The sequence below is a fragment of the Aegilops tauschii genome, chromosome 2 (genome assembly GCF_002575655.3).
Source record: "Aegilops tauschii subsp. strangulata cultivar AL8/78 chromosome 2, Aet v6.0, whole genome shotgun sequence".
Classification (NCBI taxonomy): domain Eukaryota; kingdom Viridiplantae; phylum Streptophyta; class Magnoliopsida; order Poales; family Poaceae; genus Aegilops; species Aegilops tauschii.
This window is the reverse complement of record NC_053036.3, coordinates 630,656,915-630,729,003: the sequence shown is the minus strand read 5'-3', so window position 1 is coordinate 630,729,003 and position 72,089 is coordinate 630,656,915. Positions and strand designations below refer to the sequence as shown.

General features: G+C 45.0%; 2 protein-coding genes across 2 annotated transcripts; one reads left to right on the top strand and one right to left on the bottom strand.

Annotated features, from left to right (window-relative positions):
- The first annotated feature begins 22,826 nt into the window (after positions 1–22,826).
- On the top strand, positions 22,827–24,948 carry LOC109769138 (2-methylpropanoate--CoA ligase CCL4-like). The gene is made up of 2 exons (XM_020327878.4): positions 22,827–23,129; positions 23,247–24,948. The coding sequence occupies exons 1-2, from the start codon at positions 22,914–22,916 to the stop codon at positions 24,720–24,722; spliced, it is 1,692 nt and encodes a 563-aa protein (XP_020183467.1). The 5' UTR covers positions 22,827–22,913; the 3' UTR covers positions 24,723–24,948.
- A 14,096-nt stretch (positions 24,949–39,044) lies between these two features.
- LOC123497423 (uncharacterized) lies at positions 39,045–45,169 on the bottom strand. The gene is made up of 3 exons (XM_045233828.1): positions 44,711–45,169; positions 40,250–42,173; positions 39,045–40,099 (listed from the first exon to the last, which is right to left on the bottom strand). The coding sequence occupies exons 1-3, from the start codon at positions 44,989–44,991 to the stop codon at positions 39,464–39,466; spliced, it is 2,841 nt and encodes a 946-aa protein (XP_045089763.1). The 5' UTR covers positions 44,992–45,169; the 3' UTR covers positions 39,045–39,463.
- Positions 45,170–72,089: the final 26,920 nt, after the last annotated feature.

Genomic DNA, 72,089 nt, shown 5'->3' with positions numbered 1-72,089 from the left:
AACTCTAGCCTATTTCTGCGTTCAGTATGCATCATTCAAAGCGACGTCATCAATTTTCCAACACGTTCTGGCATCATTTGCTGTTTTTCAGTTATTTACCGATTTGTTTAGGGAGCTAAATGACGGTGAAATTGATAATCACTACAAAATAAACTCTGAAAATGTTGGAACTTGGCATGGTATCATCATTTCGCCCGCATAGCATGTGCAGAAGAGTAGAGAGGGTCACGGCGAAAACTGGTCGCACCTCGTGTACGAACTGGACAATCTCTTTCGGAGTATCAGGGTTTCGGACGAGAACTCATCTGTTACACGGGCACTTCAATGTTTTTTAAACTTATTTGAACGCCCGCCTATTTTTGCGTTCAGTATGCATCATTCAAAGCGACGTCATCAATTTCCAACACGTTCTGGCATCATTTGCTGTTTTTTAGTCATTTACCGATTTGTTTAGAGAGCTAAATGACGGTGAAATTGAAAATCACTACAAAATGAACTCTGAAAATGTTGGAACTTGGCATGGTATCATCATTTCGCCCGCATAGCATGTGCAAAAGAGTAAAGAGGGTCACGGCGAAAACTGGACGCACCTCGTGTACAAACTGGACAATCTCTTTCGGAGTATCAGGGTTTCGGACGAGAACTCATCTGTTACACGGGCACTTCAATGATTTTTAAACTTATTTGAACTCCAGCCTATTTTTGCGTTCAGTATGCATCATTCAAAGCGACGTCATCAATTTCCAACACGTTCTGACATCATTTGCTGTTTTTCTATCATTTACAGATTTGTTTAGGGAGCTAAATGACGGTGAAATTGAAAATCACTACAAAATGAATTCTGAAAATGTTGGAACTTGGCATGGTATCATCATTTAGCCCGCATAGCATGTGCAAAAGAGTAGAGAGGGTCACGGCGAAAACTGGAGGCACCTCGTGTACAAACAGGACAATCTCTTTCGGAGTATCAGGGTTTCGGACGAGAACTCATCTGTTACACGGGCACTTCAATGATTTTTAAACTTATTTGAACTCCAGCCTATTTTTGCGTTCAGTATGCATCATTCAAAGCGACGTCATCAATTTCCAACACGTTCTGACATCATTTGCTGTTTTTCTATCATTTACAGATTTGTTTAGGGAGCTAAATGACGGTGAAATTGAAAATCACTACAAAATGAATTCTGAAAATGTTGGAACTTGGCATGGTATCATCATTTAGCCCGCATAGCATGTGCAAAAGAGTAGAGAGGGTCACGGCGAAAACTGGACGCACCTCGTGTAGAAACTGGACAAACTCTTTCGGAGTATCAGGGTTTCGGACGAGAACTCATCTGTTACACGGGCACTTCAATGTTTTTTAAACTTATTTGAACTCCAGCCTATTTTTGCCTTCAGTATGCATCATTCAAAGCGACGTCATCAATTTCCAACACGTTCTGACATCAGTTGCTGTTTTTCAGTCATTTACCGATTTGTTTAGGGAGCTAAATGACGGTGAAATTGAAAATCACTACAAAATGAACTCTGAAAATGTTGGAAGGTGGCATGGTATCGTCATTTCGCCCGCATAGTATGTGCAAAAGAGTAGAGAGGGTCACGGCGAAAACTGGACGCACCTCTTGTACAAACTGGACAATCTCTTTCGGAGTATCAGGGTTTCGGACGAGAACTCATCTGTTACACGGGCACTTCAATGTTTTTTAAACTTATTTGAACTCCAGCCTATTTTTGTGTTCAGTATGCATCATTCAAAGCGACGTCATCAATTTCCAACATGTTCCGACATATTGCTGTTTTTCAGTCATTTACCGATTTGTTTAGAGAGCTAAATGACGGTGAAATTGAAAATCACTACAAAATGAACTCCGAAAATGTTGGAACATGGCATGGTATCATCATTTCGCCCGCATAGCATCTGCAAAAGAGTAGAGAGGGTCACGGCGAAAACTGGACGCACCTCGTGTACAAACTGGACAATCTCTTTCGGAGTATCAGGGTTTCGGACGAGAACTCATCTGTTACACGGGCACTTCAATGTTTTTTAAACTTATTTGAACTCCAGCCTATTTTTGCGTTCAGTATGCATCATTCAAAGCGACGTCATCAATTTTCCAACACGTTCTGACCTCATTTGCTATTTTCAGTCATTTACCGATTTGTTTAGGGAGCTAAATGACGGTGAAATTTAAAATCACTACAAAATGAACTCTGAAAATGTTGGAACTTGGCATGGTATCATCATTTGGCCCGCATAGCATGTGAAAAAGAGTAGAGAGGGTCACGGCGAAAACAGGACGCACCTCGTGTACAAACTGGACAATCTCTTTCGGAGTATCAGGGTTTCGGACGAGAACTCATCTGTTACACGGGCACTTCAATGTTTTTTAAACTTATTTGAACTCCAGCCTATTTTTGCGTTCAGTATGCATCATTCAAAGCGACGTCATCAATTTTCCAACACGTTCTGACATCATTTGCTATTTTCAGTCATTTACCGATTTGTTTAGGGAGCTAAATGACGGTGAAATTGAAAATCACTACAAAATGAACTCTGAAAATGTTGGAACTTGGCATGGTATCATCATTTGGCCCGCATAGCATGTGAAAAAGAGTAGAGAGGGTCACGGCGAAAACAGGACGCACCTCGTGTACAAACTGGACAATCTCTTTCGGAGTATCAGGGTTTCGGACGAGAACTCATCTGTTACACGGGCACTTCAATGTTTTTTAAACTTTTTTGAACTCCAGCCTATTTTTGCCTTCAGTATGCATCATTCAAAGCGACGTCATCAATTTCCAACACGTTCTAACATCAGTTGTTGTCTTACAATCATTTACCGATTTGTTTAGGGAGCTAAATGACGGTGAAATTGAAAATCACTACAAAATGAACTCTGAAAATGTTGGAACTTGGCATGGTATCATCATTTCGCCCGCATAGCATGTGCAAAAGAGTATAGAGGGTCACGGCGAAAACTGGACGCACCTCGTGTACGAACTGGACAATCTCTTTCGGAGTATCAGGGTTTCGGACGAGAACTCATCTGTTACACGGGCACTTCAATGTTTTTTAAACTTATTTGAACTCCAGCCTATTTTTGTGTTCAGTATGCATCATTCAAAGCGACGTCATCAATTTTCCAACACGTTCTGACATCATTTGCTGTTTTTCAGTCATTTACTGATTTGTTTAGGGAGCTAAATGACGGTGAAATTGAAAATCACTACAAAATGAACTCTGAAAATGTTGGAACGTGGCATGGTAACATCATTTCGCCCGCATAGCATGTGCAAAAGAGTAGAGAGGGTCACGGCGAAAACTGGACGCACCTCGGTTACAAACTGGACAATCTCTTTCGGAGTATCAGGGTTTCGGACGAGAACTCATCTGTTACACGGGCACTTCAATGTTTTTTAAACTTATTTGAACTCCAGCCTATTTTTGTGTTCAGTATGCATCATTCAAAGCGACGTCATCAATTTCCAAAACGTTCTGACATATTGCTGTTTTTCAGTCATTTACCGATTTCTTTAGAGAGCTAAATGACGGTGAAATTGAAAATCACTACAAAATGAACTCTGAAAATGTTGGAACATGGCATGGTATCATCATTTCGCCCGCATAGCATGTGCAAAAGAGTAGAGAGGGTCACGGCGAAAACTGGACGCACCTCGTGTACAAACTGGACAATCTCTTTCGGAGTATCAGGGTTTCGGACGAGAACTCATCTGTTACACGGGCACTTCAATGTTTTTTAAACTTATTTGAACTCCAGCCTATTTTTGTGTTCAGTATGCATCATTCAAAGCGACGTCATCAATTTCCAACACGTTCTGACATATTGCTGTTTTTCAGTCATTTACCGATTTGTTTAGAGAGCTAAATGACGGTGAAATTGAAAATCACTACAAAATGAACTCTGAAAATGTTGGAACATGGCATGGTATCATCATTTCGCCCGCATAGCATGTGCAAAATAGTAGAGAGGGTCACGGCGAAAACTGGACGCACCTCGTGTACAAACTGGACAATCTCTTTCGGAGTATCCCGGTTTCGGACGAGAACTCATCTGTTACACGGGCACTTCAATGTTTTTTAAACTTATTTGAACTCCAGCCTATTTTTGCGTTCAGTATGCATCATTCAAAGCGACGTCATCAATTTTCCAACACGTTCTGACATCATTTGCTGTTTTTCAGTCATTTACCGATTTGTTTAGGGAGCTAAATGACGGTGAAATTTAAAATCACTACAAAATGAACTCTGAAAATGTTGGAACTTGGCATGGTATCATCATTTCGCCCGCATAGCATGTGCAAAATAGTAGAGAGGGTCACGGCGAAAACTGGACGCACCTCGTGTACAAACTGGACAATCTCTTTCGGAGTATCAGGGTTTCGGACGAGAACTCATCTGTTACACGGGCACTTCAATGTTTTTTAAACTTATTTGAACTCCAGCCTATTTTTGCATTCAGTATGCATCATTCAAAGCGACGTCATCAATTTTCCAACACGTTCTGACATCATTTGCTATTTTCAGTCATTTACCGATTTGTTTAGGGAGCTAACTGACGGTGAAATTTAAAATCACTACAAAATGAACTCTGAAAATGTTGGAACTTGGCATGGTATCATCATTTGGCCCGCATAGCATGTGAAAAAGAGTAGAGAGGGTCACGGCGAAAACAGGACGCACCTCGTGTACAAACTGGACAATCTCTTTCGGAGTATCAGGGTTTCGGACGAGAACTCATCTGTTACACGGGCACTTCAATGTTTTTTAAACTTTTTTGAACTCCAGCCTATTTTTGCCTTCAGTATGCATCATTCAAAGCGACGTCATCAATTTCCAACACGTTCTAACATCAGTTGTTGTCTTACAGTCATTTACCGATTTGTTTAGGGAGCTAAATGACGGTGAAATTGAAAATCACTACAAAATGAACTCTGAAAATGTTGGAACTTGGCATGGTATCATCATTTCGCCCGCATAGCATGTGCAAAAGAGTAGAGAGGGTCACGGCGAAAACTGGACGCACCTCGTGTACGAACTGGACAATCTCTTTCGGAGTATCAGGGTTTCGGACGAGAACTCATCTGTTACACGGGCACTTCAATGTTTTTTAAACTTATTTGAACTCCAGCCTATTTTTGCGTTCAGTATGCATCATTCAAAGCGACGTCATCAATTTTCCAACATGTTCTGACATCATTTGCTGTTTTTCAGTCATTTACCGGTTTGTTTAGGGAGCTAAATGACGGTGAAATTGAAAATCACTACAAAATGAACTCTGAAAATGTTGGAACGTGGCATGGTATCATCATTTCGCCCGCATAGCATGTGCAAAAGAGTAGAGAGGGTCACGGCGAAAACTGGACGCACCTCGGGTACAAACTGGACAATCTCTTTCGGAGTATCAGGGTTTCGGACGAGAACTCATCTGTTACACGGGCACTTCAATGTTTTTTAAACTTATTTGAACTCCAGCCTATTTTTGCGTTCAGTATGCATCATTCAAAGCGACGTCATCAATTTCCAACACGTTCTGACATATTGCTGTTTTTCAGTCATATACCGATTTCTTTAGAGAGCTAAATGCCGGTGAAATTTAAAATCACTACAAAATGAACTCTGAAAATGTTGGAACTTGGCATGGTATCATCATTTCGCCCGCATAGCATGTGCAAAAGAGTAGAGAGGGTCACGGCGAAAACTGGACGCACCTCGTGTACAAACTGGACAATCTCTTTCGGAGTATCAGGGTTTCGGACGAGAACTCATCTGTTACACGGGCACTTCAATGTTTTTTAAACTTATTTGAACTCCAGCCTATTTTTGCGTTCAGTATGCATCATTCAAAGCGACGTCATCAATTTTCCAACACGTTCTGACATCATTTGCTGTTTTTCAGTCATTTACCGATTTGTTTAGAGAGCTAAATGACGGTGAAATTGAAAATCACTACAAAATGAACTCTGAAAATGTTGGAACTTGGCATGGTATCATCATTTCGCCCGCATAGCATGTGCAAAAGAGTAGAGAGGGTCACGGCGAAAACTGGACGCACCTCGTGTACAAACTGGACAATCTCTTTCGGAGTATCAGGGTTTCGGACGAGAACTCATCTGTTACGCGGGCACTTCAATGTTTTTTAAACTTATTTGAACACCAGCCTATTTTTGCCTTCAGTATGCATCATTCAAAGCAACGTCATCAATTTCCAACACGTTCTGACATCAGTCGCTGTTTTTCAGTCATTTACCGATTTGTTTAGGGAGCTAAATGACGGTGAAATTGAAAATCACTACAAAATGAACTCTGAAAATGTTGGAACTTGGCATGGTATCATCATTTGGCCCGCATAGCATGTGCAAAAGAGTAGAGAGGGTCATGGCGAAAACTGGACGCACCTCGTGTACAAACTGGACAATCTCTTTCGGAGTATCAGGGTTTCGGACGAGAACTCATCTTTTACACGGGCACTTCAATGATTTTTAAACTTATTTGAACTCCAGCCTATTTTTGGGTTCAGTATGCATCATTCAAAGCGACGTCATCAATTTCCAACACGTTCTGACATCATTTGCTGTTTTTCAGTCATTTACCGATTAGTTTAGGGAGCTAAATGACGGTGAAATTGAAAATCACTGCAAAATGAATTCTGAAAATGTTGGATCTTGGCATGGTTTCATCATTTAGCCCGCATAGCATGTGCAAAAGTGTAGAGAGGGTCACGGCGAAAACTGGACGCACCTCGTGTACAAACTGGACAATCTCTTTTGGAGTATCAGGGTTTCGGACGAGAACTCATCTGTTACACGGGCACTTCAATGTTTTTTAAACTTATTTGAACGCCAGCCTATTTTTGCGTTCAGTATGCATCATTCAAAGCGATGTCATCAATTTCCAACACGTTCTGGCATCCTTTGCTGTTTTTCTATCATTTACAGATTTGTTTAGTGAGCTAAATGACGGTGAAATTTAAAATCACTACAAAATGAACTCTGAAAATGTTGGAACTTGGCATGGTATCATCATTTCGCCCGCATAGCATGTGCAAAAGAGTAGAGAGGGTCACGGCGAAAACTGGATGCACCTCGTGTACAAACTGGACAATCTCTTTCGGAGTATCAGGGTTTCGGACGAGAACTCATCTGTTACACGGGCACTTCAATGTTTTTTAAACTTATTTGAACTCCAGCCTATTTTTGCGTTCAGTATTTATCATTCAAAGCGACGTCATCAATTTTCCAACACGTTCTGACATCATTTGCTGTTTTTCAGTCATTTACCGATTTGTTTAGGGAGCTAAATGACGGTGAAATTGAAAATCACTACAAAATGAACTCTGAAAATGTTGGAGCTTGGCATGGTATCATCATTTCGCCCGCATAGCATGTGCAAAAGAGTAGAGAGGGTCACGGCAAAATCTGGACGCACCTCGTGTACAAACTGGACAATCTCTTTCGGAGTATCAGGGTTTCGGACGAGAACTCATCTGTTACACGGGCACTTCAATGTTTTTTCAACTTATTTGAACTCCAGCCTATTTTTGCGTTCAGTATGCATCATTCAAAGCGACGTCATCAATTTTCCAACACGTTCTGACATCATTTGCTGTTTTCAGTTATTTACCGATTTGTTTAGGGAGCTAAATGACGGTGAAATTGAAAATCACTACAAAATGAACTCTGAAAATGTTGGTGAAGGAAATATGCCCTAGAGGCAATAATAAAGTATTATATATTTCCTTATATCATGATAAATGTTTATTATTCATGCTAGAATTGTATTAACCGGAAACATAATACATGTGTGAATACATAGACAAACAGAGTGTCACTAGTATGCCTCTACTTGACTAGCTCGTTAATCAAAGATGGTTATGTTTCCTAGCCATAGACATGAGTTGTCATTTGATTAACGGGATCACCTCATTAGGAGAATGACATGATTGACTTGACCCATTCCGTTAGCTTAGCACCCGATCGTTTAGTATGTTGCTATTGCTTTCTTCATGACTTATACATGTTCCTATGACTATGAGATTATGCAACTCCCGTTTACCGGAGGAACACTTTGTGTGCTACCAAACGTCACAACGTAAATGTGTGATTATAAAGGTGCTCTACAGGTGTCTCCAAAGGTACTTGTTGGGTTGGCGTATTTCGAGATTAGGATTTGTCACTCCGATTGTCGGAGAGGTATCTCTGGACCCACTCGGTAATGCACATCACTATAAGCCTTGCAAGCATTGTGACTAATGAGTTAGTTGCGGGATGATGTATTACGGAACGAGTAAAGACACTTGCCGGTAACGAGATTGAACTAGGTATCGAGATACCGACGATCGAATCTCGGGCAAGTAACATACCGATGACAAAGGGAACAACGTATGTTGTTATGCGGTCTGACCGATAAAGATCTTCGTAGAATATGTGAGAGCCAATATGGGCATCCAGGTCCCGCTATTGGTTATTGACCGGAGAGGTGTCTCGGTCATGTCTACATAGTTCTCGAACCCGAAGGGTCCGCACGCTTAACGTTACGATGACAGTTTTATTGAGTTTTGATGTACCGAAGGAGTTCTGAGTCCCGGATGTGATCGGGGACATGACGAGGAGTCTCGAAATGGCTGAGACGTAAAGATCGATATATTGGACGACTATATTCGGACTTCGGAAAGGTTCCGAGTGATTCGGGTATTTTTCGGAGTATCGGAGAGTTACGGGAATTCGTATTGGGCCTTAATGGGCCATACGGGAAAGGAGAAAAAGACCCCAAAGGGTGGCCGCACCCCTCCCCATGGGCTAGTCCGAATTGGACTAGGGAGGGGGGGCGCCCCCTTCCTTCTTTCTCCTTCCCCCTTCCCTTCTCCTACTCCCACAAGGAAAGGAGGAGTCCTACTCCCGGTGGGAGTAGGACTCCCCCCTTTGGCGCGCCTCTCCCCTTGGCCGGCTGCCTCCCCCTTGCTCCTTTATATACGGGGGCAGGGGGGCACCCCAGAGAGACAACAATTGATCTATTGATCTCTTAGCCGTGTGCGATGCCCCCCTCCACCAAATTACACCTCGATAATACCTTTGCGGAGCTTAGGCGAAGCCCTGCGTCGGTGGAACATCATCATCGTCACCACGCCGTCGTGCTAACGAAACTCTCCCTCAACACTCGGCTGGATCGGAGTTCGAGGGACGTCATCGAGCTGAACGTGTGCAGAACTCGGAGGTGCCGTGCGTTCGGTACTTGATCGGTCGGATCGTGAAGACATACGACTACATCAACCGCATTGTGATAACGCTTCCGCTGTCGGTCTACGAGGGTACGTGGACAACACTCTCCCCTCTCGTTGCTATGCATCACCATGATCTTGCGTGTGCGTAGGAATTTTTTTGAAATTACTACGTTCCACAACAGTGGCATCCGAGCCTGGTTTTATGCGTTGATGCTATGCACGAGTAGAACACAAGTGAGTTATGGGCGATATAAGTCATACTGCTTACGAGCATGTCATACTTTGGTTCAGCGGTATTGTGAGATGAAGCGGCCCGGACCGACATTACGCGTACGCTTACGCGAGACTGGTTTCACCGTTCGGAGCACTCGTTGCTTAAAGGTGACTGGCGGGTGTCTGTCTCTCTCACTTTAGTTGAACCGAGTGTGGCTACGCCCGGTCCTTGCGAAGGTTAAAACAGCACCAACTTGACAAACTATCGTTGTGGTTTTGATGCGTAGGTAAGAACGGTTCTTGCTAAGCCCGTAGCAGCCACGTAAAACTTGCAACAACAAAGGAGAGGCCGTCTAACTTGTTTTTGCAGGGCATGTTGTGATGTGATATGGTCAAGACATGATGTGATATAATTTGTTGTATGAGATGATCATGTTTTGTAACTGAGTTATTGGCAACTGGCAGGAGCCATATGGTTGTCGCTTTATTGTATGAAATGCAATCGCCATGTAATTATTTTACTTTATCACTAAGCGGTAGCGATAGTCGTAAAAGTAATGGTTGGCGAGACGACAACGATGCTACGATGGAGATCAAGGTGTCGCGCCGGTGACGATGGTGATCATGACGGTGCGTCGGAGATGGAGATCACGAGCACGGTGCTTCGAAGATGGAGATCACAAGCACAAGATGATGATGGCCATATCATATCACTTATATTGATTGCATGTGATGTTAATCCTTTATGCATCATATCTTGCTTTGTTTGACGGTAGCATTATAAGATGATCTCTCACTAAAATTTCAAGATAAAAGTGTTCTCCCTGAGTATGCACCGTTGTGAAAGTTCTTCGTGCTGAGACACCACGTGATGATCGGGTGTGATAGGCTCTACGTTCAAATACAACGGGTGCAAAACAGTTGCACACGCGGAATACTCAGGTTAAACTTGACGAGCCTAGCATATGCAGATATGGCCTCGGAACACGGAGACCGAAAGGTTGAGCGTGAATCATATAGTAGATATGATCAACATGGTGATGTTCACCATTGAAACTACTCCATCTCACGTGATGATCGGACATGGTTTAGTTGATATGGATCACGTGATCACTTAGAGGATTAGAGGGATGTCTATCTAAGTGGGAGTTCTTAAGTAATATGATTAATTGAACTTAAATTTATCATGAACTTAGTCCTGATAGTATTTTGCAAATTATATTATAGATCAATAGCTCGCGTTGTTGCTTCCCTGTGTTTATTTTTGATATGTTCCTAGAGAAAAATTATGTTGAAAGATGTTAGTAGCAAAGATGCGGATTGGGTCCGTGATCTGAGGATTATCCTCATTGCTGCACAGAAAAATTATGTCCTTGATGCACCGCTAGGTGACAGACCTATTGCAGGAGCAGATGCAGACGTTATGAACGTTTGGCTAGCTCAATATGATGACTACTTGATAGTTTAGTGCACCATGCTTAACGGCTTAGAATCGGGACTTCAAAGACATTTTGAACGTCATGGACCATATAAGATGTTCCAGGAGTTGAAGTTAATATTTCAAGCAAATACCCGAGTTGAGAGATATGAAGTCTCCAACAAGTTCTATAGCTAAAAGATGGAGGAGAATCTCTCAACTAGTGAGCATGTGCTCAGATTGTCTGGGTACTACAATCGCTTGAATCAAGTGGGAGTTAATCTTCCAGATAAAATAGTGATTGACAGAATTCTCTAGTCACCATCACCAAGTTAGTAGAACTTCGTGATGAACTATAGTATGCAAGGGATGACGAAAGTAATTCCCGAGCTCTTTGTGATGCTGAAATCGACGAAGGTAGAAATCAAGAAAAAACATCAAGTGTTGATGGTTGACGAGACCACTAGTTTCAAGAAAAGGGCAAAGGGAAGAAGGGGAACTTCAAGAAGAACGGCAAACAAGTTGCTGCTCAAGTGAAGAAGCCTAAGTCTGGTCCTAAGCTTGAGACTAAGTGCTTCTACTGCAAAGGGACAGGTCACTGGAAGCGGAACTACCCCAATTATTTGGTGGATAAGAAGGATGGCAAAGTGAACAAAGGTATATTGGATATACATGTCATTGATGTGTACTTTACTAGTGTTTATAGCAACCCCTCGGTATTTGATACTGGTTCAGTTGCTAAGAGTAGTAACTCAAAACGGGAGTTGCCGAATAAACAAAGACTAGTAAAAGGCGAGGTGACGATGTGTGTTGGAAGTAGTTCCAATATTGATATGATCATCATCGCACACTCCCTGTACTTTTGGGATTAGTGTTGAAACTAAATAAGTGTTATTTGGTGTTTGCGTTGAGCATGAATATGATTTGATCATGTTTATTGCAATACGGTTATTCATTTAAGTTAGAGAACAATTGTTGTTCTGTTTAACATGAATAAAAACCTTCTATGGTCATACACACCAACGAAAATGGTTTGTTGGATCTCGATCGTAGTGATACACATATTCATAATAATGAAGCCAAAAGATGCAAAGTTAATAATGATAGTGCAACTTATTTGTGGCACTGCCGTTTAGGTCATATTCGTGTAAAGCGCATGAAGAAACTCCATACTGATGGGATTTTGGAATCACTTGATTATGAATCACTTGATGCTTGCGAACCGTGCCTCATGGGCAAGATGACTAAAACGCCGTTCTCCGGAACTATGGAGAGAGCAACAGATTTTTTGGAAATCATACATACAGATGGATGTGGTCCGATGAATGTTGAGGCTCGTGGCGGATATCGTTATTTTCTCACCTTCACAGATGATTTAAGAAGATATGGGTATATCTACTTAATGAAACATAAGTCTGAAACATTTGAAAAGTTCAAAGAATTTCAGAGTGAAGTTGAAAATCATCGTAACAAGAAAATAAAGTTTCTACGATCAGATCGTGGAGGAGAATATTTGAGTTACGAGTTTGGTCTACATTTGAAACAATGCGGAATAGTTTCGCAACTCACGCCACCCGGAACACCACAGCGTAATGATGTGTCCGAACGTCGTAATCGCACTTTACTAGATATGGTGCGATCTATGATGTCTCTTACTGATTTACCGCTATCGTTTTGGGGTTATGCTTTAGAGACGGCTGCATTCACGTTAAATAGGGCACCATCAAAATCCGTTGAGACGACGCCTTATGAACTGTGGTTTGGCAAGAAACCAAAGTTGTCGTTTCTTAAAGTTTGGGGTTGCGATGCTCATGTGAAAAAGTTTCATCCTGATAAGCTCGAACCTAAATCGGAGAAATGTATCTTCATAGGATACCCAAAGGAGACTGTTGGGTACACCATCTATCACAGATCCAAAGGCAAGATATTCGTTGCTAAGAATGGATCCTTTCTAGAGAAGGAGTTTCTCTCGAAAGATGTGAGTGGGAGGAAAGTAGAACTTGACGAGGTAACTGTACCTTCTCCCTTATTGGAAAGTAGAACATCACAGAAATCAGTTTCTGCAACACCTACGCCAAGTAGTGAGGAAGTTAATGATAATGATCATGAAACTTCAGATCAAGTTATTACTGAACTTCGTAGGTCAACTAGATCAAGATCCGCACCAGAGTGGTACGGTAATCCTGTTCTGGAGGTCATGTTACTAGACCATGACGAACCTACGAACTATGAAGAAGCGATGGTGAGCCCAGATTCCGTAAAATGGCTTGAAGCCATGAAATCCGAGATGGGATCCATGTATGAGAACAAAGTATGGACTTTGATTGACTTGCCCAATGATCGGCGAGCCATTGAGATTAAATGGATCTTCAAGAGGAAGACGGACGCTGATAGTAGTGTCACTATCTACAAAGCTAGAATTGTCGCAAAAAGGTTTTCGACAAGTTCAAGATGTTGACTACGATGAGAGTTTCTCACTCGTATCTATGCTTAAGTCTGTCCGAATCATGTTAGCAATTGCCGCATTTTATGAAATCTGGCAAAGGGATAAACAAAACTGCATTCCTTAATGGATTTATTAAAGAAGAGTTGTATATGATGCAACCAGAAGGTTTTGTCAATCCTAAAGGTGCTAACAAAATATGCAAGCTCCAGTGATCCATCAATGGACTGGTGCAAGCATCTCGGAGTTGGAATATACGCTTTGATAAGTTGATCAAAGCATATAGTTGTATACAGACTTGCAGTGAAGCATGTATTTACAAGAAAGTGAGTGGGAGCACTACAGCATTTCTAATAAGTATATGTGAATGACATATTGTTAATCAGAAATAATGTAGAATTATTCTGCAAAGCATAAAGGAGTGTTTGAAAGGAGTTTTTCAAAGATAGACCTCGGTGAAGCTGCTTACATATTGAGCATCAAGATCTATAGAGATAGATGAAGACGCTTGATAAGTTTTTCAATGAGTACATACCTTAACAAGATTTTGAAGTAGTTCAAAATAGAACAGTCAAAGAAAGAGTTCTTGCCTGTTTTACAAGGTGTGAAATTGAGTAAAGACTCAAAGCCCGACCACGGCAGAAGATAGAAAGAGAATGAAAGCCATTCCCTATGCCTTGGCCATAGGTTCTATAAAGTATGCCATGCTGTGTACCAGATCTATTGTATACCCTACACCGATTTTGGCCAGGGAGTACAATAGTGATCTAGGAGTAGGTCACTGGACAGCGGTCAAAATTATCCTTAGTGGAATAAGGATATGTTTCTCGATTATGGAAGTGACAAAAGGTTCATCGTAAAGGGTTACGTCGATGCAAGTTTTGACACTAATCTAGATGACTCTAAGTCTCGGTCTAGATACATATTGAAAGTGGGAGCAATTAGCTAGAGTAGCTCCGTGCAGAGCATTGTAGACATAAAAATTTGCAAAATACTTACGGATCTGAATGTGACAGACCCGTTGACTAAAATTATCTCACAATCAAAACATGATCACACCTTAGTACTCTTTGGGTGTTAATCACATAGCGATGTGAACTAGATTATTGACTCTAGTAAACCCTTTGAGTGTTGGTCACATAGAGATGTGAACTATGGGTGTTAATCACATGGTGATGTGAATTATTGATGTTAAATCACATGGCGATGTGAACTAGATTATTGACTCTAGTGCAAGTGGGAGACTGAAGGAAATATGCCCTAGAGGCAATAATAAAGTATTATATATTTCCTTATATCATGATAAATGTTTATTATTCATGCTAGAATTGTATTAACCGGAAACATAATACATGTGTGAATACATAGACAAACAGAGTGTCACTAGTATGCCTCTACTTGACTAGCTCGTTAATCAAAGATGGTTATGTTTCCTAGCCATAGACATGAGTTTTCATTTGATTAACGGGATCACCTCATTAGGAGAATGACGTGATTGACTTGACCCATTCCGATAGCTTAGCACCCGATCGTTTAGTATGTTGCTATTGCTTTCTTCATGACTTATACATGTTCCTATGACTATGAGATTATGCAACTCCCGTTTACCGGAGGAACACTTTGTGTGCTACCAAACGTCACAACGTAAATGGGTGATTATAAAGGTGCTCTACAGGTGTCTCCAAAGGTACTTGTTGGGTTGGCGTATTTCGAGATCAGGATTTGTCACTCCGATTGTCGGAGAGGTATCTTTGGGCCCACTCGGTAATGCACATCACTATAAGCCTTGCAATCATTGTGACTAATGAGTTAGTTGCGGGATGATGTATTACGGAACGAGTAAAGAGACTTGCCGGTAACGAGATTGAACTAGGTATCGAGATACCGACGATCGAATCTCGGGCAAGTAACATACCGATGACAAAGGGAAGAACGTATGTTGTTATGAGGTCTGACCGATAAAGATCTTCGTAGAATATGTGGGAGCCAACATGGGCATCTAGGTCCCGCTATTGCTTATTGACCGGAGAGGTGTCTCGGTCATGTCTACATAGTTCTCGAACCCGAAGGGTCCGCACGCTTAACGTTACGATGACAGTTTTATTGAGTTTTGATGTACCGAAGGAGTTCGGAGTCCCGGATGAGATCGGGGACATGACGAGGAGTCTCGAAATGGCCGAGACGTAAAGATCGATATATTGGACGACTATATTCGGACTTCGGAAAGGTTCCGAGTGATTCGGGTATTTTTCGGAGTACCGGAGAGTTACGAGAATTCGTATTGGGCCTTAATGGGCCATACGGGAAAGGAGAAAAAGACCCCAAAGGGTGGCCGCACCCCTCCCCATTGGCTAGTCCGAATTGGACTAGGGAGGGGGGCGCCCCCTTCCCTCTTTCTCCTTCCCCCTTCCCTTCTCCTACTCCCACAAGGAAAGGAGGAGTCCTACTCCCGGTGGGAGTAGGACTCCCCCCTTTGGCGCGCCTCTCCCCTTGGCCGGCTGCCTCCCCCTTGCTCCTTTATATACGGGGGCAGGGGCACCACAGAGACACAACAATTGATCTATTGATCTCTTAGCCATGTGCGGTGCCCCCCTCCACCAAATTACACCTCGATAATACCTTTGCGGAGCTTAGGCGAAGCCCTGCGTCGGTGGAACATCATCATCGTCACCACGCCGTCGTGCTGACGAAACTCTCCCTCAACACTCGGCTGGATCGGAGTTCGAGGGACGTCATCGAGCTGAACGTGTGCAGAACTCGGAGGTGCCGTGCGTTCGGTACTTGATCGGTCGGATCGTGAAGACGTACGACTACATCAACCGCGTTGTGATAATGCTTCCGCTGTCGGTCTACGAGGGTACGTGGACAACACTCTCCCCTCTCGTTGCTCTGCATCACCATGATCTTGCGTGTGCGTAGGAAATTTTTTGAAATTACTACGTTCCCCAACAGTTGGAACTTGGCATGGTATCATCATTTCACCCGCATAGCATGTGCAAAAGAGTAGAGAGGGTCACGGCGAAAACTGGACGCACCTCGTGTACAAACTGGACATTCTCTTGCGGAGTATCAGGGTTTCAGACGAGAACTCATCTGTTACACGGGCACTTCAATGATTTTTAAACTTATTCGAACTCCAGCCTATTTTTGCGTTCAGTATGCATCATTCAAAGCGACGTCATCAATTTCCAACACGTTCTGACATCATTTGCTGTTTTTCAGTCATTTAACGATTTGTTTAGGGAGCTAAATGACGGTGAAATTGAAAATCACTACAAAATGAACTCTGAAAATGTTGGAACTTGGCATGTTATCATCATTTCGCCCGCATAGCATGTGCAAAAGAGTACAGAGGGTCACGGCGAAAACTGGACGCACCTCGTGTACAAACTGAACAATCTCTTTCGGAGTATCAGGGTTTCGGACGAGAACTCATCTGTTACACGGGCACTTCAATGTTTTTAAACTGATTTGAACTGCAGCCTATTTTTGCATTCAATATGCATCATTCAAAGTGACGTCATCAATTTCCAACACGTTCTGACATCATTTGCTGTTTTTCAGTCATTTACCGATTTGTTTAGGGAGCTAAATGACAGTGAAATTGAAAATCACTACAAAATAAACTCTGAAAATCTTGGCAGTTGGCATGGTATCATCATTTCCCCCACATAGCATGTGCAAAAGAGTAGAGAGGGTCACGGCAAAAACTGGACGCACCTCGTGTACAAACTGGACAATCTCTTTCGGAGTATGAGGGTTTCGGACGAGAACTCATCTGTTACACGGGCACTTCAATGTTTTTTAAACTTATTTGAACTCCAGCCTATTTTTGCGTTTAGTATGCATCATTCAAAGCGACGTCATCAATTTCCAACACGTTCTAACATCATTTTTTGTTTTTCAGTCATTTACCGATTTGTTTAGGGAGCTAAATGACGGTGAAATTGAAAATCACTACAAAATGAACTCTGAAGATGTTGGAACTTGGCATGGTATCATCATTTCGCCCGCATAGCATGTGCAAAAGAGTAGAGAGGGTCACGGCGAAAAATGGACGCACCTCGTGTACAAACTGGACAATCTATTTCGGAGTATCAGCGTTTCGGACGAGAACTCATCTGTTCCACGGGCACTTCAATGTTTTTTAAACATTTTTGAACTCCTGCCTATTTTTGCGTTCAGTATGCATCATTCAAAGCGACGTCATCAATTTCCAACACGTTCTGACATCATTTGTTGTTTTTCAGTCATTTATCGATTTGTTTAGAGAGCTAAATGACGGTGAAATTGAAAATCACTATAAAATGAATAGCAGAAATAAATAATGCAGAAAAGAAAAAAACTATATAATTTTTTTTATATTCACAAAGAAACTAAATAGAGCAAAAAATTTACTCGGAAATAAATAGAAGAAAATTATATAAAAAATTGTTGGGGCGCTGCCCGCTGGGCCTGCCAACCCTAGGGTTTGCAAATACCGGCCCAGAAGGGCTAGAAGGCTCAACGGGAAGCGCGCCAAAGTTAGGCCCAGAAGTCTGCTATAGAGAGGAGTTCGAGACAGCAGCCGCGCTGGGGCTTTTAAACTGGTGCGGGCGCCCCTCGGCTAGCGAGGTGGGACTAAACTTGCCCGCACCGCTCCTGCGCGAGCGCACACCTTTAGTACCGGGTCGTGGCTCCAACCGGTACTAAAGGGGGGCCTTTAGTACCGGTTGGAGCCACGAACCGGTACTAAAGGTGCAGTTTCCCGCCCCTTGGCCTGGCGAAAATTGGCCTTTAGTACCGGTTGGTGGCTCCAACCGATACTAAACGCCCCTCCTATATATATGGCACTTACGAGAAATTCAGTTTCATCGACCACCACTTCTTCTCCAACTACTTCGCGCGATATCGCCGCCGCCCTCGCCGCCCCCGCCGCCCGTCGTCGCCCTCACCGCCCGTCGTCGCCCTCACCGCCCGTCGTCGCCGTCACCGCCGTCGCCCTCACCGCCCGTCGTCGCCGTCACCGCCGTCGCCCCCGCCGCCGCCCCGTACCACGTCGCCGTCTCGATCGCGCCGTCGCCCCCGGCCTGCCGCTCGTCGTCGCGCCGTCCCCGTCGCATCGCCGTCTCGCGCCGCCGCCCGTATGCCGCCGCCCCCCGCTCGTACACACACACATACACACACACACACACACATATTGTTTTTACTTCTTTTCTGTTTTCTGTTGTTTAGATTAATGTTAGATAAATTATGTAGATAAGAATGTTAGAATGTTAATGTTAGATGAATTATATGGAAAAGATGTTAAATATTAATGTCAAGTTTAGATGAATTAGCTAGATATTAATTAGGTATATATATGAGATTTGAACTAGTTGAATTAATATAACTAGTTTATTTTTAGTATGAAAATTAATAGAACAAGTTTATTTTTAGTAAGAAAATTTAGGTATATGAGATTATTTAAACTAGTTGAAGTAATATTACTAGTTTATTTTTAGTAAATGCTTAGTTGAATTAGTAGAACTAGTTTATTTTTAGTAAGAAAATTTAGGTATATGAGATTTGATGATCTAATTAAAATATTACTATATATATAGCTACTTTATATATTTTAGTAAGAAAATTAATAGAACTAGTTTATTTTTAGTAAATTCTTAGTTGAATTAATAGAACTAGTTTATTTTTAAGAAAATGTAGATATCTGAGATTTGATGATCTAATTAAAATATTACTATATGGAACTAGCTACTTTATTTTAGTAAGAAAATTAATAGAACACGTTTATTTTTATTAAATGCTTAGTTGAATTAGTTGAATTAATAGAACTAGTTGAACTAATAGAAGTAGTTGAATTAGTTGAATTAATAGAACTAGTAAGTGTTTAATGTTTCACCTATATGAACATAGGAAATGTCGTCTGACGACGAAAAAGATTTCATTAAGTGCGAATTCTGTGAAGACCAGCGCGGCCTGTGTGACAGAAATTTCCTTGTTGATGATAGGCGCTTCAGCATCAAGCTGGATGAGACCTTCGAAGTGGATACAGTAAGTCACAACGACAAGTCTTTTTTCGTAATTAAGCATGACTTATATATGCTTCATTTGCTTCAACTTATAATTTTAAATTTTCACTATTCTACTAGCGCATCCCCTGCCATGCAAGAATTTTTGTCTTGGATAAGATAGGTTTCAGTGCTATAGAAACTATGGAGGTAAAGAGAGTTTACCTGAAGACCGAGCATGCTGGTTATACTTTCAACGTCAAATTATACAATGCAGACACGTACACCTATTTTGAATGCAAAACTTGGCAAGCACTATGTAAGGCTTTTGCATTTGAGCCTGATATGGTTATCACCTTTGATATTCGTCCGGAAGATGATATTGAAGGTAATAGGGACATCTGGGTCGATGTGCAGACGCCTCCAGTTCTACCATTATATGAGTTTCTCAACCATATTTATGTCTTTGATATTGTTTATTCAAAAATAGTTGACAACTAATTTCTATTGACAGCTTATTTCCATTCAAGCAAACATGTCCAGCGCTTGGTAGACAGGACCTACTACTGTCCCGGAGCTGAACTAAACTGCGAGGAGATAAGTCATTATGTTTCATGGCTTGAGGATCTTGATGCTGTTAAGAGAAATCATTTTCCTGAATTGGAAAATCTTAGTACTCAAAACGTGCGACCAATAGTGATCGTATTGAACTACGGTCACATGTATTTAGGAAAGATGGTAAGATTTTTACTATTAGTCCTCATTGCATCTTTTGCATACATTATTTTTCAAGCTAAACTTTCATTGCTAAGTATATTAATTACTATATGATGTTCTTCAACAGGGACTCCCGATGACAGTTGTGCCTCAGTAGATCGAGACTAAAGGTCGCATGTCAATTGTTAGCTTACGACCAAGATATCCTACAGGGCACATGAGTGCATTCAGGATTTCTGAAAGCGATGAATGCTTAATAGTGAAAGATTGGAGCAAAATTGTTAACGATCGCAGAGAAGTACTAGGGGGCAGCAATCAGAAGCGCAGCCCATGATTAGGAGACAGGTTCATCTGCATGCTCCAATATGATGAATCAGGAGAGCTATACATGTTCTATGCTATTTTACCTGAGAGAGAGCAGCAGGAGTGATTTAGCTAGTTATCATGCTCTTAGTACTTGTTGTCCTCTCATGCGTGTCCGTGTTCTTCGTCCTGAACTTAATCTCAAAGAGTGATTTGCTTTTGTGGTGTTATGAACGCTTATAATATCATGACCATGTTGAACTCGATGATATCTTTGCTAGCTAGTATATACTGTTGTTGGTGATGATATGATGCAAGAGTTTTTATATTAATATGATGATGATGATGATGATGAGTTATTATATCATTTATGAAAGAAACCGCATATTAGTTTCAACTGGATGGATCCTAGCTAAGTGATCAAGTATATGCCATATCCATATTACTTAGATCACTTACTTGATCACTTAGCTAGGATCCACATGCATCCAGTCGAAACTAATCTGCGGTACTTTCACCTAATGATTTAACAACTCATTATAATGTAAAACAATCACTAAATTAAATTGATAAGACAAAACTAAAGGAAAAAATAAAAATTAAAACCAAAACACACCCAAACATTTAGTACCTGTTGGTGTTACCAACCGGTACTAATGTCCTACACGCACCCGGGCCTGGCTCGTGCCACGTGGTGGCACGTTAGCACCGGTTCGTGCCAAACCGGTACTAAAGGGGGGGGGGGGGGCTTTAGTCTCCACTCCATAGTGCCGGTTGCAGAACCGGCACTAAAGCCCCTTACGAACCGGTGATAAAGGCCGGTTCTGCACTAATGAACGCCCCCCATAATATAAGAGTTTTCCCTTCCAGCAACTCAATTTCTTTTCAAACCAATCTTTAATACATTTCCATTCTTTGTTGGTAAGTTTACAATGATAAGGTAAAGATCCTAGCTCACAACCGAACAACTGTTTATAATTATTCTATTCTTCTTTGGTGCGTCCAAAACAGAACATCTCACTCTTATTGAAATTAATCTTTAGCCAGACAGTTGTTCGAAAAGGCATAAAACTAGTTTCATATTCCTTGCCTTAGCTAGATCATGTTCCATGAATATAATGATGTCATCGGCATATTATAGAATGGACACCCCACCATCCACTGGATGTGGGATTAAACCACCTACATGGCCATCCTCCTTAGCTCTATTAATGAGAACGGCCAACATGTCAACGACAACGTTAAACAGTTGTTTCCTTGGTGTTATATTGTTTCCACTCGCCTCTGATTGCCTTTTTGATAAAGGGAGACGATGGAACAATGGATCAATGTCTAGATTTTCGTGTCATCTAAGGTACGGTAATAGAAGCGGATGTGTTGCATGGAATAAAACCCCACGTGTAATCTAACCTAGGTCGTGACAATCGTGGGCTCACGTGCAACAAATGTGACACCGAGGAGTTTGTTATGTTTTGCTCTAGTGGATCGTCAACTTCTCATCTGGCAGAATATCGTCACTTACTTCGGCCTAACCTGTCGTTCTTTAATTTTGTGCTGGCAGGGAAAAAATCCCCATTCGTACGACGATGAAGCACCGAGCCAGTATCTATCTTGCAACGGGTTTGTTGTCGGCTACAATGTGTTTAACAATCTTATATTTTCACCCAGTATCTACCGCCCCGCCCTTTCCTCAACCTCCCCCCACTGCCGTTGCTGGTCACCTCCCCGGCCATCCCTCTAAGCCCTACACCACCCATGAAAACCTCCGATGATCCCCTGCACCCTCCCCACCCTTAAGATAGATAATGGGGTTGTGGCTTCCCCCTAAGATAGATAATGGGGCTGCTTCTTCTCCGGGAAGGTTGTTTCTTCTCCGGCGAGGTCCGACCAAGATGAAAGGAAGAAGGGAAAATGTAACTGGCGCAAAACAAACTTTCAGGTACCTGAGAAGTAGCAAAACTGGAAAACATATGGTTTGCTAAGAAAATGAGTTGTGTTTAGAGGATTTAGGATAAGAAAATAGGAATGCATGCTTCCTTTTACTGGTCCCGGCCCAACTAAAACGTTTGTTACTACTTTGTTTCGATATGCAAGTTGCCTGAACGTAGCACTTAATCTTCTAGGAGTAGTAGACATGCACAGCCAATGCAAGACCAACCAACTGACATGTGACCTTTAGCAACCGCGCGTCACACTCCATTGCAGAAATGTGTCGTGCTGTTGGAGGCCTTTGAAAAAGAAACGGAAAAACAACCCGTGCCAACTCTACATCTTCGTTTCATCTCTGGCAGCACGAACGCTAGAAAACAAGAATAATACAAGAAGAACATGCCCGCCTGTAAAAAACATGAATAGACAAAGATTTAGCACGTCGCCTGTGAACTTCGTTTTGAATCAGTACAAAAAATGCAGAGAGGGACGAAAATGGCGTGGCATCTTCTGATGTAAACGTAGTAGCGATCCAGCATTTATCACCAGTGTTTGCCTGACCGTCCCATGCCACCCACACGGTTGGTGGGCGTGGCCGTGGCCGTGGCGTGCGACCACCTAGCTACCTGGCTTTTCTTGCAGCGCATCGACCATCCACGGGTTGCATGCGCAGCGCAGCGGACATGGAGAAGCTCGGCGCGAACCCGGCCAACTCCTGCCCGCTCACGCCGCTCGGCTTCCTGGAGCGCGCGGCCACCGTGTTCGGCGGCTGCCCCTCCGTCGTCTACCGCGGCACCGTCTTCACCTGGTCCCAGACCTACCGCCGCTGCCTCCGCCTCGCCTCCGCGCTTTCCTCCCTCGGCATCTCCCGCCTCGACGTCGTAAGCGCCCTTCCATCCCTCGTCATTTCGCAAGCTCCTCTGTGTGGGAGTGAAACTGAATTCATGAATTGAATTGGTGGGTGATGATCCATGGCGTGACCCAACTGCGTGTTTCAGGTGTCCGTGCTGCTGCCGAACGTGCCGGCCATGTACGAGGCGCACTTCGGCGTGCCAATGAGCGGCGCCGTGCTCAACACCATCAACACGCGCCTCGACGCGCGCACGGTCGCCGTCCTGCTCCGCCACTCCGGCTCCAGGCTCGTCCTCGTCGACCAGGCTCTGCTCCCGCTGCTCGACGACGCGCTCCGGCTCCTCCCGACGGAGCACCCGGCCCCGCGCGTCGTGCTCGTCGAGGATCCCCACGAGAAGGATCAGCTCCGTCCGGCGCCGGCCACGGATCTGACGTACGAGAGGCTCCTCGAGACGGGCGATCCGGAGTTCAAGTGGGTCCGGCCGACCAGCGAGTGGAACCCGATGATTCTCAACTACACCTCCGGCACGACGGCTGCGCCCAAGGGGGTCGTGCACTGCCACCGCGGTATCTTCTTGGTGACCATGATGTCGCTCGTGGACTGGGCGGTGCCGCCGCGGCCGACGTTTCTGTGGACGCTGCCCATGTTCCACGCCAATGGGTGGAGCTTCCCTTGGGGGATGGCCGCGCTGGGCGGCACGAATGTCTGCCTCCGCCGGGTCGACGCCCCGAGCGTCTACTCTGCCATTGCAGACCACAGGGTCACGCACCTCTGTGGCGCGCCCGTCGTGCTTGCAATGCTGGCCAACGCGCCGGAGGGTGTGCGCAAGCCTCTGCATAGGAAGGTGCGGATCATGACGGCCGGATCGCCGCCGCCGGCCGCGGTGCTGCATCGCGTGGAGGCCATGGGCTTTGAGGTCAGCCATGGGTACGGGCTGACAGAGACTGGAGGCCACGTCGTGTCGTGCGCGTGGAAGGGCGAGTGGAACAAGCTGCCGGCGTCGGAGCGCGCGCGGCTCAAGGCGAGGCAGGGCGTGCGCACGCCTGGCATGGCGGAGGTCGACATCGTGGACGTGGAGACCGGCTGCAGCGTGCCCCGGGATGGCGCCACCATGGGCGAGATCGTGCTCCGCGGCGGGTGCGTCATGCTTGGGTACCTCAAGGACGGCGAGGCGACAAAGGCGGCGATCCGGGACGACGGGTGGTTCTACACGGGGGACGTGGGCGTGATGCACCCGGACGGTTACCTCCAGATCCGCGACCGGTCCAAGGACGTGATCATCAGCGGCGGCGAGAACATCAGCAGCGTGGAGGTGGAATCCATGCTCTACGGCCACCCAGCAGTGAGCGAGGCGGCGGTGGTGGCGCGGCCGGACGAGTTCTGGGGGGAGACACCGTGCGCGTTCGTGAGCCTGAAGGACGGCGCGGCAGGCGTGGTGACCGCGGCCGAGGTGATCGCGTGGAGCCGGGAGCGCATGGCGGGGTATATGGTGCCCAAGACCGTGGTGTTCCGCGGCGAGCTGCCCAAGACGTCCACCGGCAAGGTCCAGAAGTACGTGCTCCGGAAGCTCGCCCGGGAGATGGGCCCCATTCGCAGGGGTAGCAGCAGCAGCAAGATGTAGGGTACGGCATGGCAATGGGCAAAGGGTTTTGTCTCTGAATTTTGATCCCTTTTCCTTTGTGTGTGGGCAAGGTGCTACTCTACAACATTTTTCGCATCATTATCATGTTTTGTAAAGGCGTTGACATGGTGGACTGCTTTTCATGCCCTGCCTCAGAGCATCTTCAATAGATAATGTAAAATACACCACTAAATTGTGCTTTGAGTAAAATTTGTATCACCAAAAAGTAGTTTTTTACATCACCAAAACCTCCGACTCCAACAGATGATGCAAAATAGGGCGGTAGTGCTCCAATAGGTGATGTAAAATAGGGCATCACACAACAAAACGCTCCACAATTTCACACATATTTGAACCAAATAACATCAAAATCATCTCAAATAAGCACAAGACATATGTGGTAAGCAATCCAAACTATTCAAAAATAAAATCCTAGATCATCTTAAATCAAAAATCATCTCAAAATAAAATCCTAAATCAACTCAAAATTCAAAATCATCATCAATATCCAAAGATGGTAGCCACGCCGGTCACAGAGGCCTCTCCTCGGCCTCGTTGACGCGTGCCGGTGGGGTGCTGCTCGTAATTTGGGCGAAGCAACGCCGACGATGTTGACCGAAGCAACGACCGCTCGGCTCGGTCACGGCGGTTACGCACCTGTCTGCGGTAGCTCCGGCGGCCAGAGGACCTACGTCGGACGATGACCACGAGCTTCAAGAGCCATCACGGGCGCTGCTGCTTCGGCCAATAGCCGAAACGACCAAAAATCTGCACAATGGCCGATCCATATCGGCGCGGTGGCGGGACCTTCGAAGGCCGTTCGGGGTGACAGGGATGCGGCAGTGGGGTAGCGGCGGACTCAGGGGAGGATGGACGAGCGGCGGCCGCAGCCTTGCTGGCCGAAATCGCCGGCGGCAATGATCGGGTAGAGGTGCAGTCGTGCGGCAGTTGGGGTTGCTCGCATTTTGCTTGAATGGCCCAAGTTAAGCAAATTTGCATCACCTGTTTTACATCCAATGGCGGAATTTGAACAGAAATCAGGGGGGCATTTTTTTTCTTTGGGATAGTGTTTAGTGGCCTAATACTATGGGATATGCACATGATTTTGTATGAGATGGGGGGGCACAGCGCATAGCCCAAAAGCACACGAAAATCCTATTTGACGCCTTTGCGTCAGTTATAGGCATTCCTTTTTTTCGACAAAGTTATAGGCATTCCTGCAAATCGGCGCACATCCCCCTCCATCTTGGGCTCAGCCCATTAGTTTTCTTTTTCTTATTATCGTCAGCGCGAAGCATGCATCACACGTAAATGGGCCAAAGGTGGCTTTTGTTTATTTATTCTAACCAATGCCGAGAGCAACTAGTTAACAAGCGCTCCTTCGGGAGCCTCGCAACGATCAGCGCCACTTGGCGCGCTCTCAGCCATTCGCCACGTGTCACGCTCTGGACACTTCCTCCGGATTTTATTTTTTATTTTTTCGCATGCGTTTTCGGCTTTTTAAACAGTTTTTGTCTGGTTTTTTCAACGTTTTGGTTTTCCGCCGGTCTTCCTTAGCTTTTCGATCAAAAATAAAATTTCGCAAAACAAATTGCGTGAAAAAACGCGCTTTCTTTTCTTTCTTTCGTGAGAGTCACAGTTTTGCTTCTGAAGGAGGCACGGTTTTACTTTCGCGAGAGTCACGGCCGTGCCTCTTGGAAACGAAAAAAAGAGTGTTTTCTATTTTATTTTTCTTCCGCGAGAGGCACGGTTGTGCTTTTGTGAGTCACGGCCGTACTTCTCGAAAACAGAAAAAACGTGTTTTCTGTTTTTTTTTCCTTTCGCGAGAGTCACGGTTTTGCTTCCGCGAGAAGCACGGTTGTGCTTTCGCGAGAGTCACGACCGTGCCTCTCGGAAATGGAAAAAATGTGTTTTCTGTTTTTTTTTCTTTCACGAGAGTCACGATTTTGCTTTCGCGAGAGTCACGGCTGTGCCTCCTCGGAAACGAAAAAAACATGTTTTCTCTTCTTCATTTTCCTTCCGCAGAGTCACGGTTTTGCTTCCACGAGAGGCACGGTTGTGATTTCATGAGAGGCACGAGCGTGCCTCTTTCGAAAAGGGAAAAAACCGGTGCTCCCGGTTCGGTTTTTTCGTCTGGTTTTTTTCGTCAAAAAAAGTTCATCAAAACCTACCAACATGGGATCTAGTTTTAAAGATCTCGACGCGGGGAATCCAACGGTGAAAGCGGTTCGAGATTTGGACGCGTGGTTTAAGAGATAAAACGTTATGAATAAATGGATCTACGAAAAAAGGGAAAATTCCCAGGTTGCGACAAGGTTGGAGTGATCTTTACAACGAGTACTCCTCAACTAGTGATTTCGACCAATGCCTGCCTGTTTAATGAAGCTTCCAACCATTTTTTGGTTTGCCGTCTGGTTTTTCTCTTTTTGCGAACTTTTTTGCAAATTATTGGACCTTTTCAAATTCGTGAACTTTTCAAATGCACCATTCTTTTTCAAATCCAGCGAATGTTTTTTGACTACGTGAACTTTTTTTCAAATTCGTGAACTTTTCGATTTCATATTTTTTTCAAATCCGTTACTTTCTCAAATGCACGTAGATTCTTCGAATTCATGAACATTTTCAAATTTTTTATTTTTCAAATTCACATTTATTTTCAAATTTTTAGAATTTTTATAAATTTCATGAACTTTTATAACTTTTTCAAAATTCACGGAGTTTTCCTTCAAATACACAAAAAAAATTCAAATTTTGAGAAAAATAAATAAATTTGTGTACTTTTTCCAAAATTTATTAGTCATCTGACTTCTTATACCGCTCTTTCTTTAGTGATACAAAGGAGGAATACTACATCTTACTCTGAATTCTTAGTCCGTGATAACTCAAGCTATGTGCAAAATAGCTTAAACCATTTTGTTCTTTGCTTGATTTACTCTGAACAGCTAACGAAAAAGGGTTTGGCCCCGCTTTTATATTATAAAGCACTCGCACCAAGCATCAATAGCAGTTCAGGTTGAAGCGAAAGTAAAAGTGCAACAAAACAAAAGGAAAGGTTCAGCTGAGGGCACAGCACAACAACCCCTACAAACGAAAATCCTAACCAACTTTATTCATGGTGTTGGTCAGCTATTGCTGAAGCTCAATGCAGGAGAATTATATCTAAGTGCATTTTAATCTATTTTCTTTTTGAAAATCAGGGTAATTCTGAAGTCATTAAACTCATTACAGACAATGCAACTTCAGAACGCCGCAGTCAGGCAGCCATAGATATAGAGGCGAACTAGGAGAAGCTTTGTTACTTCGATATTTTTTCCGACGTTTGCAGGACGCCTGCCCGTGTTAGATAATATTTCAAAGGAAAATGCCTCGCTGCAGAGATCGCACCTAGCAGTAGCGACGGAAGCATTCAGAGAGGATGCATCGATGGTGTAACACCTGAAGTTCTTTCAGGGGTTTTCTTTCGAAGATTTCCTGGCTGGTCGGGGAGAAATAAAGGAAATAGGTAGATGGTGGTTTCTTACCAGAGTTGGGAGGGATTGAGAAAATCTACCACATCACTCGCTTGGAAAAATGTTAAATGCGTAAGGGCAGAAGAGATGAAGAAAATGTTATGAAAAAATATTATGAAGAACTCGCGGATATGGCAGCTGTTTTTACAGAGCTTTCTTGTTCTCCTACTTGTTAACTGTTTCAGTTTAAGTGGGACGAAGCATACTTCTTAAACGATGACCATCAAAAGGCAAGATAGGCTTCAGACAAATGATGATGGTATTCTTTTCCTGGTCTGCATGGAAATGTAATACAACTAGGCTTGTAAAGAGGAGATCCTTTGACAAATGCAAGATAGTCAAGCTGAGATTACTCGTCTTATGAAATGTGTGGAAATGTCTAAAGATGGCTTCTCTCGTCTCAAGTAGGGCGAAGCATACTTCTTAAATCCTGAAGAATATTTCCCAAGTGTTACTTTTGTGCTCATGACGAGACAATCAAACACCTCTTTTTCCAATGCAACTATGCAAATTTGCACGTTTTACATGGTCATTCATCCAAATAGCATCAAATTTGTATCCGCCAACGAGTATTGCCAATATATTTGGTCATTGGTTGGACGGAATTTCAAATAGTTTCAAAACGCTAATAAGGGTGGGGGCGTATGCCTTACTATGGTCGCTTTGGCTATGTAGAAATGATTGATTTTTAATGAAAAAAATGCTTCTCCTCTGCAGGTTATTTTCCGTTGTACGCACTCGCTTCATACGTGGTCTACGCTACAACAGGCGGAGCACCAACCGCTGTTCAAGGCGGTGTGTACGCGGTCGGAGCAGGCGGCTATGGAGGTTTTTTTCCCAACATGGGTGGCAGCATAACCTCCGGATTGATCCATCGCCGAGTTCGACATAGGCAAAGTGTCGGTCCATAGGACTCTACTGTTGCCGTTTTGTCGGTTTTCTTACTTTTTCTAGTGTCAGACTTTGGTGTTTGGCTATGTGCATCCTAGTTATGCAGAGGTCGGGTGTTACTCACAATGTTTTGTATCCGCTTGATGCTACATTTGAGATAATAAAATCACCCTTTATCGAAAAAAGTGTTGTTCCTGGAAGTACCGTACTAGCTTACAAAAGCGTAAACCTGTTTTACCTTGTCGCTTTATCCCAAATTATAGCTTAACCATTTATGGACAAAATAATAATGTGGGACATATGTACTTTCCAACAACAGTCTGTATTCCTTGTGTGGCCTGAATTGTTCTGAAAATTAACTGAACTCACGCTGCCTCATCAGATTTTGCTGGATAACAACAGTACCATCGATTATTATTTTTCAAAACATTAAACCATCTCCTAAAAATTAACAGAGTGAACTATGCCTTAAAGAAAATAATAAATAGATACGATGGTGCAGAGTGCAGGACCAATCCAACTTAGGAAGTCGTTGGTAATACTAAATGGTTAGGGCACTAGAATGGTTCATTCTATCACAGTTCTTTAAATTTTTCAGTTTGCCATGTTTTATGTTGTTCTTGATGATTGTTGTTTTGCTTTCAAATTTTTCCTACATTATGGGTATCATCTAACAGCTCTAACTACTTGGCGCTAACACTAAACTCACTATGGACATAACTGAGCATTGTGTATCAGTCAGCATGGTCTTTTGTCGAGTTTATATGATGTTGTTTCACCACTACTGCTGGAAGAGGGGTAGACTCCTCGAGCACTTTGACATTCTCTTCATGATATTGCTTAAATAAAATACTTAACCCAGGTCTTCATGTTTGTTTCAAGACCTCCATCAGTTGCTCAACTTCGTTGTAAATGGGTATGTGTATGTTTTGACTAGAGATTCTTAGAAAGTTCTTGATGTTATGTTCAAGATAACATTATTTCCTGTTAGTTATACTTTGGTTTACAAACGAGTTCTTTTATCTTTGTAGCTTTAGTTCTTAATGGCTGTACCAGAGAAGTCTGCAGGAGACCTTGTCATGCAGGAGTAAGGATATCAATCCTTGTCAGAATGTGTGGTTTCTCTATTTGTTCTTTATATAACATATTTTTCGGGGGTCAGTTCTTTCTTTCCTTAGGTTGCTTATTGCTGAGACTGAGAGGTCTACAAGCCATCTATCCCTAAAAATTTGAGTGTCCTCCAGGTTGAGTTTCTTTCTGCCCCCTTGTACCACCATCCTCTCGATATCCTACTAATGGATTATCCTGTCCTCTGTCTCTGAGACTTTGACATACTAATTAAACTTTATTGACAATTTTCTAGTTGTACGAGTTACCGTTTATATCTGGATAAATATGTGAACTCTAGAAATAAAGTTTGCCACCCACAAGTCAATTTCTGTGATAGGGAAACCTGGATGAGGACAGGGAAACCTGTGATTACTTATGTTATGATGATTACATGAAAACTTGTTGTTTTGACTGATGTTGATGAGAAATTGATGAAGAATTATGAGGATGCTAGCTGTTCTTTGCAAGATTTACTTCAATCAAGTATACTCTGTTTAAAATAAGCACTCTCTTTTTGTTTGGGTGCAAATTGTTGCTGGCTTCAGGTTGCAAATTGATTATCATCAGTCTCTAGTTCATACTTTAGAAAATAATTAAGGTGGCCGGAGTCATAGGCATTTTTATTTAGAAAAACAACGAATAATATGGCATAATATGGCCATTGTAAGTGGCAACCGTACTAAGTGAGCAATCTCCGGACCTAAGATCCAGATATCAATAACAAAATATATGAGTAGCAAAATAAACAGCTATAGCATATCAGCAACCTTGAGCTCTACACAAGTAACCCTCAGTTCATCCCCACCAGAACAGAACCGCCAGTCCACCCTCATATAACGAAGTCATACTATCCTCAAAAGAACAAGAAAAATTCAGAGCAGCACAACCACCCTTTCAAACATCAAGCTACTCCCTAATTTATACAGAAACATTGATGACATACGTTGTTCGGCGGGTATCCATCCATTGCTTCCCAGTCATACACTCATACTATAGTTAGATATGCTACGGTGAATGCGTCCAAGTTGGTCATGAAACGGGATCGGTTTGCGCAAACTGCCCGATACTCGTTTCCGAAACTATGATTTTTGTATTCGGTGGACCGCCGTCCAAAGGTTCCCGATAAAGGCCGGTGCACGCGCAAGCCAGCTCAAGAAAGCCATGGCGGTAGCGTTCATGAAGCTTCCACAGGGATTTACCGAGCAAGCTCCGAAATCATTGGAAAGGAGGGTGGTGATGGCTGCTGATCCACAAGCTGCACTGAAGATGAGTGTACCTGTGACCTACGAACAAAACATCAGGGTTAAAAGCGGGTCGTTTTTACTTTTTAGGAGAAAGAAAGATACACATGATTCTTAATTTGCATATTCAAAACACAATGCATGACAGATGGGTTGCTGTTTTGTTTGAGGTGCCTGAGAGAATACGTACGACTTACCCAGTCCCCGAGGGCAAGTATGATGACAGCCCGGGCAGTTCGGCAGGAACGTTTGACAGCAATTGCATAGGCATCCAGAATGGCCACGGCGAGGCTCCACAGGCATTGCACACTTGCTGCTGCCACGAGGTAGCTGCTCAAACGAACAAGAATAAGTTCATCTACAGATGGGCAAACAAAACAAAACAAAACTTTTCTTATTTGGAACATCCCAAGGGAAAAAGCCTTCCATTTGCGCCATCTAATTGGGTCGCGGAAATAAGGTACACTAACATACTAGTACTTGTTTCGCATAGTTGTCAATATACTGTACTACCCCAGCACTAAATGCGGATCTTCAGATGTTTTCTCCAAGGAAGGAGATGTATGCTATGCACACGATTGTCCATTACAACTACACCATTCTGAATTCCAGATTGTCCATGCGCATGCGAAGATCGAACTCCTGATTTTCACTGAAATGCTAAACACTGTGCTGCATCCAAACTGAGATAACATCACAGAGAGCATGATCATATTCATACCATACCACCATGACATCATCTAATCGTACTGCCTCTTTCAGGAAGCCAGACTAGTAGATGCAAAAAGGCGTACTACGAATATTGAAATGCGCGAATAAATATGAGCAATTCACTTTGGATAATTAAGGAGGACTCAATAATAATTTCTACTGGGAAACTAATGTCTTGCAGAGAGAGATACCGAAGAATTGGCTAATGCACACTTTGCGGTCATCGAAAGGCAGATGTAGATATGGCTATACTGTATAACTAACTGCAATGTACTCCCTCCGTTCCATAATATAAGAGCGTTTTTGACACTACACTAATGTCAAAAACGCTCTGATATTATGGGACGGAGGGAGTAGTTCTGAAACAAAATTTGTTGGATGTGGCTATACTGTATAACTAATCGTACTGCCTATTTCAGGATGCCAGACTAATCAAAAAGGCGTAGAAACATCGAAATGCCCATATAAATATGAGTGTTTTACTTTGGAGAATCGAAGGAGGTTCGATAATACTTGTTTGCCTGAGTGCAAGCCCCGCTCTCGTCCCCCTCCCTGCTCCCGTTAGGGTTTCCGCCCCCCCCCCCCCCCCCCCCCCGCCGCCGCCCTCCCCCGCTCCCGCCGCCCCCGGCCACCGGCGGGCGCGCCCCGGCTCCCCCTCCCCCTCCCGTCCTCCCCTGTACCCCCCGTGTCGCCTCCCCGAGCGAGGCGACCGGGGGCTCCCCTTCCCTCCCCCTCCTCTAATCCCCTCCCGCCGCCGCCGGCGTAGGCCTCCGGGCCTGGCTCGCGTGATGCCGGCGGCGGCGGCCCCGTTCTTTTCCTCCCCGCACGGCGCTGTGGCTCGGGCGATGGCGTCGGCGGTGGTGCACCCAGGCCGGTGTCGGATCCGGTGGCGGCTCGTCTTCGCAGGCGGCGCAGCTCCGGGTGGCGAGGTGGCGGTGGCGTGGCTGCTTGGCTGCGGGGCGGCGCGATGGCTGGCGGCGGAGCCCTTCCGGCCCAGATCTAGGCCCTTTTGGGCCCCATCTGGGTCTGGGTGGGCCTGGCGTGTGCTATTCGGCGTCATCTCCGGCGGACGGAGGTGTGGCTTGGGCTAGGGGTGGCGGAGACGGTGGCGCGTGTACTGCAGCGCAGCAACGGGAGCTTCACAAGCCCACTTCGGGCTCGGCCGGGCAGGGGTGGCTGGTTTGCTCTTGAGCTACGTCCGGTCGGTCACCGCCGAGGGTGGTGGAGGTTGTCCCCTCCCACGTGGCCGCTGACTCTGCTGCTCCTCGTTTCCGGTTGGTTCCTCTCGATCCTGCCGGTCTCGCTTCGCTTGTCACGGTGAGACGGCGTTGGTGACTGCGAGTTCGTGGTGGCGCATATTGGCAGACGGCAAGTATGGTGGAGCGCGATGGATCGTCTGGGGTCGTGATTGGTTGGGGGTTGGGAGAAATCCTTGTCGGCTTGTTCGGCACCGACGCGGTGACGTATGTGGGCGCCGCCGTGCCTTCCTGAAGGGCGTCGGATATCCCCCTTCCCTCCCACGGCCCTTCGCGTACCGGGGGAAACCCTAGGCCATGTCCGGTAGCAGCGTCGTTGTCGTCGCGTTCCTTCTTGAAGGTGTTGCTTGGTATGCGGCGTTTCGTGGTGCTAGGAGCGTGGTGGAATTCTCTGGCGGGCGCAGCGGCTGCGAGTCATCTTCGTTTTCGTCGATCTGCCGTTGTCGGCATTTTCTTCCTTTTGTATTTTCTCTTTCTTTTCTTTTGGGCGTGCCTGTGCTGCTTCCGTCCCAGCACCTATCGTTGGTTGTATCGATGTTGTTGCTTTGTAATACAAAGCGGGGGGAAACCCTTTTTCGGTAATACTCGTATATTTTTTGAGTCCAACCAAACAAGCGAATGCATATATAGTCGTGTGACTCAATAAAATACATCCACGCTTCGTTTTTGAAAAGAAGATACAAACCACGCTAGCTGAGCTGACACAACAAAAAGTTCATCCAACAACATTAATAGTACAGGCAAATATAATAATTGAAGTAATCAAGCAGAACCGTTTGTTGCATACACGCCGTTGGAATCAACAGCTGCTTCTGATATGGATGACGATGAAGCCATTGGGATTTGTCCCTCCTGTGATGGTTGGACCCCAGGCAGAGAGAGATCAACGACTGGCCATCTGTCTATTGGTGCCCACCAGCTAATTCCTCTATCTCGAGTGCCACATATGTCCGACTAGAGGTACTCTGCACCACAGGGTGTCAGCACTGCATTATGCACAGGGAAATTTATATAGGAGCATTATACAAGTAAGTACTCCAGTACAGTATGTGGTAAAGTAGTTATCAGTTGCGATGTACTGTGTATCAATCTATGAAAATACTGAATGGATGAAATAATGCATATATAGTTTGTTTGTTTGACCACAATACTCCTACTTTTCAAAATACAACTTGGGCAACATCACAACACTGTGTATCAATTTAATTTATATATTTTGAAACATTTTTTGCGCATTTAATTATATTTTTTTCAAACATTTATTATTAATTGTATTTAAACGATTTATATGTATAGTTTGTTGAATTTTAGATTGAACAATGTTTGAGACGTGTGCAGGTTTACTAGTAAAATACAGGGTCCCTAAAGTTGGAGACCCTAATAAATAAGCATGGTTTATTAGCGGTTAATCCCAAGAACAGTTACGCACGCCGCGGCGCTCTGCCTCGCTCTCGAGTTTGTCATCTTGGTCACTCGCATGGCGGCGTTCGCGTGTCTCCCCTAGTTCGCAGTGGCGGCCACAGGAATCAGGCGCTGCAGGGCCGCGCGCTCAGCACGATGAGGCACCAAGCCCCCCGTCCCCTTGTTTATAGTTCCGGTACGGCCGCCGGAGAGCGGAAACGAGAGGGGATCGGGATGGCGTGTCGCCGGCCGGCCGCTCGATTTTCGGGGCAGAGGAGGGTGACTAGGTGAGGTACGGGCTATTCGCGGCCGCTCGATTCGAGCGGAGGGGCGACGGGCAGGACAGGGTGCTCGTTCCTGACCGGAGGCTGGGCTTCGAGCGGCGCAGTAGCCGCGTGGTGGTGGTGGTGGTGGATAACTCCGGTCGGTCACCGCCGAGGGTGGTGGAGGTTGTCCCCTCCCACGTGGCCGCTGACTCTGCTGCTCCTCGTTTCCGGTTGGTTCCTCTCGATCCTGCCGGTCTCGCTTCGCTTGTCACGGTGAGACGGCGTTGGTGACTGCGAGTTCGTGGTGGCGCATATTGGCAGACGGCAAGTATGGTGGAGCGCGATGGATCGTCTGGGGTCGTGATTGGTTGGGGGTTGGGAGAAATCCTTGTCGGCTTGTTCGGCACCGACGCGGTGACGTATGTGGGCGCCGCCGTGCCTTCCTGAAGGGCGTCGGATATCCCCCTTCCCTCCCACGGCCCTTCGCGTACCGGGGGAAACCCTAGGCCATGTCCGGTAGCAGCGTCGTTGTCGTCGCGTTCCTTCTTGAAGGTGTTGCTTGGTATGCGGCGTTTCGTGGTGCTAGGAGCGTGGTGGAATTCTCTGGCGGGCGCAGCGGCTGCGAGTCATCTTCGTTTTCGTCGATCTGCCGTTGTCGGCATTTTCTTCCTTTTGTATTTTCTCTTTCTTTTCTTTTGGGCGTGCCTGTGCTGCTTCCGTCCCAGCACCTATCGTTGGTTGTATCGATGTTGTTGCTTTGTAATACAAAGCGGGGGGAAACCCTTTTTCGGTAATACTCGTATATTTTTTGAGTCCAACCAAACAAGCGAATGCATATATAGTCGTGTGACTCAATAAAATACATCCACGCTTCGTTTTTGAAAAGAAGATACAAACCACGCTAGCTGAGCTGACACAACAAAAAGTTCATCCAACAACATTAATAGTACAGGCAAATATAATAATTGAAGTAATCAAGCAGAACCGTTTGTTGCATACACGCCGTTGGAATCAACAGCTGCTTCTGATATGGATGACGATGAAGCCATTGGGATTTGTCCCTCCTGTGATGGTTGGACCCCAGGCAGAGAGAGATCAACGACTGGCCATCTGTCTATTGGTGCCCACCAGCTAATTCCTCTATCTCGAGTGCCACATATGTCCGACTAGAGGTACTCTGCACCACAGGGTGTCAGCACTGCATTATGCACAGGGAAATTTATATAGGAGCATTATACAAGTAAGTACTCCAGTACAGTATGTGGTAAAGTAGTTATCAGTTGCGATGTACTGTGTATCAATCTATGAAAATACTGAATGGATGAAATAATGCATATATAGTTTGTTTGTTTGACCACAATACTCCTACTTTTCAAAATACAACTTGGGCAACATCACAACACTGTGTATCAATTTAATTTATATATTTTGAAACATTTTTTGCGCATTTAATTATATTTTTTTCAAACATTTATTATTAATTGTATTTAAACGATTTATATGTATAGTTTGTTGAATTTTAGATTGAACAATGTTTGAGACGTGTGCAGGTTTACTAGTAAAATACAGGGTCCCTAAAGTTGGAGACCCTAATAAATAAGCATGGTTTATTAGCGGTTAATCCCAAGAACAGTTACGCACGCCGCGGCGCTCTGCCTCGCTCTCGAGTTTGTCATCTTGGTCACTCGCATGGCGGCGTTCGCGTGTCTCCCCTAGTTCGCAGTGGCGGCCACAGGAATCAGGCGCTGCAGGGCCGCGCGCTCAGCACGATGAGGCACCAAGCCCCCCGTCCCCTTGTTTATAGTTCCGGTACGGCCGCCGGAGAGCGGAAACGAGAGGGGATCGGGATGGCGTGTCGCCGGCCGGCCGCTCGATTTTCGGGGCAGAGGAGGGTGACTAGGTGAGGTACGGGCTATTCGCGGCCGCTCGATTCGAGCGGAGGGGCGACGGGCAGGACAGGGTGCTCGTTCCTGACCGGAGGCTGGGCTTCGAGCGGCGCAGTAGCCGCGTGGTGGTGGTGGTGGTGGATAACTCCGGTCGGTCACCGCCGAGGGTGGTGGAGGTTGTCCCCTCCCACGTGGCCGCTGACTCTGCTGCTCCTCGTTTCCGGTTGGTTCCTCTCGATCCTGCCGGTCTCGCTTCGCTTGTCACGGTGAGACGGCGTTGGTGACTGCGAGTTCGTGGTGGCGCATATTGGCAGACGGCAAGTATGGTGGAGCGCGATGGATCGTCTGGGGTCGTGATTGGTTGGGGGTTGGGAGAAATCCTTGTCGGCTTGTTCGGCACCGACGCGGTGACGTATGTGGGCGCCGCCGTGCCTTCCTGAAGGGCGTCGGATATCCCCCTTCCCTCCCACGGCCCTTCGCGTACCGGGGGAAACCCTAGGCCATGTCCGGTAGCAGCGTCGTTGTCGTCGCGTTCCTTCTTGAAGGTGTTGCTTGGTATGCGGCGTTTCGTGGTGCTAGGAGCGTGGTGGAATTCTCTGGCGGGCGCAGCGGCTGCGAGTCATCTTCGTTTTCGTCGATCTGCCGTTGTCGGCATTTTCTTCCTTTTGTATTTTCTCTTTCTTTTCTTTTGGGCGTGCCTGTGCTGCTTCCGTCCCAGCACCTATCGTTGGTTGTATCGATGTTGTTGCTTTGTAATACAAAGCGGGGGGAAACCCTTTTTCGGTAATACTCGTATATTTTTTGAGTCCAACCAAACAAGCGAATGCATATATAGTCGTGTGACTCAATAAAATACATCCACGCTTCGTTTTTGAAAAGAAGATACAAACCACGCTAGCTGAGCTGACACAACAAAAAGTTCATCCAACAACATTAATAGTACAGGCAAATATAATAATTGAAGTAATCAAGCAGAACCGTTTGTTGCATACACGCCGTTGGAATCAACAGCTGCTTCTGATATGGATGACGATGAAGCCATTGGGATTTGTCCCTCCTGTGATGGTTGGACCCCAGGCAGAGAGAGATCAACGACTGGCCATCTGTCTATTGGTGCCCACCAGCTAATTCCTCTATCTCGAGTGCCACATATGTCCGACTAGAGGTACTCTGCACCACAGGGTGTCAGCACTGCATTATGCACAGGGAAATTTATATAGGAGCATTATACAAGTAAGTACTCCAGTACAGTATGTGGTAAAGTAGTTATCAGTTGCGATGTACTGTGTATCAATCTATGAAAATACTGAATGGATGAAATAATGCATATATAGTTTGTTTGTTTGACCACAATACTCCTACTTTTCAAAATACAACTTGGGCAACATCACAACACTGTGTATCAATTTAATTTATATATTTTGAAACATTTTTTGCGCATTTAATTATATTTTTTTCAAACATTTATTATTAATTGTATTTAAACGATTTATATGTATAGTTTGTTGAATTTTAGATTGAACAATGTTTGAGACGTGTGCAGGTTTACTAGTAAAATACAGGGTCCCTAAAGTTGGAGACCCTAATAAATAAGCATGGTTTATTAGCGGTTAATCCCAAGAACAGTTACGCACGCCGCGGCGCTCTGCCTCGCTCTCGAGTTTGTCATCTTGGTCACTCGCATGGCGGCGTTCGCGTGTCTCCCCTAGTTCGCAGTGGCGGCCACAGGAATCAGGCGCTGCAGGGCCGCGCGCTCAGCACGATGAGGCACCAAGCCCCCCGTCCCCTTGTTTATAGTTCCGGTACGGCCGCCGGAGAGCGGAAACGAGAGGGGATCGGGATGGCGTGTCGCCGGCCGGCCGCTCGATTTTCGGGGCAGAGGAGGGTGACTAGGTGAGGTACGGGCTATTCGCGGCCGCTCGATTCGAGCGGAGGGGCGACGGGCAGGACAGGGTGCTCGTTCCTGACCGGAGGCTGGGCTTCGAGCGGCGCAGTAGCCGCGTGGTGGTGGTGGTGGTGGATAGCCCCTGTTGTTATGTCTAGGCCTTTGGCATAGCTACTTCACACAGCAAACCAAGACGACCAGATGTAGAAACGATCTGGGCGGCTGTCACAATTTTTAGTAGCATTCTGGAAACTGAAATGTGGGCGATGGCAACTATATTATGAATCAATAGCAATTAGCACATCTTCATTTCTCAAATGATAGGGAAAACCATACATTTCTTGCCACACACTGCGATGCACATATGCACATTATACAAAGCCCTTGGATCTTGCCATGATGCAGAAGATATACCCGAATTTAGAATGCAAGAGTTACACTCTGGACCTCTGCAGCTGATGGTGCACGCAGCCTATTATTGAAAAGTCTCACAAATTCGAAAATGAAACAAATGGAAAAACAAAAAGCACCCCAGTATCCGTTTCAATAGTTTTTGCCATACTATGATACTCTGTAATGCAGCAATCATGGTGCACTGGCAGTGGCAGGCGCAATGTTGACGCCCAGAGCCTGTTTCTTCTGTGCCAAAAGATCTTCTGCGTTCTTAGCGAGGACAGAAGAGAGAGGTTTCAGAGGAACCCCGTGGCAGTCACGATCAACACCAGCAAAAAGCATGCTGCTTTCAAGCACGACCATCATCTCTGAAGCCTCCAATAATGCGCCAACGATATCATGCCTGCCGATCACTTCGACGTTTTCATCATGCTGCTGGATGAATTCTATAACCATCTTGCAGGTAAGCTTCTGTATTGCCAAGCACGCAGGGGTGGCATACATGCTGTCCTCCACCATGTTCTTGAGCCTCACCACAAAGTCCTCCTTGGTAGCCGGCGGCGTCAGTGACATTAATATTGTTGCAAAATCAAGATTGTTGTTTGCACGAATTGTTGCGACGAATGATAGCAGCTCTGCCTGCAGCCTCCTCTCCTCATATTGCTGGATGTGGTGGCTCTGAGAATTGGAAGGCTTGTCTTTCACAGTGTTACCTGGGTTTCCTATCTTGTTTCTGCTTGCTTTAATGCAAGGGATGGCACGCTCCCAACAGCTGGGCATGGTTGTACTACTCAATTCTGCTTGCATAGGAAGCAATTCCGTGAGTACCTGGAATTTTATACACACATGCAAGTTTAGCTCAAAAATAAGTTAATTTCCGAAAGCCTATAGCATGCAATGGGTGCTATAAGGACTTTGATTGCTTTAATTAATTAGATAAAAGGAACACGAATATGTCATATATGCATTCAGGCATACCATCCGTAAGGTTGGTTTCTTGTCGTAGTTGCTCAAATGCTTCAAGATGACTGCTGCGCTAATACGACAGCCAATCGTAATCTCTATTGGTATAGTAGTATCTGTTGCACTTGTTTTGGAGTTGAGCAATTCAGTAAGACGAACAACTTCATTATTTTTGCATCCTGTGAAGCTCTTGACAGCCTCTGAATCACTGGACAGCATGGCCAATGCTTCACCTGCCTTTTCTTTAAGCCGGCTTGCAGTTTCCTTAGCTTCTTTCATCCTCTTTTCAACATGTGCTTCTGCAGCCCGCTTTTCTACACTGATCATATATGTTAATATTGACGATGTTGGTAAAGTATTATCCAGCTTCATTTTCTCATCTTTCAAATAATCTTCTATCCAACCTGTAGTAAGGAAGATGTGCAGCGCCCTCTCAATAATTTTGTCCCTTATCTTTGTAGCAGAATTATTTGCTGGATGATGCAAGGCTAGTTGTGTAAGAACATCTATAGCTTGTATCTGTAGCTTGATAACACTGTTGCTCTTCATATCCATATCTAGTACGGCCTCCAAGTTTGTTACTGCATTACTATTGTTCGCAATCAGTCTGCGCATCTTTACGCTGGTGCTTCCTGAAGAACCCATGAGCTGGCTCACCACCTTCAGTGACCCGCCTATTACCTTGGTCCATGTAGCGTTGCTCTTGATGTCTTCTTCTAATTTGTTGGAACTGACAGGTGCGACTATTTTTGAAAGAATATCCTTGGTGTTGTATATCAGTGTGCAGTTGTGTCTGTTGTGAGCCAGCTTCTCTAGAATTCTCAAGCCTAGCAAAACCAGATCCTTATCAGTTCCTTTATAATTCTCCCTCTCCTTGTTGAATTGCTGTGCGGCAGACCTCTCCTTGTTGTATTGCGCGGCAGCATCGTGTCTTTCGCGCGGATTTTTGGCAGTGATAATGTTTGTGAACATGGTGAAGCTACCATCTTTACCCCCGTCATCCTTCTTGTTACCATCTTTATCTTCCCACGGGTTACCAGCAAAATTTTCGTTCAGGAAACCTCTCCTTTTCCTCTGCTTGCTACGCTCAGTTAGAAAAGGCGAATGGAGGGCTTCTTGATCAGCATTGTTATGATAGGAAGTGTCAAAGAGGGAGGATATGCATTCCAATGCTCCTGGAAAGTGAGCAAGGTTGAGGTGACCAGCTAGATGCTCCACAATCCTCGCTGCATGACATCTCATCTCTTGCTCAGCTGGGCTTCCCCAAGCAAGGGTCCCGATCAGCTTCTGAATTCTGTGTATCGGTGACAAATTCAGCAGCCAGGTTATCGCTAACGGTGTATCTTGATCAATCAGCATAGTTAGTACCCTTCCTCCAGACACATAGTCCTCCGGTAATTGGGAATCAAGCAAGTCAGCACCATATGCGATCAAATTCCAGCTCACTGTGGACGCGGCGTTGTTTAGACAAATCTGCTTGGTTTTGTCCAAGTATCCACCAAGTACTTTAGGGCTGAAACCATATTGTTGGCTAACATACTCCACCAACTTCTCCTCAGCAACAGCTCCAATAATCATACTCAGAAAGGAGAATGCGCTCTGAGCAAGAGATAAGCAGTAGAATAAAGTCAGCCCTGGCTCCATATTTGCTTCTCCGTCGGCGATGCCATAGTCTTGCTTTCGCAGACGAAGCAGCGATAGCACAAAGCAGATAATTGGCCCATAAGCAGCGAAGCACTCCACTGGGAAAAATAGCATAGACAGAGTGATGTCTATTATTTTTAACCGGAGTATATTTATTTGTCTCTTCAGCCATTGCCTCATAGGCAACTTGCGTTTATCATGATGCTTTTCCCCCCAAGATATAATATTTCTCATAAGTGAATCAACCCAATGCCCAAAGAACATCAACCGATCATCTCCCAGGGCGTCAGATAGCCTGTGTTTGTTCCAATTAGGGCAAGACACAATGTCAACGGGAAATTTAAGAATGTTCTCAAACAAAAAAAAATTGGTTGGTGCTTATGAAGGTTTATCTCTTTGAAAACCGATCAAGGTGCTGAAGTTAATTGCCAGAAATTTCAATCATCAGAAACTAGCTTTGGTTATTGTTAATGCAGACAATGAACTTTAGATGTGGTACACATCAACCGGAAATGCATTTAATTAGCTCTGTGTATAGTCTTAATCACGTTTGGTTTCAAAAGTCGTTGTACACATAGTAAGAAATTGCGTCGTGCCAGTAAGTTTATATGCTCTAAATCAGGATTTCTTGAAGAGAAAAAAAGAAGTAAAATCCATCTACGATACTGAAACTTGAACCCTGTGTGCACTTTGGGCACTGTACTTTACGAACCTTAAGTTATGTTCACGAAAAACGCTTGAAAATTTTATCTACGATCGTCATCGTATCTGTTAGTCTACGTATTTTGATGGCATGACATATCGTTTGACCAAGTTGAGACTCGTGGCGAATTCCAATGACCAATATGAAAATAACAGATGGGAAAAGGGCTAAATTACAATATAGCCGAAGAGAATTGCTGTACAATACACACCTATATAGCGGGTTGGCCGGTTTTCCCGGTTTTGAGAAGGTTCTAGAAGGTATTGCTTGCAGTGTTTTCTCTGCCGGTTTTAATGTTTTACTTTTGGTTTCTTTCCTTTTTTTATTGTTTTCTTTTTTCCTTTTCCTTTTTTGTTTTGTTTTTCTATTTCCTTTTGCGTAGAAACACAACTAAAAGGTGTTAGCAATTCCAAGAGAAAACGTCAGAGATCAATGAGCTCTTTGTTAGCCACCATCTAAACACAATTGTTGGTAGGCCTCTTCTAGATATGCATTCCGCTGTAGTAAGAGATAAGAGCCCCCCTGGTTCGGGCGGTTGCTTCGTCATGGGTTTCTTTGGACGTGTCGCTGCCTTCTTAGGGATGAGGCCTTGACGGCGCCGCGCTGGAGAAGGCATCCGTGGCCTATACACAAGTGTTGTGTCTCCGTTACGTGGGAGCCATGCCACTATTTTGCCTCTGGAGCTAAAGCCATCGTCGCGCAGGAGAAAAATTGTGATGTCATCACCTATGGGCTGTCGGGGAGTCGAGGACCACACCATTAGGAAGTCCGATGCCGCCATGGCGTCCTTCGTGTGGACTCCTTCGCCAATACATATCTCGTGGGCCATGGCACCACTTCCGCTGGTCAGCGTGTCCTAGGTGGTCCACCGATGCCGAGGGCGAGCCAATGGGGAAACAAGCTGAGTTGAAGAAGGTGCTGGGTCCACGCCAACTACTGGCTTGCACATGACCGGAAGATGCACTACAACAACTGGGGCAGGAAGTTGGCGCCACTTTGTTTGCGAGCGGCGAGGCACTTGGCCACATAAACATCAAAGCTGCAGAAGAGGAAGTCGATGATGAAGCCCTTGGTGCGTGCCTGCTTGGGTTTCTTTGTGTCGAGGTACACACCAACGTGGGTGCCGTCGGTTTAGGACACGATGAAATTGTAGACTTGTAGGGCCCAACGAGGCAATCACGCTTGTTAAAAACGGTAGAGCAGAAGGCAGCGAGGGCGACGAGATGAGGCTGTGGTAGTTGGGGTAGATGATTACGGTGAAACGGGGCATGGAAGCATGTAGAGTGGTGGTGCTACGGCTAGCCCTCTAGAGTGGAGGAGGTCAAGGAAGAGCACCTAGTAGAGTGCGTTGTCGAGGCCTCAAGGTTTACTTGGAGTAATCGATGAGGAAGGGAGCGGTGGGGCCGAACGTGGGCAATGTAAGTGGCGTTGGCGATGTAAGTGGCGTTCACGGTGAAGACAGAGGCGACCTCCACCAGAGGAAACCAAGGAGAGGCGGTAGTTTACCGTCGTCGGCATGGACTAGGTCATCAATGGCAAATGGGCTGCCTATACAACGTCTAAGATGAGCTTGACGAGGGGGAGCACCATCCGGGGCACCGTGCTGCGGGAAACGGCCACACCACAATGCATATTTCGTACTCCCTCCATCCATATATAGGGCCTAATACATCTTTCGATACTGCCTTTGACTATTGATAGGATTAATAGTATATGAGATGTATGAAGTGAAAATTATATCATTGAAAGCTCTTTTCATGTATGAATTTAACGATATGTTTTGTGTAACTTGCATGTCATATACGGATTATTATTGTAATAACATGTGATAAAGTTCGCGTCGAAAAATGCCACCTTGGTGAATACATAGGGCAGACGGGGTACTACCCTGCAGCGGCATACATGTACCCCGGGGGGTAGTAACCTTGCATGACGCAGCGGAACAACCTGATTGGCCGAATTTTGCTGTTTCCACAGTACGGTGACTAAATCGATCCTACCGGAGAAGTTTACCTACCGTGAATGAATTTTACTCAGATAAATTTATGCCACCCTTAATATCGACAGTATACGAATTTACTTGAAAAGGGGAGCATACTAAATTAAAGAGTTGAATGCTAAGCACAAACCCGGCAGCTTGGATGAATGCGATGATGGTGAGATACCAAAAATCTATCCTCCTCAGATCGGAGACGAAGCCGCCGAGGAGGACCACGGTGGCCCACAAGAGCGCCAGAGCCCCCATGTTTTTCACGCCAATTCGGATGTACGCCATGCTGACCGCATATTTGTTGAGGATCCGTACTTCTGGCCGCCGTCGAAGCTCCTCTGATAAAGCGTCAAGCTTATCTCCCATCCCCTCCTGGTCTCCAGATGATCCGGCGCTGCTCCGCCGTGCTCCGGTAAACATTTTCGTTTGTGGTATGGTATGGTGGGTGGAGAGGCTGATGATCCCTGCTGGTTTCTCTTGTGTTTGCTAGTCAACCGTCTTTGCCTCTTTGGGGTCACCTTAGATACTGTTTGTTTGGCTCGTCTTGGGGTCACGATAAACTAAAGAGGGAGCAAAACGACGAGCTGGAAATGGTAATTAAGAATGGCACATGTAAGCAAAGCATAACTTATCCTAAAAATACGAGTCCGACCTCGACATATGACCCGAAGCACACTATCTTATCTTTGGTGTTGGTCTGGGTGCAGTTGCTCTTGACGCCGGGTCGCTGATAATAATCTTGGTTTTGTCAGGTAGTTAGCCACTTGCCTTCGGACCCGTTCCAGTGTTGCTCGGCTGTCGGCTTGGACCACCTGCGCTGGAAATACTAGTAATTCCAACTTGCCAATGATCTGGTTGCTGAGTTTCGTCAGGAAACGGACTCACCTAGCTGACCCTCTGCCTTGTGGGATCACATTTCAGCACGCTCTGTAGTCTGTAGACCTAGCATGTATTGATGGATAAAGCTACACAATTTCACACATTCAAATCTTACATGTGATGGAGCTGAAACTGCACCGTTTACTCTTTTCTTACAAGGTATATACAAGTTTACCTGTCAGTAAAACGGCAAAGTGTTTAGCACTCCCTCTGTAAAATAGTGCCCTAAACGGTCTTATATTTCTTTACGAGGGAGTACTTCCTTTTTAGAGGAATCGCTAAGGTACAGTTTGAGCTGGGGTCCTCGGGGCTAGGAAGAAGCAGGTAGTGAACTTACACGACATTCTGTCTCTCTCGGACCATATCATGTGAAGTGAACACAGGGTGATGCTAACCAGAAAATGACACAAAACTGAGAAAAGTCTAGGAGTTACGGGCCAAGATCTACATCCGCCCGCTCATTCAACGTGGTTACCGGCCTTTTCCGCTCTTCAACCACAGGCCGCCCGGAGCTCGAGGCCCTAGCTGCAGCCCCTGCAGCCTTCAACACTGTCTCCTGTAATGGAGTACTCCGCATTGATTAATTCAGCTTGGATATATCCTCATCAACAAATACATCACCAGCTAGCTCACTGTCGCGACTGGTCCATTCGATCTATTTTCTCGAGGCAACCGTGACTGAAATTTCCCTGTTGATGGTTTCTGTCTCGACTCCGGAACACGTGGGACTGAGCTAGATCACTATTTTATGAGCCACAATCACAAATCAAACAAGCAATTCACTTAAGCACTAGAGTTTGATGGTGTTCAGTTACAGGCTTGAGAACAAGAAAGGAACAAGAGGGAAACAAGTGATGAACAACAGACTGAAGGACAGGGTAAAGGAGATTCGGTCCAGTTCGTTCCGTCCGTGACCAAAAGGTAACTTCACGGTAAATAAAGCCAGGGCGACACATAGCAGGGCAGCACTCTTAACCCAATCGTTGCGGGTGTAGCGTGTTGCTCCGCGTCCACATCTTACCCTGCTTTATCACCTCTGCACTTGTTCTGCACGGCCTCCAGGTTCTCTTCGTCACGGTAGTACCAGGTACAGCCAGGTTCATTTTTCGATAAAGAGCATTTCATTTCATTGAAATATCGAGGTGGGCCTGCTTTATCACCTCTGGCGACCCACGTGGCGACGCGCCCGCCGTGGTTTCCCCAGCGACGCCGCCGGCCTCCCCGCCCGCGCTCTCGGCTCCCGTCGCCTCCGCCGTCCTCTCCGCCCCCGGCCCCTCCCCGCCCTCTCCTTCCGCGGCCCAGGCGCCTCTGGTTTGGGCCGATTTGGCGGAAGACGAGGATGTCGATGCTGGCCGTCCGGTGGTCTGCCGTGACCGGGTCCCTCCTCCCGCCGCAGCCCCGTACCGCCGGCGGCCTTACCCCCAGGGGTGGGGCTTTGGCTGCCCGTGCACGGGCGCAGTCCCGCCGGGGAACGAGCTCGCCTCGACCTTCCTCGGGGCAAGGCGCGACCTTGGGGTCGGGGGGTTCCTGCGTCCGCCGGCGCGTGGCTGGCTAGGGTGTCGCCGGTCGGGCGGACCGTGGCCCTGCCCGGTCGTCGTGGCGGTCCTCGGACGCTACCGCCGTGGCTAAGGTGCCCGCAGCTTCGCCGGCATTGGCTGTCGAGTCTCCCGTGCTCCTCCGTCGCACCCCCTTTCGGCCGTTCATCGCCTCCTACGGCTCCTCCCGGCTCCGCTTCGTCTCCGGCCTCAGTGCCCCGCGCCCTAGCCCGCCTCTCCGGCGACTTGCCCTCGCTCCTCCGGCGCCGGCAACGGTAGGGGAAACCCTCGCCCCGCGCTCACCCCGGCCGAGCGTGCTGGGCCGCCCCGTGGTGGGCCTTGGCCAGGGGTTGGGCCTCGCCCCCCCCCATGGGCCCTCTGGCCCGGTCCCCGCGGCTGGACGAGTTCTTGGGCTGCACCGGCCCACGCAGGCTGCCGGCCCAGCCCAGGGCCTGTTCCACCGGCCTCCCGCTCGGGGATCTATCTGGCTCCCTCGAGGGTTTCCCATCCCGCCGTCATAGTCCCCCCGTGCGCCGCTCTCCCCTCGCCCGACCCCCCATCCTCTCGCGCCTCCCTGCTCCAGCCTGGCTAATCCGGCCCCCTGCTCCCGCTCCCCCTCCGGCGATGTCGCGCGACTGGGGCGACAATGCTGGCCGCCCCAAGCGGACCTTGGAGGACCGCCATGCCCCGTCCCGCTCCTCCCCCGAGGGCTTGCGACGGGAGGCGGACCTGCGTCGGGAGCTGTCCTCCAGGGACCAGCGCCGCTCGCCCCCTAGCGATTCCCGGTGCTCCCCTGGTCGGGACGGCCGCCGCTCGCCGGCCCGGGACGGCCGTCGCTCCCCGCCCCGTGACGACCGCCGGGATCGCCCTCGGTCGCCTGCCCCCGAGACTTGGCGCGCTGAACAACGTCGCTCTCCCTCGCCTGAGCGGCGCCGTGCTCGCTTCCCCTCCCCGGGCCGCAACCCCGTTCCACCTGCCGCCGATGCTCCTACGCGCCGCTACCAACCCCCGCAGAACCAGCCTAACTTCCCTCCCGCCAATGGAGGGAATGGGGGCGGGGGCGCCAAGGCGTGAAGAAGAAGAAGATGGGCCCCGCGTGCCCCCTGCCACGCCGGTCCCCTCACCCGCGCTGCCCGCCTCCGATGCCCCCCGAGACCCGCCCCCTTGCTTTAACTGCGGGCTCGCAGGCCACTACCAAGTCGAGTGCACCAACCCTCCGATGTGCTACCTCTGCAAGGATACCGGCCACCCCGCGGTGCTTTGTCTGGATCGACCATTGACGGATGACCTCATGATGTATGGCCATGGCATCAAGGGCCTCGGCTTCTTCCACATCAAGGTGGAGGACATCCCACCCCCTTCTCCGTCGCTCCAGGCGATTGTCACCGTTGTGGGGGTAGGAGTCGCTTCTTCGGAGATGATCGAGGCTGAGCTCAACCACCTGTGCCGGCGTGTGTGGGACTGGCATGTGACTCCGACCTCTGCCAGCTCCTTCACCGTGGTCTTCCCAGACGCCATCAGCTTGGGCCTCTGCACCCGCAGTGACGACATCACCTTGGCCCTGAACAAGCTCGTGGTGAACATCTCTGAGCCAAAGACCGACCCCAAGGCGGTCGCTGTCCTGGATACTGCTTGGATCCTCGTTGCGGGGCTCCCTGATGTGGCCCGGTCCGAGCGGGTCATACGCAGTATGTCCAAGATCCTCGGCATGGTGGTGGTGGTGGATGAGGTCTCCCTCCGCAAAGAGGAGGAGGTCCGGGTCAAGGTCAAATGCCTCGACTCCGACAAGCTCCGTGCTACCGTTCGAGTCTTCTTCAATGACCTGGGATTCGACCTCAAGATCTTCCCCGAGCCCTAATACGTCTCCAACGTATCTATAAGTTTTGATTGCTCCATGCTATTATATATTCTGTTTTGGATGTTTAATGGGCTTATTTATACACTTTTATATTACTTTTGGGACTAACCTATTAACCCAAGGCCCAGTGCAAATTGTTGTTTTTTTTCCTATTTCAGTGTTTCGAAGAAAAGGAATATCAAACGGAGTCCAAACGGAATGAAACCTTCGGGAGCATGATTCTTGGAACAAACGTGATCCAAAGGACTTGGAGTGGACGTCAAGCAATCAATGAGAAGTCCACGAGGCAGGGGGCGCGCCTACCCCCCTGGGAGCGCCCACCACCCTCGTGGGCCCCTTGTGGCTCCACCGACTTACTTCTTCCTCCTATATATACCTACGTACCCCGAAACCGTCGAGGAGCGCCACGAAAACCTAATTCCACCGTCGCAACCTTCCGTACCCGTGAGATCCCATCCTGGGGCCTTTTCCGGCGCTCTGCCGGAGGGGGCATCGATTACGGAGGGCTTCTACATCAACACCATAGCCTCTCCGATGATGTGTGAGTAGTTTACCACAGACCTTCGGGTCCATAGTTATTAGCTAGATGGGTTCTTCTCTCTCTTCGGATCTCAATACAAAGTTCTCCTCGATCTTCTTGGAGATCTATTTGATGTAACTCTTTTTGCGGTATGTTTGTCGAGATCCGATGAATTGTGGGTTTATGATCAAGATTATCTATGAACAATATTTGAATCTTCTCTGAATTCTTTTATGTATGATTGGTTATCTTTGCAAGTCTCTTCGAATTATCAGTTTGGTTTGGCCTACTAGATTGATCTTTCTTGCAATGGGATAAGTGCTTAGCTTTGGGTTCAATCATGCGGTGCTCGATCCCAGTGACAGTAGGGGAAACGACACGTGTTGTATTGTTGCCATCGAGGATAAAAAGATGGGGTTTATATCATATTGCTTGAGTTTATCCCTCTACATCATGTCATCTTGCCTAATGCGTTACTTTGTTCTTTTGAACTTAATACTCTAGATGCATGCTGGATAGCGGTCGATGTGTGGAGTAATAGTAGTAGATGCAGGCAGGAGTCGGTCTACTTGTTGCGGACGTGATGCCTATATACATGATCATGCCTAGATATTCTCGTAATTATGCACTTTTCTATCAATTGCTCAACAGTAATTTGTTCACCCATTGTAATACTTATGCTATCTTGAGAGAAGCCCCTAGGGAAACCTATGGCCCCCGGGTCTATTTTCCATCATATTAATCTCCTGTCAAGTATCTATTTCTGCCGCCGTTTATTTTGCTTTCTTTACTTTTAATCTTTATAATAAAAATACCAAAAATATTATCTTATCATCTATATCAGATCTCACTTTTGCAAGTGGCCGTGAAGGGATTGACAAACTCTTTATCGCATTGGTTGCAAGGTTCTTATTTGTTTGTGTAGGTATGAGGGACATGCGTGTGGCCTCCTACTGGATAGATACCTTGGTTCTCAAAAACTGAGGGAAATACTTACGCTACTTTACTGCATCACCCTTTCCTCTTCAAGGGAAAAAACCAACGCATGCTCATGAGGTAGCAACAAGGATTTCTGGCGCCGTTGCCGGGGAGCTGTGCACCAAGTCAAGTCAAGATTTGATTTCCCGTCAATGAGCCATTTCTGGCACCGTTGCCGAGGAGTCTACGCACAAGTCAAGATATACCAAGTACCCATCACAAACTCTTATCCCTCGCATTACATTATTTGCCATTTGCCTCTCGTTTTCCTCTCCTCCACTTCACCCTTGCCGTTTTATTTGCCCTCTTTTTCCGTTCGCCTCTTTTTCGCTTGCTTCTTGTTTGCTTCTGTTGGATTGCTTGCTTGTCACGATGGCTCAAGACAATACTAAATTGTGTGACTTTGCCAATACCAACAACAATGATTTTCTTAGCACTCCGATTGCTCCTCTTACCGATGCTGAATCTTGTGAAATTAATGCTGCTTTGCTAAATCTTGTCATGAAAGATCAATTCGCCGGCCTTCCTAGTGAAGATGCCGCTACCCATCTAAATAGCTTTGTTGATTTGTGTGATATGCAAAAGAAGAAAGATGTGGACAATGATATTGTTAAATTGAAGCTATTTCCTTTTTCGCTTAGAGATCGTGCTAAAACTTGGTTTTCGTCTTTGCCTAAAAATAGTATTGATTCTTGGAATAAGTGCAAAGATGCTTTTATCTCTAAGTATTTTCCTCCCGCTAAGATCATCTCTCTTAGAAACGATATTATGAATTTTAAGCAACTTGATCATGGACATGTTGCACAAGCTTGGGAGAGAATGAAATTAATGATACGTAATTGCCCTACACATGGTTTGAATTTATGGATGATTATACAAAATTTTTATGCCGGATTGAATTTTGCTTCTAGAAAACTTTTAGATTCGGCCGCGGGAGGCACTTTTATGGAAATCACATTAGGAGAAGCTACTAAACTCCTAGATAATATTATGGTCAATTATTCTCAATGGCACACTGAAAGATCTACTATTAGAAAGGTGCATGCAATTGAAGAGATTAATGTTTTGAGTGGAAAGATGGATGAACTTATGAAATTGTTTGCTAATAAGAGTGTTTCTTCTGATCCTGATGATATGCCTTTGTCTACTTTGATTGAGAATAATAATGAATCTATGGATGTGAATTTTGTTGGTAGGAACAATTTTGGTAACAACGCTTATAGAGGAAACTTTAATCCTAGGCCGTATCCTAGTAATTCCTTTAATAATTATGGTAATTCCTACAACAACTCTTATGGAAATTTTAATAATATGCCCTCTGATTTTGAGACTAGTGTTAAAGAATTTATGATTTCTCAAAAGAATTTCAATGCTTTGCTTGAAGAAAAATTGCCCAAGATTGATGAGTTGGCTAGGAACTTGGATAGAATTTCTCTTGATGTTGATTCTTTGAAACTTAGATCTATTCCACCTAAGCATGATATCAATGAGTATCTCAAAGCCATTAGAATTTCCATTGATGTGTGCAAAGAAAGAACCGCTAGGATGCGTGCTAAAAAGATTGCTTTGTGAAAGCGTGTTCTTCTAGTTTTCATGATAATAAGGATGAAGATCTAAAAGTAATTGATGTGTCTCCTATTAAATCTTTGTTTTGCAATATGAATCTTGATAATGATGGGACTGGAGATGAGTCAACTTTAGTTAAAAGGCGTCCCAATGATTTGGAGTTTTTAGATCTTGATGCAAAATTTGGTAAAAGTGGGATGGAAGAGGTGAAACCTATAGATAGCAATGAACCCACTATTTTGGATTTCAAGGAATTTAATTATGATAATTTTTCTTTAATAAATTGTATTTCCTTGTTGCAATCCGTGCTAAATTCTCCACATGCTTATAGTCAAAATAAGGCTTTTACCAAACATATCGTTGATGCTTTAATGCAATCTTATGAAGAAAAGCTTGAATTGGAAGTTTCTATCCCTAGAAAACTTTATGATGAGTGGGAACCTAATATTAAAATAAAAATTAAAGATCATGAATTCTATGCTTTGTGTGATTTGGGTGCTAGTGTTTCCATGATTCCAAAAACTTTGTGTGATTTTTTGGGTTTCCGTGAATTTGATGATTGTTCTTTAAACTTGCACCTTGCGGATTCCACCATTAAGAAACCTATGGGAAGAATTAATGATGTTCTTATTGTTGCAAATAGGAATTATGTGCCCGTAGATTTCATTGTCCTTGATATATATTGCAATCCTTCATGTCCTATTATTATTGGTAGACCTTTCCTTAGAACGATTGGTGCAATTATTGATATGAAGGAAGGGAATATTAGATTCAAATTTCCATTAAGGAAAGGAATGGAAAACTTTCCTAGAAAGAAAATTAAATTACCTTATGAATCTATCATGAGAGCCACTTATGGATTGCATGCCAAAGATGGCAATACCTAGATATATCCTTGCCTTTATGCCTAGCTAGGGGAGTTAAATGATAACGCTTGTTGGGAGGCAACCCAATTTTATTTTAGTTTTTTGCTTTTTGGTTATGTTTAGGAATAAATAATCAATCTAGATTCTGGTTAGATGTGTTTTTGTGTTTTAATTAGTGTTTGTGCTAAGTAGAACCTTTGGGAAGACTTGGGTGAAGTCTTTTTGATCTTGCTGTAAAAAACAGAAACTTTAGCGCTCACGAGATTAGTTACAACTTTTGACTGGAGAGTGATATTTAGTTGATTGTTTTTGAAGTTTATTAATAGATAAATTCGTCACGTCCAGCAATTTATTTTAGAATTTTTGGAGTTCCAGAAGTTTGCGTTAGATACAGATTACTACAGACTGTTCCGTTTTTGACAGATTCTGTTTTTCGTGTGTTGTTTGCTTATTTTAATGAATCTATGGCTAGTAATGGAGTTTATAAACCATGGAGAAGTTGGAATTCAGTAGGTTTAACACCAATATAAATAAATAATGAGTTCATTACAGTACCTTGAAGTTTTGTTTTGTTTTCTTTCGCTAACGGAGCTCACGAGATTTTCTGTTAAGTTTTGTGTTGTGAAGTTTTCAAGTTTTGGGTAAGGATTTGATGGATTATGGAACAAGGAGTGGCAAGAGCCTAAGCTTGGGGATGCCCAAGGCACCCCAAGGTAAAATCCAAGGACACCAAAAAGCCTAAGCTTGGGGATGCCCCAGAAGGCATCCCATCTTTTGTCTTCGTCCATCAGTAACTTTACTTGAAGCTATATTTTTATTCACCACAAGATATGTGCTTTTCTTGGAGTGTCTTGTATGATTTGAGTCTTTGCTTTTTAGTTCACCACAATCATCCTTGCTGTACACACCTTTTGAGAGAGACACACATTATTCGGAATTTATTAGAATACTCTTTATGCCTCACTTATATCTTTTGAGTTAAACAATTTTGCTCTAGTGCTTCACTTATATCTTTTAGAGCACGGCGGTGGTTCTATTTTATAGAAATAATTGATCTCTCATACTTCACTTATATTATTTTGAGAGTCCTTTAGAACAGCATGGTAATTTGCTTTGGTTATAAAATTAGTCCTAATATGATAGGCATCCAAGATAAAAACTTTAAAGTGCGTTGAATACTAAGAGAAGTTTGATACTTGATGATTGTGTTGAGATATGGAGGTAGTGATATTAAAGTTGTGCTAGTTGAGTAGTTGTGAATTTGAGAAATATGTGTGTTGAAGTTTGCAAGTCCTGTAGCATGCACGTATGGTGAACGTTGTGTAACAAATTTGAAACATGAGGTGTTCTTTGATTGTCATCCTTATGAGTGGCGGTCGGGGACGAGCGATGGTCTTTTCCTACCAATCTATCCCCCTAGGAGCATGCGCGTAGTTCTTGGTTTTTGATGACTTGTAGATTTTTGCAATAAGTATGTGAGTTCTTTTTGACTAATGTTGAGTCCATGGATTATACGCACTCTCAACCTTCCATCATTGCTAGCCTCTTCGGTACCGTGCATTGCCCTTTCTCACCTTGAGAGTTGGTGCAAACTTCGCCGGTGCAACCAAACCCCGTGATACGATACACTCTATCACACATAAACCTCCTTATATCTTCCTCAAAACAGCCACCATACCTACCTATTATGGCATTTCCATAGCCATTCCGAGATATATTGCCATGCAACTTTCCACCGTTCTGTTTATTATGGCACGCTTCATTGTCATATTGCCTTGCATGATCATGTAGTTGACATCATATTTGTGGCAAAGCCACCATGCATATTATTTCACACATGTCACTCTTGATTCATTGCCCATCCAGGTACACCGCCGGAGGCATTCATATATAGTCATATTTTGTTCTAAGTATCGAGTTGTAATCATTGAGTTGTAAATAAATAGAAGTGTGATGATCATCATTAATAGAGCATTGTCCCCAAAAAAGAGAAAGGCTAAATAAAAAAATGAAGGCCCAAAAAATATATATAAAAGGGGACAATGCTAGTATCCTTTTTCCACACTTGTGCTTCAAAGTAGCACCATGATCTTTATGATAGAGAGTCTCTTGTTTTGTCACTTTCATATACTAGTGGGAATTTTTCATTATAGAACTTGGCTTGTATATTCCAACAATGGGCTTCCTCAAATGCCCTAGGTCTTCATGAGCAAGCAAGTTGGATGCACACCCACTTAGTTTCTTTTGTTGAGCTTTCATACATTTATAGCTCTAGTGCATCCGTTGCATGGCAATCCCTACTCCTTGCATTGACATCAATTGATGGGCATCTCCGTAGCCCGTTGATTAGCCGCGTCAATGTGAGACTTTCTCCGTTTTTGTCTTCTCCACACAACCCCCATCATCATATTCTATTCCACCCATAGTGCTATGTCCATGGCTCACGCTCATGTATTGCGTGAAAGTTGAAAAAAATTTGAGATTTACTAAAGTATGAAACAATTGCTTGGCTTGTCATCGGGGTTGTGCAAGATGAGAGCATTCTTTTGTGACGAAAATGAAGCATGGACAAACTATATGATTTTGTAGGGATAAGCTTTCTTTAGCTATGTTATTTCGAGAAGACATAATTGCTTGGTTAGTATGCTTGAAATATTATTATTTTTATGTCAATATTAAACTTTTATCTTGAATCTTTCGGATCTGAACATTCATGCCACAATAAATAAAATTACATTGAAGAATATGCTAAGTAGCATTCCACATCAAAAATTTTGTTTCTATCATTTACCTACTCGAGGACGAGCACGAATTAAGCTTGGGGATGCTTGATACGTCTCCAACGTATCTATAATTTTTGATTGCTCCATGCTATTATATATTATGTTTTGGATGTTTAATTGGCTTATTTATACACTTTTATATTACTTTTGGGACTAACCTATTAACCCAAGGCCCAGTGCAAATTGCTGTTTTTTTTGCCTATTTCAGTGTTTCGCAGAAAAGGAATATCAAACGGAGTCCAAACGGAATGAAACCTTCGGGAGCGTGATTTTTGGAACAAACGTGATCCAGAGGAATTGGAGTGGACGTCAAGCAATCAACGAGGAGGCCACGAGGCAGGGGGCGTGCCTACCCCCCTGGGCGCGCCCTCCACCCTCGTGGGCCCCTCGTGGCTCCACCGGCCTACTTCTTCCTCCTATATATACCTACGTACCCCAAAACCATCGAGGAGCACCACGAAAACTTAATTCCACCGCCGCAACCTTCTGTACCCGTGAGATCCCATCTTGGGGCCTTTTCCGGCGCTCTGCCGGAGGGGGCATCGATCACGGAGGGCTTCTACATCAACAACATAGCCTCTCCGATGATGTGTGAGTAGTTTACCACAGACCTTCGGGTCCATAGTTATTAGCTAGATGGCTTCTTCGCTCTCTTTGGATCTCAATACAAAGTTCTCCTCGATCTTCTTGGAGATCTATTTGATGTAACTCTTTTTGCGGTGTGTTTGTCGAGATCGATGAATTGTGGGTTTATGATCAAGATTATCTATGAACAATATTTGAATCTTCTCTGAATTCTTTTATGTATGATTGGTTATCTTTGCAAGTCTCTTCGAATTATCAGTTTGGTTTGGCCTACTAGATTGATCTTTCTTGCAATGGGAGAAGTGCTTAGGTTTGGGTTCAATCATGCGGTGCTCGATCCCAGTGACAGTAGGGGAAACGACACGTATTGGATTGTTGCCATCGAGGATAAAAGATGGGGTTTATATCATATTGCTTGAGTTTATCCCTCTACATCATGTCATCTTGCCTAATGTGTTACTCTGTTCTTATGAACTTAATACTCTAGATGCATGTTGGATAGCGGTCGATGTGTGGAGTAATAGTAGTAGATGCAGGCAGGAGTCGGTCTACTTGTTGCGGACGTGATGCCTATATACATGATCATGCCTAGATATTCTCATAATTATGCACTTTTCTATCAATTGCTTGACAGTAATTTGTGCACCCACCGTAATACTTATGCTATCTTGAGAGAAGCCACTAGTGAAACCTATGGCCCCCGGGTCTATTTTCCATCATATTAATCTCCCGTCAACTATCTATCTCTGCCGCCGTTTATTTTGCTCTCTTTACTTTTAATCTTGATCATAAAAATACCAAAAATATTATCTTATCATCTCTATCAGATCTCACTTTTGCAAGTGGCCGTGAAGGGACTGACAACCGCTTTATCGCATTGGTTGCAAGGTTCTTATTTGTTTGTCTAGGTACGAGGGACTTGCGTGTGGCCTCCTACTGGATTGATACCTTGGTTCTCAAAAACTGAGGGAAATACTTACGCTACTTTGTTGCATCACCCTTTCCTCTTCAAGAGAAAAACCAACGCATGCTCAAGAGGTAGCAAGCCCCCCCAACCACATCGGCCGCCCCCATTTCTCTGATGACGGACACCTTGGGGGTGGGGCGTGGACCGGCACGACGACTCCCACTACCGCCGGCCGCGTCCCTCCCGCTATGAAGACCCGGACGACGACGCCGAGCGCTCGGGATGCAGCCGCTCCCCCTCGCGCGACCCCTCCGATTCTCCTCCAAGCCGTGGGGGTGCGGGCACTGGCGCAGGCCGATCACGTGCGTTGACCCCCGCTGACGAGTCGGCCCCCGCAGTGCTGCCGGCTGCCTCCCCCACCTCCTCTGCCGAGATGAGTGACATCTCCAGCGTCGGCCTCCTCGTCATCCCGGCTTCCTCGCCGCGCTCCGCCTGCTCCATCCCTGCTCCTGGCTCCTCGTCTTCGGCCCTAGCGGCGCTGCCCCTAGTTCTGGCGGCTCCCCCGACGGCCGAGCTCCCCCCGTCGCGCCCCCTCCACCGGGCTCCCCTGGGGGTGCCACGCCGTTGCCCGCGCCCACACCCCCAGAGTCCGCCCCCGTGGTGGTGCCGGAGGATGGCCCGCCGGCCCCGTACCCGCTCTCCCCTGCCCGGCCGGGGTCCGGCGCCTGCGTGGAGTCCCCTGCTACCGCTTCTCCGACTTGACTACTCCTGGAGGTCACCGCGGATGTGGTCACCCCCGTCGCCTCCTGCCCACCTCGGACGGTGTCGTACGCACGCCGGACTCGGGCCTCGTCGACTCCGGTGACTGCCTCGCGCCGCAGTGCCCGTCTCGATGCGGACCACCCGGCTGGCTTCCCGGCGCCGTCTATCTCCGAGCGTGCTGAGCTCCGGGCCGCGGCCCGGAACCTCGAGCCAGGTGCGACCGACATCCCCTCCAGTTCTTCCAGTTGTTTGTTTTCTGCTCTTGAGGCTGTTCCACTCGGCCACCTCGCCAAGGTGGCCGCAGACTCGTCCGTCGTTTTTAGGGGGGAGGTAGAACCCCCCTTAGAGCAGATTGCTACCATCCAGGCCCGGGAGATCCTCGATGGAAAACTCGCCGAGACCCGGGCTCGTCTCCTCCGCTCCCCGGCACCCCAGCCACCCGCAGGGGGGCCGGCTCTGGAAATCCGCGGACGTACCCGCTCACGCACCACGGCGCTCAGGGCCCGTAGCGCCTCCACCGTTCTGGGGTCAAGCAGCCCCCTATGGGGGTTTAGATGCGGGTCCTCTTTTGGAACATCCGCGGCTTTGGCCATGACGGCCGCCACCGTCAGCTCATTGAGTACATGCGTGACGAGCACATCGACATTATCGCCATCCAGGAAACCATGCGCACGGAGTTTTCCCTTCCCGGGCTAGATTGTCTTAGCCCCCACCTATTCGCCTGGCACTGGCTCCCTTCTAGTGGGACCTTTGGGCACTCGGGTGGCATCCTTTTAGGTGTGAAGGATGCCACCTTTGAGGTTGGCGGCATGGACCGGGGTGAATTCTTTGTTAGCATGGAGATCTTCGAATGGGCGCTCAACTTCAAATGGGAGGTCATCATTGTCTATGGACCGGCGGACCACCGCCGCTCCCCCACCTTCCTCGCTGAGCTGCAACGGAAGATCTCCGCTTCCCCCTCCATGTGGTCGTGGGAGGTGACTTCAACCTCATCCGCTCTCCGGATGAGAAGAATAACGACCGGATCAACCGCCCCAGGAAGCAGATGTTCAACGACTGCATCGCGGAGCTCGGCCTCCGCGAGCTTGAGCGGACTGGTGCCAGATTTACCTGGACGAACCGCCAAGCCGACCCGACGCGATCAGTCCTGGGCCGCGTCCTAGTCTCCCCGGAATGGGAACTCAGGAGCCCCTTGGCTTTGCTCCGGGCGATTACCCGGATCGGGTCAGACCACGTTCCTCTCCTCCTCTCCACCACCGACGAACGCCCCCCACCCCGCCATGTTTTTGGTTTGAGCTTTTCTGGCTCAACCAAGCGGGTTTCCACGAGGCGGTCGCGGTTAGGTGGGTCACCGCCCGCTCTTCCCCCCACCGTGCCATGTCTGCCGTGGACTCATGGCAGTTCTGTGCCAAGCTCGCCCGCCAATTTATGAAGGGTTGGGGCGCCAACCTTGGCAGAGATCTCCGCGAACGCAAGAAAGCCCTCCTGACTGCCATCCAGGCCTTGGACACCCGCACGGACACTTCCGGGATCTCTTTGGATGAGTGGATGCTGCGCTATGATCTCGAGGACCAGCTCTCTACCATCTATACGGATGAAGAAGACTATTGGAGGCTCCGCGGTACCCAACGTTGGGTACTTCAGGGAGACTCTAATACGACATACTTCCAGGCAATAGCGAATGGGCAGCGGCGAAAGAATTCCATTCATTGCCTTTGGGACGGCGATTCTTATCTTGTCCGCCCATCGGACATTCGTGCGCACGTCGATGGCTTCTACAAAGCCCTATTTCCCCCATCCTTCGGGGTGGGGCCGCCCTAGCCCCCGACACCTGGTCGGACGCCCAGTTAGTGTCCGCCGCGGCTAACGCCGCCTTAGTGGCTCCGTTCTCCGAGGATGAGGTCCTCGCGGCAATTAAGCGTATGAATCCCTCCTCGGCCCCGGGACCGGATGGACTACCCGTGTCCTTTTTTAAAGCATTTTGGCAGACCATCAAACCTGAGGTCATGGCTCTCTTCGACGAATTCTTCTCGGGGACCATGGACCTCGGGCGCCTCAACTATGGGGTCTGATACGTCCATTTTGCATTATGCTTTTATATCGATATTTATTGCATTATGGGCTGTTATTACACATTATGTCACAATACTTATGCCTATTCTCTCTTATTTTACAAGGTTTACAGGAAGAGGGAGAATGCCGGCAGCTGGAATTCTGGGCTGGAAAAGGAGCAAATATTAGAGACCTATTCTGCACAACTCCAAAAGTCCTGAAACTCCACGGAAGTTATTTTTGGAAATAATAAAAAATCTTGAACGAACAAAATACCAGAGGGGGGCCACACCCTGGCCACGAGGGTGGGGGGCGCGCCCCCCTGCCTCGTGGCCCCCCTGTTTGCCCTCCGGTTCCCATCTTCTGCTATATGAAGTCTTTCGTCCGAGAAAAAATCAGAAGCAAGCTTTCGGGACGAGACTCTGCCGCCACGAGGCGGAACCTTGGCGGAACCAATCTGGGGCTCTGGCGGAGCTGTTCTACCGGGGACACTTCCCTCCGGGAGGGGGAAATCATCGCCATCATCATCACCAACACTCCTCTCATCGGGAGGGGGCTAATCTCCATCAACATCTTCACCAGCACCATCCCCTCTCAAACCCTAGTTCATCTCTTGTATCCAATTCTTGTCTCTAAGTCTGAGATTGGTACCTGTAGGTTGCTAGTAGTGTTGATTACTCCTTGTAGTTGATGCTAGTTGGTTTATTTGGCGGAAGATCATATGTTCAGATCTTATATGCATATTAATACTCCTCTAATTATGAACATGAATATGCTTTGTGAGTAGTTACGTTGGTCCTGAGGACATGTGAGAAGTCTTGCTATTAGTAGTCATGTGAATTTGGTATTTGTTCGATATTTTGATTAGTTGTATGTTGTCTCTCCTCTAGTGGTGTTATGTGAACGTCGACTACATGACACTTCATCATTATTTGGCCCTAGAGGAAGGCATTGGGAAGTAATAAGTAGATGATGGGTTGCTAGAGTGACAGAAGCTTAAACCCTAGTTTATGTGTTGCTTCGTAAGGGGCTGATTTGGATCCACATGTTTCATGCTATGGTTAGGTTTGCCTTAATACTTCTTTTGTAGTTGCGGATGCTTGCAATAGGAGTTAATCATAAGTGGGATGCTTGTCCAAGTAAGGACCGCACCCAAGCACCGGTCCACCCACATATCAAATTATCAAAGTACCGAACGCGAATCATATGAATGTGATGAAAACTAGCTTGATGATAATTCCCATGTGTCCTCGGGAGCGCTTTTCTCTATATAAGAGTTTGTCCAGGCTTGTCCTTTGCTACAAAAAGGATTGGGCCATCTTGCTGCACTTTATTTACTTTTATTACTTGTTACCCGTTACAAATTATCTTATCACAAAACTATCTGTTACCTATAATTTCAGTGCTTGCAGAGAATACCTTGCTGAAAACTGCTTATCATTTCCTTCTGCTCCTCGTTGGGTTCGACACTCTTACTTATCGAAAGGACTACGATAGATCCCCTATACTTGTGGGTCATCAAGACTCTTTTCTGGCGCCGTTGCCGGGGAGTGAAGCGCCTTTGGTAGGTGGAATTTGGTAAGGAAAAATTTATATAGTGTGCTGAAATTTACTGTCACTTGTTACTATGGAAAGTAATCCTCTGAGGGGCTTGTTCGGGGTATCTTCACCCCGACTAGTAGAGCAAAGAGTTGCTCCTCAACCTACTGAACCTACTGAAAATGAAAATGTTTACTTTGAAATTCCTTCAGGTATGATAGAGAAACTGCTAGCTAATCCTTTTGCAGGAGATGGAACATTGCATCCCGATTTACACTTAATCTATGTGGATGAAGTTTGTGGATTATTTAAGCTTGCAGGTATGCCCGATGATGTTATCAAGAAGAAGGTCTTCCCTTTATCTTTGAAGGGAGATGCATTGACATGGTATAGGCTATGTGATGATATGGGATCATGAGACTATAAGCGATTGAAATTGGAATTTCATCAGAAGTTTTATCCTATGCATCTTGTTCATCGTGATCGTAATTATATATATATAATTTTTGGCCTCGCGATGGAGAAAGCATCGCTCAAGCTTGGGGGAGGCTTAAGTCAATGTTATATTCATGCCCCAATCATGATCTCTCAAGAGAAATGATTATTCAAAAAATTTATGCTCGGCTTTCTGACAACAATCGCTCCATGCTCGATAGTTCTTGTACTGGTTCCTTTATGATGAAGACTATTGAATTCAAATGGAATTTATTGGAAAGAATTAAACGCAACTCTGAAGATTGGGATCTCGATGAAGGTAAAGAGTCAGGTATAACACCTAAGTTTGATTGTGTTAAATCTTTTATGGATACCGATGTTTTCCGTAAATTTAGCACTAAATATGGACTTGACTCTGAGATAGTAGCTTCTTTTTGTGAATCTTTTGCTGCTCACGTTGATCTCCCTAAGGAGAAGTGGTTTAAATATAATCCTCCCGTTGAAGTAAAAGTAGTTGCACCTATTAAAGTTGAAGAAAAGACTATCACTTATAATGATCCTGTTGTTCCTACTGCTTATGTTGAGAAACCACATTTCCCTGTTAGGATAAAGGATCATGCTAAAGCTTCAACTGTGGTTCGTAAAAGTAATATTAGAACTTATGCACCCCCTGAGCAAGTTAAAGTTGAACCTAATATTGCTATTGTTAAGGATCTCTTGGCTGATAATATTGATGGGCATGTTGTTTATTTCTGTGAGGAAACTGCTAGAATTGCTAAACCTGGTGCTAAAGATAAACATAGACCTGTGGTAGGCATGCCTGTTATTTCTGTTAAAATAGGAGATCATTGTTATCATGGCTTGTGTGATATGGGTGCTAGTGATAGTGAAATACCTATCTCTTTATACAAAGAAATTATGCATGATATTGCACCTGCTGAGTTAGAAGATATTGATGTCACAATTAAACTTGCCAATAGAGATACTATTTCACCAATTGGGATTGTTAGAGATGTTGAAGTCCTGTGTGGGAAAACTAAATATCCTGCTGATTTTCTTGTTCTTAGTTCCCCACAAGATAGCTTTTGTCCCATTATATTTGGTAGACCCTTCTTGAACACTGTTAATGCTAAGATAGACTGCGACAAGGATGTTGTTATTATTGGTTTGGGTGATATGTCTAATGAGTTTAATTTTTCTAAATTTCGTAGACAACACCGTGAAGAGGAATTGCCTAGTAAGGATGAAATTATTGGTCTTGCTTCTATTGCTGTGCCTCCTAATGATCCTTTAGAACAATATTTGCTAGACCATGAAAATGATATGTTTATGAATGAAAGAAGGGAAATAGATGAAATATTCTTTAAACAAGGACCCATTCTGAAACACAATTTGCCTGTTGAAATCCTAGGGGATCCTCTTCCAACCAAGGGTGATCCCATGTTTGAGCTTAAACCATTGCCTGATACTCTTAAATATGTTTATCTTGATGAAAAGAAGATATATCCTGTTATTATTAGTGCTAACCTTTCAGAAAATGAAGAAGAGAAATTATTGAAAACTCTAAAAAAGCACCGTGCTGCTATTGGATATACTCTTGATGATCTTAAGGGCATTAGTCCCACTCTATGTCAACATGATACGTCTCCAACGTATCTATAATTTTTGATTGCTCCATGCTATATTATCTTCTGTTTTGGACATTATTGGGCTTTATTATTCACTTTTATATTATTCTTGGGACTAACCTATTAACCGGAGGCCCAGCCCAGAATTGCTGTTTTTTTGCCTATTTCAGAGTTTCGCAAAAAATGAATATCAAACGGAGTCCAAACGGAATGAAACCTTCGGGAACGTGATTTTTGGAACGAACAAGATCCAGGAGACTTGGACCCTACGTCAAGCAACCAACAGGGAAACCACGAGGTAGGGGGGCGCGCCTACCCCCACCCCCCAGGGCGCGCCCTCCACCCTCGTGGACCCCCTGTTGCTCCACCGACGTACTCCTTCCTCCTATATATACCTACGTACCCCCAAACGATCAGATACGGAGACAAAAACCTAATTCCACCGCCGCAACCTTCTGTACCCACGAGATCCCATCTTGGGGCCTGTTCCGGAGCTCCGCCGGAAGGGGAATCGATCATGGAGGGCTTCTACATCAACACCATAGCCTCTCCGACGAAGTGTGAGTAGTTTACCTCGGACCTTCGGGACCATAGTTATTAGCTAGATGGCTTCTTCTCTCTTTTTGGATCTCAATACAATGTTCTCCCCCTCTCTCGTGGGGATCTATTCGATGTAATCTTCTTTTGCGGTGTGTTTGTTGAGACCGATGAATTGTGGGTTTATGATCAAGATTATCTATGAACAATATTTGGATCTTCTGAATTCTTTTATGTATGATTGGTTATCTTTGCAAGTCTCTTCGAATTATCAGTTTGGTTTGGCCTACTAGATTGATCTTTCTTGCAATGGGAGAAGTGCTTAGCTTTGGGTTCAATTTTGCGGTGTCCTTTCCCAGTGACAGTACACTAGTAGAAAAAGGGCCTGTTGTCCCGGTTGGTAAGGGCCTTTAGTCCCGGTTTTTGAACCGGGACTAAAGGGTCGTTACTAATGCCTCCCCTTTAGTCCCGGTTCTTACATGAACCGGGACTAAAGGCCATCCACGTGTCCGCATCCTAGAGCTCCACCTTTAGTCACCAACCGGGACTAAAGGAAATTTTATGATTTTTTTTTGATTTTTTTTTAATTTTTTTTATTTGCAAATTTCTGAATTTTTTTAACCTCTAATCTCTAATCACCACCCCTCATCACTGCTCAATTTAACCTCTAATCTCTAATCACCCCTCATCATTCCAAATCATCTAACTTCCCGGACGGTCACCCATCCTCTCACTACTCCAGCCTGAGCACACTTAACTTCCGGGTTCTATTCTCCCTCGTTTCCAAGTCTATACTTGTTGTTTTCCTGACAATAGTAAGATGTCAATCCTATTAACCCTCAGGAATTTAGCTTGACCATGAAGTCACACATTTCACTGTTTGACTTTGAAACTATTTTTTTAAAAAACAATAATTATTTAGTAACACTAATATTTCTTGAATAAGTAGTTTGACCATAGTTTGACCACGGTTTGACCACAGTTTGACCAGATTTGACCAAAATTCAAAAAAACTGAAATAATTATTTAGTAACACTAATATTCTTGAATAATTAGCTTGACCATTGTTTGACCACAGTTTGACCAGATTTGACCAAAATTCAAAAAAACTTGAAACATTTTTTCCAAAAAAAAATTGAAACTATTTTTTTCTGCTACTAGTGGCGCACCTAGCAAATGGTTCGCCACTAGTAAGTTTGAAATATTTTTCATTTTCCCCCTCTAGATCTTAAAAGCCCCGTAATTTTTTTCTGTTAGGTTTTTGAGGATTTTGAAAATGTTTAACGGGGTTCCCCCGGTTAAATTCGGATGTATCTTTTCGAGTAGATGATTTTTCATATAAAAAACTTTTTCATCCGAGTTCGTATGCAAAAGTTATGCCCATTTTACAAATTCCAGAGAGATTTTGCAAATAAAGACGAAATTCATATTTGTAAATTTTCCCAACAACTAGACCACATATCACATGGAAACTTATTTTATTTTATTTTTTTGACATTTCCATCATTTTTCTTTTGTTTTTTCTAAAACTGAAAAGGCGGTCCACGAGGGGGGGTAGAGTTTGAAAATGGGACCTTTAGTACCGGTTCGTGCCATGAACCGGTACTAATGCCTCAAAGCCCATTAGTACCGGTTCGTGTCACCAACCGGGACTAAAGGTCTAACCTTTAGTCCCGATTGGTGCCACCAACCGGTACTAATGGGCATCGCACCCTTTAGTCCCGGTTCGTGGCTCAAACCGGGACTAAAGGGCTCAGGTGAACCGGGACTAATGCCTTAGCCGCACGAACCGGGACCAATGCTCACATTAGTCCCGGTTCGTGACTGAAACGGGACTAATGTGAATACTGCCCTGTGACCAAAGCCCTGTTTTCTACTAGTGGTAGGGGCAGCAAGACACGTATTGTATTGTTGCCATCGAGGATAACAAGATGGGTTTTTTATTATATTGCATGAATTTATCCCTCTACATCATGTCATCTTGCTTAAGGCGTTACTCTGTTCTTATGAACTTAATACTCTAGATGCATGTTGGATAGCGGTCGATGTGTGGAGTAATAGTAGTAGATGCAGGCAGGAGTCGGTCTACTTGTTTCTGACGTGATGCCTATATACATGATCATACCTAGATATTCTCATAACTATGCTCAATTCTGTCAATTGCTCAATAGTAATTCGTTCACCCACCGTAAAATACTTATGCTTTTGAGAGAAGCCACTAGTGAAACCTATGGCCCCCGGGTCTATCTTCATCATATTAATCTTCCAACACTTTGCTTTTATTTTACTTTGCATCTTTATCATAAAAATACCGAAAATATTATCCTATCATATCTATAAGATCTCACTCTCGTAAGTGACTGTGTAGGGATTGACAGCCCCTTATCGCGTTGGTTGCGAGGATTTATTTGTTTTGTGTAGGTGTGAGGGACTCACGCGTAGCCTCCTACTGGATTGATACCTTGGTTCTCAAAAACTGAGGGAAATACTTACGCTACTTTGCTGCATCACCCTTTCCTCTTCAAGGGAAAACCAACACAGTGCTCAAGAGGTAGCACAACACAAAATAAATCTGGAGAAAGATGCCAAACCAGTTATTGATCACCAAAGACGGCTAAATCCTAAGATGAAAGAAGTGGTAAGAAAGGAAATATGAAATCTCCTTGAAGCATGTATAATCTATCCCGTTGCTGATAGTCAGTGGGTAAGTCCTGTCCATTGTGTCCCTAAGAAGGGAGGTATGACAGTCGTTCCTAATGATAAAGATGAATTGATTCCGCAAAGAATTATTACAGGTTATAGGATGGTAATTCATTTCCGCATATTAAACAAAGCCACTAAAAAAGATCATTACCCCTTCCATTCATTGATCAAATGCTAGAAAGATTATCCAAGCACACACATTTTTGTTTTCTAGATGGTTATTCTGGTTTCTCTCAAATACCTGTGTCAGCTGATGATCAAGAAAAGACCACTTTTACTTGCCCTTTCGGTACTTTTGCTTATAGACGTATGCCTTTTGGTTTATGTAATGCACCTGCTACCTTTCAAAGATGCATGATGGCTATATTCTCCGACTTTTATGAAAAGATTTGTGAGGTTTTCATGGACAATTTCTCTGTTTATGGATCCTCTTTTGATGATTGCTTGAGCAACCTTGATCGAGTTTTGCAGAGATGTGAAGACACTAACCTTGTCTTGAATTGGGAGAAGTGGCACTTTATGGTTAATGAAGGTATTGTCTTGGGGCATAAAATTTCTGAAAGAGGCATTGAAGTTGATAAAGCTAAAGTTGATGCTATTGAAAAGATGCCATGTCCCAAGGACATCAAAGGTATAAGAAGTTTCCTTGGTCATGCCGGTTTTTATAGGAGGTTCATTAAGGACTTCTCAAAAATTTCTCGGCCTCTGACTAATCTCTTACAAAAAGATATACCATTTGTCTTTGATGATGATTGTGTAGAAGCATTTGAAATACTTAAGAAAGCATTGATCTCTGCACCTATTGTTCAGCCACCTGACTAGAATTTACCCTTTGAAATTATGTGTGATGCTAGCGATTATGTTGTAGGTGCTGTTCTAGGGAAAAGAGTTGATAAGAAATTAAATGTTATTCAATATGCTAGTAAAACTCTAGACAGTGCCCAAAGAAATTATGCCACTACTGAAAAAGAATTCTTAGCAGTTGTATTTGCTTGTGATAAGTTCAGATCTTATATTGTTGATTCTAAAGTAACTATTCACACGGATCATGCTGCTATTAAATATCTTATGGAAAAGAAAGATGCTAAACCTAGACTTATTAGATGGGTCCTCTTGCTACAAGAATTTGATTTGCATATTATTGACAGAAAGGGAGCTGAGAACCCCGTTGCAGACAACTTATCTAGGTTAGAAAATATTCTTGATGACCCCCTACCTATTGATGATAGATTTCCTGATGAACAACTGAATGTCATAAATTCTTCTCGTACTGCTCCATGGTATGCTGATTATGCTAATTACATTGTTGCTAAATTTATACCACCTAGTTTCACATACCAGCAAAAGAAAAAGTTCTTCTATGATTTGAGACATTACTTTTGGGATGACCCACATCTTTATAAAGAAGGAGTAGATGGTGTTATTAGGCATTGTGTACCTGAGCATGAACAGGAACAGATCCTACGCAAGTGTCAATCCGAGGCTTATGGAGGGCACCACGCGGGAGATAGAACTGCAAATAAGGTATTGCAATCCGGTTTTTATTGGCCTACTCTCTTCAAAGATGCCCGTAAGTTTGTCTTATCTTGTGATGAATGTCAAAGAATTGGTAATATTAGTAGACATCAGGAAATGCCTATGAACTATTCACTCGTTATTGAACCATTTGATGTTTGGGGCTTTGATTATATGGGACCGTTTCCTTCCTCTAATGGATATACTCATATTTTAGTTGCTGTTGATTACGTTACTAAGTGGGTAGAAGATATTCCAACTAGTAGTGTTGATCATAACACTTCTATTAAGATGCTTAAAGAAGTTATTTTTCCAAGGTTTGGAGTCCCTAGATATTTAATGACTGATGGTGGTTCACATTTTATTCATGGTGCTTTCCGTAAAATGCTTGCTAAGTATGATGTTAATCATAGAATTGCATCTCCTTATCACCCACAGTCTAGCGGTCAAGTGGAATTGAGCAATAGAGAGCTTAAATTAATTTTGCAAAAGACTGTTAATAAATCCAGAAAGAATTGGCCCAAGAAACTTGATGATGCATTATGGGCATATAGAACTGCATATAAAAATCCTATGGGTATGTCTCCGTATAAAATGGTTTATGGAAAAGCATGTCACTTACCTCTCGAACTAGAACATAAGGCATATTGGGCTATTAAAGAGCTCAACTATGATTTCAAACTTGCCGGTGAAAATAGGCTATTTGACATTAGCTCACTTGATGAATGGAGAACCCAAGCCTATGAGAATGGCAAACTTTTTAAAGAAAAGGTTAAAAGATGGCATGACAAAAGGATACAAAAGCATGAGTTTAATGTAGGTGATTATGTATTACTATACAACTCTCGTTTAAGATTTTTTGCAGGAAAACTTCTCTCTAAATGGGAAGGTCCGTACGTTATCGAGGAGGTCTACAGTTCTGGTGCCATAAAAATCAACAACTTCGAAGGCACAAATCCGAAGGTGGTGAACGGTCAAAGAATCAAACATTATATCTCAGGTAATCCTATAAATGTTGAAACCAATGTTATTGAAACCGTAACCCCGGAGGAATACATAAGGGACACTTTCCAGAACGTTTCAGACTCCGAAAAGGAATAGGTATGTGGTACGGTAAGTAAACCGACTCCAAAACAGTTCTAATGGCAATTTTTGTCCGTTTTAGAATATTTAGAAAAATAGGAAAATAATAAGCAGTTCGGGAAGGACACGAGGCCTCCACGAGGGTGGAGGGCGTGCCCTACCCCCTGGGCGCGCCCCCCTGCCTTGTGGGCACCTCGTGTACTCTCCGGACTCCGTTTTCTTGCACGATACTTCTTTCGGTCGGTAAAAATTCATTATATAATCTACCGAAGGTTTTGACCACCGTATCGCGCAATTATCCTCTGTTTTCGTTTCGAGCTGTTTTTCTGACAGGTTTAGATGACCATGACGTCTCCAAGCGCCCCCAAGGACAAGTTCTTCAAGAAGGTCATCAGCCCCTACCTCGCGGACGTGCTGCAACACCCTCAAACCATTGAGATGCGTGATGGGTTGCTGCACATCCGCGATGTTGAGGGACCAAGGAGGACCGGAAGTGTGGAGACGAGGCTCGAGGCAATGGAACAACAAGTTTTCAAGTGTCAGGGGATGGTGGAACATGGACTCAATGCCAACCACATGATGATCGCAGAGTTCACTGACAACCACAAGCTGGATGCCAAGAACATTGGGGAGACCATCTTCAAGCTTCCCGAGAAGATCGAGCATCTCCAAGCCCAAATCTATGACCTGCAAAACCAAAACAGTGAGTATGAATATAGATTCAAGAGGATGAGTTTGGCTGTAGATTTGAGGATACCGGAGACTCGATCATCCTTCTATGATGGTGAGCCTATGCCTTGGAAGATGGACGACAAGCCCACATCATCAACAACCCTACCATCTTCTTCACCAGCAAAGGAGACATAATCATATGGGTATGGGCACTCCCCTTGGCAACTGCCAAGCTTGGGGGAGGTGCCCCGGTATCGTATCACCATCACACTCCTATCTTTACCATTTTTCTTAGTTCGATCCTTTTGGTAATATCTTGATCTAGTAGAATAAAATTTTAGCATGATTTAGTTTTGAGTTTTTCCTTATGATCCTTCTATGTAATCGAGTCCGTGAGCTATATATAATAAATATTAGTGTTGAGTCAAGGGCTTGATTATTTTGCCATGATCTTGAGGGAATAAAAGAAAGAGAAAGAATAAAAAGAAATAAAGAGATCATATTGATCTTATGGAGAGTAATGACTTCACATAGAAAGAGTATGATGATTAAAAATTGTTGAGAGTTGACAAACATAGTTTTGGTCATCATTGCAATTAATATGAAGTAATAAAGAAAGAGAGGCTTCACATATAAATATACTATCTTGGACATCTTTTATGATTGTGAGCACTCATTAAAATATGACATGCTAAAGAGTTGATGTTGGACAAGGAAGACAACGTAATGGGTTATGTTTTCTTATATCTGAAATAAAGTATATTGTCATGGATCATCCAACATGTTGAGCTTGCCTTTCTCCCTCATGCTAGCCAATTCTTTGCACCAAGTAGAGATACTACTTGTGCTTCCAATATCCTTAAACCCAGTTTTGCCATGAGAGTCCACCATATCTACCTATGGATTGAGTAAGATCCTTCAAGTAAGTTGTCATCGGTGCAAGCAATAAAAATTGCTCTCTAAATATGTATGACTTATTAGTGTAGGAGAAAATAAGCTTTATACGATCTTGTGATATGGAAGAAATAAAAGCGACGGACTGCATAATAAAGGTCCACATCACAAGTGGCAATATAAAGTGACGTTCTTTTGCATTAAGATTTCATGCATCCAACCATGAAAGCACATGACAACCTCTGCTTCGCTCTGCGAAGGGCCTGTCTTTTACTTTTATCTCTTACCCTTATGCAAGAGTCATGGTGATCTTCACCTTTCCTTTTTACATTTTATCTTTGGCAAGCACATTGTGTTGGAAATATCCTGATATATATATCCAATTGGATGTAAGTTAGCATGAACTATTATTGTTGACATTACCCTTGAGGTAAAAGGTTGGGAGGAAAAACTATAAGCCCCTATCTTTCTCTGTGTCCGATTAAAACTCCGTAACCATAAGTATTGTGTGAGTGTTAGCAATTGTGAAAGACTAAATGATAGTTGAGTATGTGAACTTGCTGAAAAGCTCTTACATAGACTCTTTCCGATGTTATGATAAATTGCAATTGCTTCAATGACTGAGGTTATGGTTTGTTGGTTCTCAATGAAGTTTCTGATTCATACTTGACATTGTGAATAGATTATTACTTGAGCATAAGAGTGTTGGGGAACGTAGCAGAAATTCAGAATTTTCTACGCATCACCAAGATCAATCTATGGAGTTTACTAGCAACGAGAGGGAAGGAGTGCATCTACATACCCTTGTAGATCGCGAGCGGAAGCGTTCAAGAGAACGGGGTTGATGGAGTCGTACTCGTCGTGATCCAAATCACCGATGATCCTAGCGCCGAACGGACGGCACCTCCGCGTTCAACACACATACGGAGCAGCGACATCTCCTCCTTCTTGATACAGCAAGGGGGGAGGAGAGGTTGATGGAGATCCAGCAGCACGACGGCGTGGTGATGGAAGTAGCGGGGATCCCGGCAGGGCTTCGCCAAGCACTAACGGGAGGGAGATGTGTCACGGGAGGGAGAGGGAGGCGCCAGGGGCTAGGGTACTGCTGCCCTCCCTCCCCCTCCACTATATATAGGCCCCCTGGGGGGGGGGGGCGGCCCTGGAGATCCCATCTACAAGGGGGGGCGGCGGCCAAGGGGGGAAACTTGCCCCCCAAGCCAG

Excerpts from the sequence above, each read along its gene's own strand:
- LOC109769138 (XM_020327878.4), top strand. The coding sequence starts at position 22,914 with ATGCGCAGCGCAGCGGACATGGAGAAGCTCGGCGCGAACCCGGCCAAC. Across the intron at positions 23,130-23,246 it reads GCATCTCCCGCCTCGACGTC|GTGTCCGTGCTGCTGCCGAA; the intron begins GTAAGCGCCCTT and ends TGCGTGTTTCAG.
- LOC123497423 (XM_045233828.1), bottom strand. The coding sequence starts at position 44,991 with ATGTTTACCGGAGCACGGCGGAGCAGCGCCGGATCATCTGGAGACCAG. Across the intron at positions 42,174-44,710 it reads GCATTCATCCAAGCTGCCGG|GCTATCTGACGCCCTGGGAG; the intron begins GTTTGTGCTTAG and ends GAACAAACACAG. Across the intron at positions 40,100-40,249 it reads AGAAACCAACCTTACGGATG|GTACTCACGGAATTGCTTCC; the intron begins GTATGCCTGAAT and ends ATAAAATTCCAG.